The sequence below is a fragment of the Triticum aestivum genome, chromosome 6A (assembly GCF_018294505.1).
Source record: "Triticum aestivum cultivar Chinese Spring chromosome 6A, IWGSC CS RefSeq v2.1, whole genome shotgun sequence".
In the NCBI taxonomy this organism is placed as follows: domain Eukaryota; kingdom Viridiplantae; phylum Streptophyta; class Magnoliopsida; order Poales; family Poaceae; genus Triticum; species Triticum aestivum.
Genome location: NC_057809.1, coordinates 110,040,790 through 110,112,878, shown reverse-complemented (window position 1 = coordinate 110,112,878; position 72,089 = coordinate 110,040,790). Strand labels below are relative to the sequence as shown.

The 72,089-nt window shown below is 45.9% G+C and overlaps 2 protein-coding genes and 3 pseudogenes across 2 annotated transcripts; all 5 read right to left on the bottom strand.

The window, feature by feature from the left end:
* LOC123132376 (LRR receptor-like serine/threonine-protein kinase RGI5) overlaps positions 1-1,478 on the bottom strand; it is a 3,703-nt pseudogene extending 2,225 nt beyond the window's left edge.
* Positions 1-2,450, bottom strand: part of LOC123132377 (LRR receptor-like serine/threonine-protein kinase SIK1) — an 8,858-nt pseudogene extending 6,408 nt beyond the window's left edge.
* A 34,131-nt stretch (positions 2,451-36,581) lies between these two features.
* On the bottom strand, positions 36,582-39,995 carry LOC123132374 (receptor-like protein 46). The gene is made up of 4 exons (XM_044552150.1): positions 37,359-39,995; positions 37,192-37,290; positions 36,957-36,977; positions 36,582-36,724 (listed from the first exon to the last, which is right to left on the bottom strand). Exons 1-4 carry the CDS (start codon positions 39,880-39,882, stop codon positions 36,582-36,584), a joined length of 2,787 nt encoding a protein of 928 aa, XP_044408085.1. The 5' UTR covers positions 39,883-39,995.
* An 879-nt stretch (positions 39,996-40,874) lies between these two features.
* LOC123132373 (leucine-rich repeat receptor protein kinase EMS1-like) lies at positions 40,875-43,607 on the bottom strand. Its single transcript, XM_044552149.1, has one exon. It carries the CDS (start codon positions 43,563-43,565, stop codon positions 41,118-41,120), a length of 2,448 nt encoding a protein of 815 aa, XP_044408084.1. The 5' UTR covers positions 43,566-43,607; the 3' UTR covers positions 40,875-41,117.
* A 1,540-nt stretch (positions 43,608-45,147) lies between these two features.
* LOC123132372 (F-box/FBD/LRR-repeat protein At2g04230-like) lies at positions 45,148-49,007 on the bottom strand (annotated as a pseudogene).
* Positions 49,008-72,089: the final 23,082 nt, after the last annotated feature.

The following is a 72,089-nucleotide window of genomic DNA, read 5'->3' as shown; positions in this document are numbered from 1 at the left end:
ATCCTGGCCAAAGATGGTGGCAAACTTCCAAATAGCTGGTTATGCGCCAGATCCAAGTGCCCGAGATTAGTAAGGTTCCCCAACTCGGGTGGAAGAGTAGAAACCAAACCAGCATTTCTGATATTGAGTTGCTCTAGTAACTGAAGCTGCCCAAGTGAGGCTGGGATGAACCCACCAAGTGAATTGTCGCTCAGTGAAAGAACTCGCAATCCAGGTACTAACCCAAGCTCCTCTGGGATCCCTCCTGTAAGATTATTTTCGTTGAGAAGCAGTATCTCAAGCTTCTGGAGCCTCGAGAGTGAGCGAGGCATCACACTAGAGAATCCATTAGCTGACAGATCTAGATACCTCAACCTTGGGACCATTTCCGGTAGTGAATCTGGTAACAGCCCTGAGAAGTCATTACCTGACAAATCAAGGAATTGCATCCTCACAATGGTGTAGTTGAGGATGAATTGTGGGAAGGTTCCACAGAGATTATTGTTAGCTAGAGATAATAACTTCAAGCTGAACATAGGCGAGAACTTGTCATATTCTGGGTTAGTCAATTGGTTATTTCCCAGATTAACCTCGACTAGTATTGGTAGCTTGCCGAGTTGGTAGGAGATGGCACCGACAAGATTGTTGCTGCTCAAGTCCAAAATGGTGAGCGTGAGCAACAGGGATATGTTTGCTGGAATGGTGCCAACAAGATTGTTGCTGTTGAGTTTGATCTTGATGAGATTCTGGTATGCAGCAGAGTAGAAGGTGTGTAGCGTACCATGGATCCCAAAGCCGGAAAGGTGGAGCTTGGTAACATGTCCGGCAGCATCACAGGTGATGCCAGACCAAGAGCACGTAGAGTTGGCAATTGACCACGAGGGCAACGGGTTGGCACCAATCAAAGTGGACTTCCATCGGAGTAGTGCTTCAGTTTCGGGGTTGATTGCCTTGGCTGTGCATAGTAACAGGAAAATTGAGATGTGGAAGAGTTTCTGCAGTACCATTGCAGCAGGTTATGGTGTTGGTAAGAAAATGGCAAGCTGCAGGGTGCTCTATGCATTGCATTTGGAAATAGCTAGAGTACACACAGAACGAATACATAATTGCACAAAAGTACAAATATGTTGTAGTGCTATCGCTGAACAGGTATATATGGGTGCAAAGACTTGAGAACTGGGGTCGTGGGAGCCCTGATTCCCATCCTCATAGGTAAGTGACTAGTCGTCTCCAGTAAGGTCATAACCGATGACTGACTATGTGGTCATAACCGATGACTGACTATGTATGTCAGTTCACTGTACCTCCAAAATGTGACAAAGAAAGAAAAACGGGCACAACCCTTCATGTTAGTTTGCCCATGTGGATGTGAGCTTATGTACTAAATCATCAGATTATGGAAATGAGTTTTCAAGGACGGCACCCACAAGATTGTTGTTGTTTGGGTTGATGAGATTTTGGAAAGCTGCAAGGTAAAAGCCATGGAGCGTACCATTGAAGCGGATGTTAGTGGATCTCGGTAACACAGACGACAGCGTCATTCACAGGTGAAGCTGAACCAAGAGCACATAGAGTTGGCCATCGACCACGAGGACAACAAACTGGCACCAATCAAAGTAAACCTCCATCAGAGTAGTGCTTCCACTTCCAGGTTGCTGTCTTGGCTGTGCACATTAGCAAAAACAAATTGAGAGGTGGCAGAATGTCTGCATCTAACAATAATGTGACTCAGGGAGAAGCCCATCCAAATGTGCCTGATAAAACAATGATATCGTAGCAAATGGCCATGCCACCGCTGGACTGATTTTAGAATTACAGATACTAATCAGGTGGGAAGAACGACCAAATTAAAATCTGTCTGGGCAATCGATTGTGACTTTGGAAAAGAAGACGAAAGGAGTGCACAAATTCCCGGTCAACAGAGCGCGTGGAATGGGGTGTACTAGTTCAACAGCTTGCTTGATCAGACCACATGTGTAAGATAAGGATACCATGCCTCAGACAAACAAATTTCACTTTCGTAGTAGCAATTGCCGAATTAAATAAATAAATAAGGCGGCCAATGAATCTGCCCCGTTTTACATATGAAGACATAACGAGGTCACATATCTCTTTCCTCTCCATTGTACTGAAAAAACAAGCAGATTGAAGATTGGACAGATGGCCTAAGAAATGCGTACCTTTCCCAGAGACTCCTAGCCGCGGCTGGTCTGTCGACCGGCGGCCCCGACCAGGGTTGGGGAATGGGCGCTCGTGCGGGGTGGTGGTGGACGGCGAGGTGGTGCCGGGCGGAACGGTCTCGTGTTTTGGTAGGGGGTGCTCCGAAGCCGCGCGGCGGCGGGGGAGGGCGACGGCGGCACTGCCGGCCGCCGAAGCGGGGCGGCGAGGTGCAACAATCGGCAGACAAGCATGAAGATTTTTATCTTTCTCGAGACATTGACAAGCATGAAGATAGAAGTCAGTAAACTAAGTTGGGCCTTCGGCCTCCCCCAAAACACCGTTGCGCCTTCGGCCTCCCTCAAAACACCGTTGGGCCTTCGGCCAGGCCCAGTGAAGAGACCACTCACTCTCTCAGTCAGATCGAATTCTGAATAAAGAAGTTTAATTTGTTTGCCAAAAAGGGTAGTGTGTAAAAAATGGGGGCTGCTACGCGTCGGCCGCCATCGCCTCGCGAGCCGTGGGATCTGACATAGATCTAGTGGGGTCAACGTCTTATCTCTACTTTGCGACAAAGACCTTATTGCAGAAACATTTGTAATAGCGGTTGTGTTGTGGGATTTTTGTACAACAGAGGTTGTGTTGCGGAATACTTTTGCAACAGATATTGTGTTGCGGATTCTTTTTGCAAGAAATTTCTTGTTGCGGATATTATTTTTTACAACAGAGGTCTTATTGCGATCTTTTTTGCAACGAAGATCTTGTTGTCGATTTTTTTGCAAGAGATGTCTTTTTTGCAACATCGGTGATGTTGCAGAAGTGGACGGCGCCCTGCATCATCGGTGTCAAGCAGGTCTTCTTCTTCATACCCGGTAGCAGCAGAAGGGACGTCGTCAATCGAGAAGAGGGGGGAGGAGAGAGGGTGGGTGGTGGCGGAGGCGGCCAACGACTGCGACGGCCGATTTTTCCCCATGATCTTCAGAAAAGTGGGAAAATAAACATCTTGCAAGTTAAATCATGTGAAAACCTTCCTGGTTTATTTACCAAGTCTCTATAAATTTCTACATTCCAAAAATAAGTTCATGGAATTGGTATGGGACAGTTTCGGGACTTGCTATCAGGGGGAGTGTCTCCCTGAACTATTCCTGTTTAAAACATCATATTGCACTCTTTCTCTTTGTGAGTTTATATTTCAAGTTCTCATCAAGGATCCTATTGTAACATTCCAAATTTTCAATTTGGAATGTTATACATTAGATCATCAATGCATATCATATTTTTTTTGCATTTTGGTTGATCCTAGAAATTCTACACAACTCAATGACCCACGGAGAGAGTTGGAGATTTCGTTATTTTCATATTTGAATTTTTCTCAAATTTTAAGAATAGGATCATTTGATTTTATTTATTTTATCATCAATTATTTCTATTACAAAAATATGAGAGATGGAATAAAATGACTTTTCCAAATAAAGAAATATTGAGGATTTAATAATAAAATCAAATAAGATTTTATTTCGGAGTTTTTCGGTGTTTTATTTGAATTTAGAAAAAATGTGCGCTTTTCAAAATTGCATTTAGGTCCCAAATAAATGTCCACCTTGTGCGGCTTGATTTTACAAGTCCGTGAAAATTTATTTCGGAATTTTTGGAGTCCGTTTAGTATTTCTTTTTATTTTTCTTCCGCGCGTATAAAAAAACGAACCGACCTACGGGCCGTGTCCGGATAGGACTCCGGCCCGAGGTGGCCTTTAAAAGCCGGCCCAGCCGCTGGGAGAAACCCTAGCCGCCCAGCCCCAAAGCCGCGCCTCCACTTTCGTGCCATCGGTTTTTTTTTAAAAATTAGATCGGTTTTTGTCGGTTTTTTTAGATTCGGTTTTTTTAAATAGATCGGTTTTTCCGGTTTATTTAAATAGCGAGCGTTCGTCCGTTCGTTCGTTCTAGCGAGCGTTCGTCGTTTTTCTTTTTCTCGGATTAAATCCGCGATTTTTCTGATCGCGATTCCTGATCCGATTTTCGTTTTAGTATAACTTTTCGCTCGTTTATCGGAATCAGGCGATTAAAGCGCCTAGAGTTTCGTCTCGAAACCCTCTATCCGTTTAACCAACTTAAACAAGATTTTGCTACTGTAAAATTTGCCCTAGATCCAGATTATTAGAACGAAGTGTTTCTTTCGCCGTTTGACTTTCGTTGCTTCGTTCGATTTGATTCTTTTTGCCAACCGGAGTTCTTAAGTTGAACCTTCTGGTTAGATCTCTTATTTGAGTTTTACCTGTGCATTAAATGAGTACTTATTGTATGCTTGTTTGTTTGTCTGCGATAGAATACCCGGAGTGCGTCGCCTGTTACTTCGAATCGTTAGGTTTCGCGGATTATCAGCAAGGCAAGTAACACTTTGATCATACCTTTCCTACTACCCAGTTTTATTGCATTAGATCAATCCTCACACATTGCATGATTAGGATCTAATTAAATTGTGGGATGGGAAGTAGTTGAGGTAGTACCTATTACCTGTTTATTATCAAACCTTTGGGAGTTACTTCTACGTTTGCTTATTATGCCATGCTATGCTAGTAGACATGGATTGGGAGAGTGATATCCATGACAGATGTGAGATTGTTAATTAATGGTTTATCTAAGGTGGCAACTTAAACACACATCTGGGTGGATTGAGGCACCTGGGTATTCTAGGACTTGCCTGTTTTTTTCGGACTGCCACCCAGGCTCAAAGGGATCATGAGACTATTCATACTAGAAACTTCCGTGTGCAGCCACAAGCTATTATGGGCTCTAGCATAGTTGACTAAGTTGTGCGAACTCTTACAGTGGTAGACTAGCAGATGTAGGGGGTGTAGGTGGTACGGTCTACCCGATCGTAAGGTGCTAGCGCTTCTGAAAGACTATGTCTCGGTCATCCGTCTTCTCAAACACCATGTAGTGCGACAAACCAAACGAAGGCGATCGAGTCTTGTGGGGAAAAGTGCGCAAACCTCTGCAGAGTGTAATAAAATAATCATGATTAGCCGTGTCCCCGATTATGGACATCTTGAGTATCTAGTACTTGGATTATCATGTGAATCTCAACATGTTACTCTAAATTAATTTTGTTGGGTTATGTTTAATGATGATGCTTAATTGGGATTGAGAATGCTGTCAACCATTCTCAATGTTTAACAACTACCATGATAGTTAAATAATTTTATTCCTTGAAATAGGGAAAAATTGGCTTTACGCAAAACTGTAACCATAGAGCTTTTCATCAGCCAAATATGCATATAGTATAGTTGTTTCATTCCATTACTCTCTATGTGTTACATTGCCAGCATATTCCATGTGTTGATCCGTTTCGGGCTGCAACGTTAATGTTGCAGACTCTTCAGACGACGATTAAGGAGTTTTAGGTCGTGGTTCTATACTCAGTGATGCCGTTGGAGTTGATGGACTCACTTATCATTCAAGCCTTCCGCTGTTTTCGTTATTAGATGGCCTTAAGCCATATTTATTGTATTAAGTTCACTATTGAGACACTCGATGTAATAAGTGTGTAATTGCTACTCTACTATAAATCCTCCGAGTACTGTGTGGTGTCAGCATTACTGATCCAGGGATGACACCGGAGCACAGAGATCAGACGGTTTGAGGTCTGGTCGCTACACCTATTGAAGAATTTTTTAAGAAGGATCTTTTCGAGGTGATGATACTACAATGGAAAATCTTGGAGATGATGATCATACCTGGACAAGCGTGTGAAGATTCTACATGGACACGAGTAGATTAGGAGGAGTTTATGATTAATTCGCTTGTAGTAATTAGAGGGAAAATCTCCCCTCGTCTTGCGGCGTGCAATTGCCTTCTAGCAACCGACGCGTCTCTTTTTTCCCTCTCTTCTAACTGTTGCATCGGTTCCAATCGTCGTGACTTGTGTGTCGTATCTCCTCAGAACATATATAAGTGTAATCTATCTGCCTATCAATACAGCTGATCATTTTTCACTCAAAACAGCTTCGACGCTGTCGGCGGCGGTGACTGCCATGCACTTTGGTATATAAGGCAACTCTCAATTTTCATCTATCCCTGCATTCTATTATCCCTGAGTTCATGGCTTTGGATTTGTCAAATCGCACTTCAACTCGAAAAGTGCTCAAAGTCTTGCCTGCAAGGATCGCTGTTGCTTTGTTGATTCTTAGGACTCTTGCTACACTAGAAACAAACTCTCGTCTCTTGGTTTCTTATTTACAATGGATGAGCTGAGCACATGCTTATGTTAATATTCTATTTTGTTACTTATATTGTTCTTAAGAAGCTCCCATCTCTGAATTTAATTAGTTACTATTGGATGAGCATGCTCCTTCTATTTGTTTCTATGTATAGATAGAAATAAGAATTTCATCCCATGGATTCCCTCATGTGATGTACTGTGATGCCCCCGATTCAATCGTACACTAATCATGCACGCAAATGTGTACGATCAAGATCAGGGACTCACGGGAAGATATCACAACACAACTCTAAAACATAAAATAAGTCATACAAGCATCATAATACAAGCCAGGGGCCTCGAGGGCTCGAATACAAGTGCTCGATCATAGACGAGTCAGCGGAAGCAACAATATCTGAGTACAGACATAAGTTAAACAAGTTGCCTTAAGAAGGCTAGCACAAACTGGGATACAGATCGAAAGAGGCGCAGGCCTCCTGCCTGGGATCCTCCTAACTACTCCTGGTCATCGTCAGCGGGCAGCACGTAGTAGTAGGCATCTCCGGTGTAGTAGGGGTCGTCGTCGACGGTGGCGTCTGGCTCCTGGACTCTAGCATCTGGTTGCGACAACCAGAAAGAAAGGAAAGGGAAAAAAAGGGGGGAGAAAGCAACCGTGAGTACTCATCCAAAGTACTCGCAAGCAAGGAACTACACTACATATGCATGGGTATATGTGTAAGGAGGCCATATCAGTGGACTGAACTGTAGAATGCCAGAATAAGAGGGGGATAACTAATCCTGTCGAAGACTACGCTTCTCGCAGCCACCGTCTTGCATCAAGTAGAAGAGAGTAGATTGAAGTCCTCCAAGTAGCATCTCCAAATAGCATCTCATAGCATAATCCTACCCGGCGATCCCCTCCTCATATCCCTGAGGTAGAGCGACCACCGGTTGTATCTGGCACTTGGAAGGGTGTGTTTTATTAAGTATCCGGTTCTAGTTGTCATAAGGTCAAGGTACAACTCCAAGTCGTCCTGTTACCGAAGATCACGGCTATTCGAATAGATTAACGTCCCTGCAGGGGTGCACCACATAGCCCAACACGCTCGATCCCATTTGGCCGGACACACTTTCCTGGGTCATGCCCGGCCGCGGAAGATCAACACGTCGCAGCCCCACCTAGGCACAACAGAGAGGCCAGCACGCCGGTCTAAACCTAAGCGCACGGGGGTCTGGGCCCATCGCCCATAGCACACCTGCACATTGCGTACGCGGCCGAAAGCAGACCTAGCCTAGTGGCGTTCCAGTCCAATTCGGCGCGCGCCGCTCCGTCGCTGACGTCTGAAGTGCTTCGGCTGATACCACAACGTCGGGATACCCATAACTACTCCCGCGTAGATGGTTAGTGCGTATAGGCCAGTAGCCAGACTCAGATCAAATACCAAGATCTCGTTAAGCGTGTTAAGTATCCGCGAATGCCGAACAAGGCCAGGCCCACCTGTCTCCTAGGTGGTCTCAACCTGCCCTGTCGCTCCGCCACAAAGTAACAGTCGGGGGCCGTCGGGAACTCAGGCCCACCACTACCTGGATGGAGCCACCTGCCCCTTCAGCCCCCATCTCCGAACAGTATCACAGGTAATGTAACTGTGTAAAGTATATAGTATATGCCCGTGATCACCTCCCGAAGTGATCACAGCCCAGTAGTATAGCATGGCAGACGGACAAGAGTGTAGGGCCACTGATGGAACACTAGCATCCTATACTAAGCATTTAGGATTGCGGGTAAGGTATCAATGACTGTAGCAGCAATGACAGGCTATGCATCAGAATAGGATTAACGGAAAGCAGTAACAAGCTACACTACTCTAATGCAAGCAGTATAGAGAAGAGTAGGCGATATCTGGTGATCAAAGGGGGGGCTTGCCTGGTTGCTCTGGCAAGGAGGGGTCATCTTCGGTGTAGTCGAACACACGGACACCGGCATCGGTCTCAGAGTCTACTGGAAAGAAGTAACGAAGGGGGAACACAATAAATAACAAAGCAATCAAATGTAACACAAAGCAAGACGCGGCAATATGCGGTGCTAGGTATGTCCTAACGCGGTATTATGTGATACCGGCGAAAGGGGGAAACATCCGGGAAGTATCCCCGGTGTTTCGCGTTTTCGGACAGATGAACCGGAGGGGAAAAGTTGCGTTTTTGATAGGTTAGGAGGGTGTGGTGGACGAACGGGCTGCGTATCCGAATTCGTCTCGTCGTTCTGAGCAACTTTCATGTTGAAAATATTTTAATCCGAGTTACGGATTAAAAGATGTGATTTTCTAAAGATTTTATTAATTTCTGGAATTTAATTAATTATTTAATTAATTCAAAAAATGGATTTATGACATCAGCATGATGTCATGCTGACATCAGCAGTCAACAGAGTTGACTTGGTCAACCTAACATGTGGGTCCAGGGGGGGACCCACCTGTCATCCTCTAATTAGGTTAATTAGGGTTTAGGTTAATCTAATTACAGTTTAATTAAACTTAACTAGTTAATTAAATTAATTAAACCGGATTAATTAACTTAATTAATCCATTAATTAATTAATTAATTAATTAATTAATTTTATTAATCATTTTTATTTTTATTTATTAATTTTATTTTTAATTCTCCTTTTCTTTTTCTTTTCTTTTTTTTTCTTTCTGGGGCTAGGGCCCCTTTGTCAGTGGGCCAAAGGCCTATGCGGGCGTGCGGGCGCCCCCGGTGCGGTTCGGGCGCACCCGCGCGGGGCCGAGCCCGACCGGGAAGGCGAGGCAAGGCGAGGCCACCGGGGAGCAGCGGCGCACCAGAGGCCGGTGAGGTAGAGGGGAGGGCCGGCCAGCTACGGCGAGCGGCGGGGCCGGGCCGGCGAGTGCCCTGCGGGCACAAGGCTGGACGCGAGCGGGGGGCTTCACGGCAGTCGCCGGATAGGGACGCCGACGGGAGGAGGGAAGGGCGGAGACGAGGCGCACCGGGACGCACGCGTGCCGTGGCCGCGGCGACGAGCGCCAGGCGCGCGCGGTGGTGCGTCGAGCAGGGGAGGGGAGGAGAGGTCGGGGGCGGGACGGCCCGGCGCGGCAGGGGGGAAGAGGCCCCGGCCGAACGGAGGAGGCGCGAGGGGAGGGGGCACGCGGGCGCGGCCGTGCGGAACGAGGCCGGCACGGGCACGGCCGCCCGGGGAGGGACCGGCGACGACTAGCGCGAGCGCGCGAGGGAGAGAGAGGGAGCGAGGCGGGGCTCACTGAGGCCGTAGGGGGAATGGCAGCAGGCTCGGGGACGGTCGGGGAGGACCAGCGAGGAGGAGGTCGAGGAGGCGGCGTTCGGCGGCGGTTGCGCGGGCTTCGGGCGGCGGCGCCCAATCGGTGAGGGGCGGCGCGGATCGACCCGGTGGCCTCGGGGTGGGTGACGGGACGAGGCGACGGCGGCGATGCGGGTGGGGGCCGGTGGAGCGCCGGTGTTGGGTGGTTCGGGGCGGGGGGGGAGGAACGGCGGTGGTCTCCTCTGGATCCCGATCCAGATCGGGCAAGAGGAGGGGGGGTGAGTGGGTGGAGTGGGGTGTCGGTGGGGAGTGGGGGGAGGTGAGTGGATAAGGGGGGGGGGTGGGGGCCGACCTGGGCCGACCTGGTTGGCCCGATGGCCAGCTGGGCCGCGGTCCAGCAGGGGGGGGCTTCTTTTCCTTTCGTTTTTTTTTGTTTCTGTTTTGTATTTTCTTTCTTTTATTTATTTTGTTTTAAGTTCCCTTTTATTACAGTTTTATAAAAATAAACACTAGCACCTAAATTTGTATTTATAAATATACTACTGCCACCTTGATTCTCAACCGAAAATAAAATAGTTTAATATTTTATAAAATTCAATAGGCATGTATTTAATTGTTTTAACTACTGTTTTAATTATCTTAGAGCCTTTAAACACTTTATCAAAGTTTGGTTCCTCCACCATAATTACCTATGCATTATTTAGTTCACTCCGAACATTTTAGTTTTAAAGTTTGGAAACTTTTGTTGTTTGCCTATGTTTTAAATTTGAATTTGAATCGGGTTCGAATCAACGGGAGTTTAATTACAGTAACGGAGGTGATGGGGCATCATTAGCTTGGGATTACTGTAGTCTAATTATCCGGGCGTCACAATTCTCCTCCACTACAAGAAATCTCGTCCCGAGATTTAAGAGGGGAGTAAGGGGGAAAGGTGTGGTTACGAAATCCTAATGAATCTTCTCAGTCTTGGTTGCTCTTCTTGAAGAGGTCGATCCATTACCTTGACATCTTCATTTCTCTGCTACAGGTCATCATGGTGATGCCGCCCTTTTTCTCGGGAACTCCAACGTACTTACGAATAGGTAAGGGGGTATTCCGGCAGAACGAACCTCTGCAAGGTTGACTATCTGGTAGCTAACATCGGGGAAGGTGGCGGAAAGTAACTCTCGAACTGGAACTTAAGAAAATATCGAGAGCAAAGTAAGAAGGTACCATGAGAAGTTTCGAGCGGGTAGGCAATCATTCGATGCCTGAAATAAAGTGTAAAAGGGGTCCAAAGTAATGGTAATAAGTTTTGTGTCTGATACCAGAATAGATTACTAGGAAGGTGACCCCGTGAATTACATACGAAGTCAAGCACGAGGAATAACTTGGGCAACAGGGGTGTACAGGAGAGTTAGGTTTCGATCCTGTGAAACTGTGGGTTATGGGCCCACCATGTGGTTAAAAGTAGGAAGGTCGTTGACATCTTGCACGATCATGTAAGCAAGGCATGTCAGAGGAGAGTCTGAGGGTCAAGTCGGCAACAACATAGGTACCAAGGGCGAGGGACGAAGAGAACCATTTTCCTGCTCGTTGAACGAGGCGGACCAATAGGCAAAGTTCTCGTCCATCGGCGGTTACCGGAAGTCATCAACAGTAGAAACAGGGTTACACCAGACAGGAAGGTACACCGAGGTGTTTACCTAAGCAGGGGATTACCACTGCTCGGTTAAGTAGTTTACAAGTAAGTTTGAACAAAACAACGGGAAGGAAAATGTGCTTAAACACGTATATCAGGGGTATATCCTTCCCAAGGACAAGCAGAGCAAGATATCCATGACAGGATATAAAGTAGAAAACCATTTAGGTAAGGGGGGAGGAATCTCATGATATTACCCATACAACGGTGTTAGGATAAATGATAATAAAATTTAGCATCGTGCTTCAAATGTTCCTGTTGCAAATCGGAGTACCATTGACATGCTTCGAGATAGCATTGACATGGTCTTCAGGTGAAGATCAGACTTTGGAAACATGAAGGATCCATCAGGAATAACTTGTAGAATAAGTCTTACAATTTCCTCGTGGATGATTGGATAACCTTGCTGAAAAGGAATCTATAATGATAGGTCCTCCAGCCAGGGGGGGGGTGCTAGGCATGACATCATGTTGCCGGGTCATCAAAGGACAAACAACATAACTCGTGGAAAGTTGTCCCAACCATCATATCTGACCGAGATTCAGATCCGATTGGTGTCATGATACCTCAGACTCGGGATGTCCGAGAAGAAAAGCTGCGGCACATAACGACGAAATGACATTGTAAGATTCTCGGGAAATGAACTATGAAGTGATTTCCGTTATCAAGAGTCCATCATTAACCCAAGGAGAGGACAAGGAGGTGTCTGGTGAACTAAACGGCAATTCACCGAGATTCCCAAAAGATGGATGTCCACAATTAAGTGAACAAGGAGATAACATTTGTCAGATCAAATGATATAAGGAAGTATGCTCGAGGAAAACATACGCAATTAAACATTGGTTGAAGGTGCGCCCAAAATATGGGTTGGGTTGGACGACCAATGTCAGAATGGTGATGCAATAATCAATAGCCTAAGAATGAACTTTCGACCATTAACTTCAAAGAGATAGGGTTGCTAGAAGGAAAGAATCCAAACAACACCGTTCACTTGTTGGAATTAACACAGGGACCAAGAAAGAATGGTGATGGTGAGAAGTATTTCTATGTCAAGAATTCTCAAGAGGTGGAACAAATCTCAGAACATCCTTGACATAAAGGATGGTAATACTCCAAGGTAAAGAAGAACAATTGCTGGATAGCAAGGAAACCAAGGTACAACACAAATTGTGAACAAGTTTGTGTTGGGGGGGGGGAGACAAGAATGTTGCCGATGATAACTCAAATCATCGAGGGACAAGGATGGTATTTCTCATCATGAATTCAATTGATATCCTGGAAGAACTCATAAGGTTGATGAGGATCACGACACATTTGTCGCGAGAGTTCATGAAGATGTAATCGATCAGCGACGACATCAAGTCTAGTAATGATGAAGTGAAAGGTTATTGGAACCAAGGGTACGACACAAACTCGAAACCAAGCTTGTTGTTCAAGGCGAAATGATATGACGATGATGATCGACGTAAGGTTAGTTCCTCGTCGAAAATTGTGCTCCGGGAAGAAGGACCGGGTAGCACAGTTAAAATTAGCTCGATAATGATATAGCCGATCAGGCTAGGAATGACTTGAAGGATTAATAAATTTGTAAGCAGTGATGGGTTCAAATACTTGTTGAATCGCAATGCGAACTCGATTCAGTTATCGGTGTCTTTGAGTGTATAATAACTCAGAGCCCGTGAAAAATTGGAATCAGTGGACAGGTAGCACTTGATGAAGAACTCATAAGAAGTTATGCAGTTCCATGATAATCTTGAGATACCATGGGGTAATACTCGACACAAGATCAAAGTAAAGATTGGACGGGTGTATTAATCCATAGAAGACAATTGTTTTAACTTATCCGAGAAATGAGATCAAAGAAGAACAATCATGGTCGGAACCATGGTTGCAAAAGGCCAGATCCTAGATATAAGATGAACTTATACCAAAGGAACAATTTATTTAAAAGAAGCTTTAATGATAAGATCTACATCGTGTCCATGGGCATGAACACAAGTTCAAGGTCGACTCCCACTTCTCCAATGCATAACCTTTCATTCACTTCTCACGTTCGATGAAGATGCAGTGTTGAAATTTTATCTGGTGAAGCACCAGAAGAGTATGACTCGTGAAAACTTTCGGGTTCACACAGTTTAGAGAAGGCATATGTTCAACCCATAGGGGCTTCTTAGAAACATATACCACAAGTTTCAAGAGTAAATAACATAAGCCCGAAAGCAGAGCATGGTTGGCCAAGCAGAGGATACAACTTAACAAAGGCATTATGTATCAGGGGAAGAACTCACAAAGTGATCAAATGTGAAGGACATTGTCGGATAACAATCCAACAAAGGACTTGATGGTCCACAAAGGATCTGATACGAGTATCGGTACTCAACTAGAGGAAGAAGAATGCAAGGGGATCAGATTATAGAAACAACTGACTAACTCAATTGTCAAATGCAAAGGAATTATGATTTCCAAATCAAGGGATCAGAAGCAATGCTCTGATTAAGGATGGATAAGTTGAATAGCCTTAGGGTACAATCAACGACAATTGGATTGGTCGAGAACCAATTCCAGTTAAAAGAATGGAAGCTCAGCCGGAAAGGTAATTTATAAGGATCAATGATGATTGCGTGTATTCGCAGAATATTGAGTCAACAGACTCAAAATGATAATGACAAGGAATGTCATTAAGACTACGAGACTTATGGGATTAACCATAATGCAAGCAAGCAAGAATTTCAAGAGCCAAAGGCTCCAGAGGATTTTCGGAAGATCGAATATTATTTTGAAGACTTTTGTGAAACACATGAACAACTAGGGATGAGCGGATACTCGACAAGTGCGAGGATTTATTCGAAGGGGTATTCATGTGGCAAAGAACTGCTAGGCAGTAGGCACGAAGTATTCTCGGAACAATAGAGAAAACTTCGGGTATCTTGTAATAACAAGAACAATGGGGAATGATCGTAAGAATGGCAAGTGTAAGTAGTTATCCATAAGGATTTATCGGTGGTCGGGAATAGCAAAAGTGATGGGCACAAAGTCTCGAGAGAATATCAAAGAGTATCTCCGAAATCTTCTGGTGCAGTCGGTGACCATCTGGACTGAAGGGGCTCTCCGGGAGAAAGTATTTTCGAGAACCTAAAGTTAGTTTTTAGTAAAATCGTTTAACCCGAATGGAAGAGGGTTCGGAATCCCAGAGTAAAGGTTGAGGAATAAAAGATCCTAATACCTCCCGATGGCGACGTGGGCCCATGGGCCACACAGCCATGTTAGTAAAAGTTTTTCAACGACTAGACTCGACTTCGGCCAAGGAGTTGGAAAGGGGGATTCCTACAGGCAGTCGGCTCTGATACCAACTTGTGACGCCCCCGATTCAATCGTACACTAATCATGCACGCAAATGTGTACGATCAAGATCAGGGACTCACGGGAAGATATCACAACACAACTCTAAAACATAAAATAAGTCATACAAGCATCATAATACAAGCCAGGGGCCTCGAGGGCTCGAATACAAGTGCTCGATTATAGACGAGTCAGCGGAAGCAACAATATCTGAGTACAGACATAAGTTAAACAAGTTGCCTTAAGAAGGCTAGCACAAACTGGGATACAGATCGAAAGAGGCGCAGGCCTCCTGCCTGGGATCCTCCTAACTACTCCTGGTCGTCGTCAGCGGGCAGCACGTAGTAGTAGGCATCTCCGGTGTAGTAGGGGTCGTCGTCGACGGTGGCGTCTGGCTCCTGGACTCTAGCATCTGGTTGCGACAACCAGAAAGAAAGGAAAGGGGAAAAAAAGGGGGGAGAAAGCAACCGTGAGTACTCATCCAAAGTACTCGCAAGCAAGGAACTACACTACATATGCATGGGTATATGTGTAAGGAGGCCATATCAGTGGACTGAACTGCAGAATGCCAGAATAAGAGGGGGATAACTAATCCTGTCGAAGACTACGCTTCTCGCAGCCACCGTCTTGCATCAAGTAGAAGAGAGTAGATTGAAGTCCTCCAAGTAGCATCTCCAAATAGCATCTCATAGCATAATCCTACCCGGTGATCCCCTCCTCATATCCCTGAGGTAGAGCGACCACCGGTTGTATCTGGCACTTGGAAGGGTGTGTTTTATTAAGTATCCGGTTCTAGTTGTCATAAGGTCAAGGTACAACTCCAAGTCGTCCTGTTACCGAAGATCACGGCTATTCGAATAGATTAACGTCCCTGCAGGGGTGCACCACATAGCCCAACACGCTCGATCCCATTTGGCCGGACACACTTTCCTGGGTCATGCCCGGCCGCGGAAGATCAACACGTCGCAGCCCCACCTAGGCACAACAGAGAGGCCAGCACGCCGGTCTAAACCTAAGCGCACAGGGGTCTGGGCCCATCGCCCATAGCACACCTGCACATTGCGTACGCGGCCGAAAGCAGACCTAGCCTAGTGGCGTTCCAGTCCAATTCGGCGCGCGCCGCTCCGTCGCTGACGTCTGAAGTGCTTCGGCTGATACCACAACGTCGGGATACCCATAACTACTCCCGCGTAGATGGTTAGTGCGTATAGGCCAGTAGCCAGACTCAGATCAAATACCAAGATCTCGTTAAGCGTGTTAAGTATCCGCGAATGCCGAACAAGGCCAGGCCCACCTGTCTCCTAGGTGGTCTCAACCTGCCCTGTCGCTCCGCCACAAAGTAACAGTCGGGGGCCGTCGGGAACTCAGGCCCACCACTACCTGGATGGAGCCACCTTCCCCTTCAGCCCCCATCTCCGAACAGTATCACAGGTAATGTAACTGTGTAAAGTATATAGTATATGCCCGTGATCACCTCCCGAAGTGATCACAGCCCAGTAGTATAGCATGGCAGACGGACAAGAGTGTAGGGCCACTGATGGAACACTAGCATCCTATACTAAGCATTTAGGATTGCGGGTAAGGTATCAATGACTGTAGCAGCAATGACAGGCTATGCATCAGAATAGGATTAACGGAAAGCAGTAACAAGCTACACTACTCTAATGCAAGCAGTATAGAGAAGAGTAGGCGATATCTGGTGATCAAAGGGGGGGCTTGCCTGGTTGCTCTGGCAAGGAGGGGTCTGAAGGAAATATGCCCTAGAGGCAATAATAAAGTTATTATTTATTTCCTTATTTCATGATAAATGTTTATTATTCATGCTAGAATTGTATTAACCGGAAACATAATACATGTGTGAATACATAGACAAACAAAGTGTCACTAGTATGCCTCTACTTGACTAGCTCGTTAATCAAAGATGGTTATGTTTCCTAACCATGAACAATGAGTTGTTATTTGATTAACGAGGTCACATCATTAGTAGAATGATCTGATTGACATGACCCATTCCATTAGCTTAGCACCCGATCGTTTAGTATGTTGCTATTGCTTTCTTCATGACTTATACATGTTCCTATGACTATGAGATTATGCAACTCCCGTTTGCCGGAGGAACACTTTGGGTACTACCAAACGTCACAACGTAAATGGGTGATTATAAAGGAGTACTACAGGTGTCTCCAATGGTCGATGTTGGGTTGGCGTATTTCGAGATTAGGATTTGTCACTCCGATTGTCGGAGAGGTATCTCTGGGCCCTCTCGGTAATACACATCACATAAGCCTTGCAAGCATTACAACTAATATGTTAGTTGTGAGATGATGTATTACGGAACGAGTAAAGAGACTTGCCAGTAACGAGATTGAACTAGGTATTGGATACCGACGATCGAATCTCGGGCAAGTAACATACCGATGACAAAGGGAACAACGTATGTTGTTATGCGGTCTGACCGATAAAGATCTTCGTAGAATATGTAGGAGCCAATATGGGCATCCAGGTCCCGCTATTGGTTATTGACCAGAGACATGTCTCGGTCATGTCTACATTGTTCTCGAACCCGTAGGGTCCGCACGCTTAAGGTTACGATGACAGTTATATTATGAGTTTATGCATTTTGATGTACCGAAGGTTGTTCGGAGTCCCGGATGTGATCACGGACATGACGAGGAGTCTCGAAATGGTCGAGACGTAAAGATTGATATATTGGAAGCCTATGTTTGGACATCGGAAGTGTTCCGGGTGAAATCGGGATTTTACCGGGTTACCGGGAGGTTACCGGAACCCCCCGGGAGCCATATGGGCCTTCATGGGCCTTAGTGGAAAGGAGAAAAGGGGCAGCCCAAGGTGGCTGCGCCTCTTCCCCCTCCCCTAGTACTATTAGGACTAGGAGAAGGTGGCCGGCCCCCCTCTCTCCCTTCCCCTCCGAGGAATCCTAGTTGGACTAGGATTGAAGGGGGAATCCTACTCCCAGTGGGAGTAGGACTCTCCTGCGCCTTCCCCCTTTGGCCGGCCAGCCTCCCTCCTCTCCTCCTTTATATACGGAGGCAGGGGCACCTCTAAACACACAAGTTGACACAAGTTGATCCACGTGATCGATTCCTTAGCCGTGTGCGGTGCCCCCTGCCACCATATTCCTCGATAATACTGTAGCGGAGTTTAGGCGAAGCCCTGCTGCTGTAGTTCATCAAGATCGTCACCACGCCGTCGTGCTGACGGAACTCTTCCCCGACACTTTGCTGGATCGGAGTCCGGGGATCGTCATCGAGCTGAACGTGTGCTCGAACTCGGAGGTGCCGTAGTTTCGGTGCTTGATCGGTTGGATCGTGAAGACGTACGACTACTTCCTCTACGTCGTGTCATCGCTTCCGCAGTCGGTCTGCGTTGGGTACGTAGACAACACTCTCCCCTCGTTGCTATGCATCACATGATCCTGTGTGCGCGTAGGAAAATTTTGAAATTACTACGAAACCCAACAGTGGTATCAGAGCCAGGTTAATGATGTTGATGTTATATGCACGAGTAGAACACAAGTTAGTTGTGGACGATACAAGTCATACTGCCTACCAGCATGTCATATTTTGGTTCGGCGGTATTGTTGGACGAGACGACCCGGACCAACCTTACGCGTACGCTTACGCGAGACCGGTTCCCTCGACGTGCTTTGCACATAGATGGCTTGCGGGCGACTGTCTCTCCAATTTTAGTTGAACCAAGTATGGCTACGCCCGGTCCTTGCGAAGGTTAAAACGGAGTCTATTTGACAAACTATCGTTGTGGTTTTGATGCGTAGGTGAGATTGATTCTTACTTAAGCCCGTAGCAGCCACGTAAAACATGCAACAACAAAGTAGAGGACGTCTAACTTGTTTTTGCAGGGCATGTTGTGATGTGATATGGTCAAAACGTGATGAGATATAAGTTGTTGTATGAGATGATCATGTTTTGTTAAAGTTATCGGCAACTGGCAAAAGCCTTATGGTTGTCTCTTTATTGCATAAGATGCAAGCGCCAACTAACTGCTTTACTTTATTGCTATGCGATAGCAATAGTTGCAAGAGCAATAGTTGGCGAGACGACCATGTGACGACACATTGATATAGACCAAGATGATGGAGATCATGGTGTCATGCCGGTGACGATAGAAATCATGACAGTACTTCGGAGATGGAGATCACAAGCACAAGATGATGATGGCCATATCATATCACTTATATTGATTGCATGTGATGTTTATCTTTTTATGCATCTTATCTTGCTTTGATTGACGGTAGCATTATAAGATGATCTCTCTTTAAATTATCAAGAAGTGTTCTCCCTGAGTATGCACCGTTGCGAAAGTTCTTCGTGCTGAGACACCACGTGATGATCGGGTGTGATAGGCTCTACGTTCAAATACAACGGGTGCAAAACAGTTGCACACGCGGAATACTCAGGTTAAACTTGACGAGCCTAGCATATGCAGATATGGCCTCGGAACACGGAGACCGAAAGGTCGAGCGTGAATCATATAGTAGATATGATCAACATAATGATGTTCACCGATGAAACTACTCCATCTCACGTGATGATCGGACATGGTTTAGTTGATTTGGATCACGTGATCACTTAGAGGATTAGAGGGATGTCTATCTAAGTGGGAGTTCTTAAGTAATATGATTAATTGAACTTAAATTTATCATGAACTTAGTCCTGATAGTATTTTGCAAATTATGTTGTAAAATCAATAGCTTGCGTTGTTGCTTTCATATGTTTATTTTGATATGTTCCTAGAGAAAATTGTGTTGAAAAATGTTAGTAGCAATGATGCGGATTTGATCCGCGATCTGAGGTTTATCCTCATTGCTGCACAGAAGAATTATGTCCTTGATGCACCGCTAGGTGACGGACCTATTGCAGGAGCAGATGCAGACGTTATGAACGTTTGGCTAGCTCAATATGATGACTACTTGATAGTTTAAGTGCACCATGCTTAACGGCTTAGAATCGGGACTTCAAAGATGTTTTGAACATCATGGACCATATGAGATGTTCCAGTAACTGAAGTTAATATTTCAAGCAAATACCCGAGTTGAGAGATATGAAGTCTCCAACAAGTTCTATAGCTAAAAGATGGAGGAGAATCGCTCAACTAGTGAGCATGTGCTCAGATTGTCTGGGTACTTCAATCGCTTGAATCAAGTGGGAGTTAATCTTCCAGATAAGATAGTGATTGACAGAATTCTCTAGTCACCATCACCAAGTTAGTAGAACTTCGTGATGAACTATAGTATGCAAGGGATGATGAAAATGATTCCCGAGCTCTTCGTGATGTTGAAATCAACGAAGGTAGAAATCAAGAAAGAGCATCAAGTGTTGATGGTTGACAAGATCACTAGTTTCAAGAAAAGGGCAAAGGGAAAGAAAGGGGAACTTCAAGTAGATTGACAAGCAAGTTGTCACTCCCACGAAGAAGCCCAAAGCTGAACCAAAGCCTAAAACTGAGTGCTTACACTGCAAAGGAAATGGTCACTGGAAGCGGAACTACCCTAAATATTTGGTGGATAAGAAGGATGGCAAAGTGAAAAAGGGTATATTTGATATACAGGTGTTTGATGTGTGCTTTACTAGTGTTTATAGCAACCCCTCGGTATTTGGTACTGGTTCAGTTGCTAAGAGTAGTAACTCGAAACGGGAGTTGCAGAATAAACAGAAACTAGTTAAGGGTGAAGTGATGATGTGTGTTGAAAGTAGTTTCAAGATTGATATGATCATCATCGCACACTCCCTATTCTTTCGGGATTAGTGTTGAACCTAAATAAATGTTATTTGGTGTTTGCGTTGAGCATGAATATGATTTGATCATGTTTATTGCAATACGGTTATTCATTTAAGTAAGAGAATAAACTGTTGTTCTATTTACATGAATAAAACCTTATATGGTTACACACCCAATGAAAATGGTTCATTGGATCTCGATCGTAGTGATACACATATTCATAATATTGATGCCAAAAAGATGCAAAGTTAATAATGATAAGTGCAACTTATTTGTGGCACTGCCGTTTGGGTCATATCGGTGTAAAGCGCATGAAGAAACTCCATAAAGATGGATTTTCGGAATCACTTGGTTATGAATCATTTGATGCTTGTGAACCGTGCCTTTTGGGCAAGATGACTAAAACTCCGTTCTTCGGAACAATGGAACGAGTTACTGACTTGTTGGAAATAATACATACCGATGTATGCGATCCAATGAGTGTTGTTGCTCGTGGCAAGCATCGTTGTTTTCTGACTTTCACAAGATGATTTGAGCAGATATGGGTATATCTACTTGATGAAACATAAGTCTGAAACATTTGAAAAGTTCAAAGAATTTCAGAGTGAAGTGAAAAATCATCGTAACAAGAAAATAAAGTTTCTACGATCTGATCGTAGAGAAGAGTATTTGAGTTACGAGTTTGGCCTTCAGTTAAAAACAATGTGAAATAGTTTCACTACTCATGCCACCTAGAACACCACAATGTAATGGTGTGTCCGAACGTCATAACCGTACTTTATTAGATATGGTGCGATCTATGATGTGTCTTACCGATCTACCACTATCGTTTTGGGGTTATGCATTAGAGACAGCTGCATTCACGTTAAATAGGGCACCATCTAAATCCGTTGAGACGACACCGTGTGAACTATGGTTTGGCAAGAAACCTAAGCTGTCATTTCTTAAATTTGGGGTTGCGATGCTTATATGAAAAAGTTTCATCCTGATAAGCTCAAACTCAAATCGGAGAAGTGCGTCTTCATAGGATATCCAAAGGAAACTATTGGATACACCTTCTATCACAAATTCGAAAGGCAAGACTTTTTGTTGCTAAATTCGGAAACTTTCTGGAGAAGGAGTTTCTCTCGAAAGAAGTGAGTGGGAGGAAAGTAGAACTTGACGAGGTAACTGTACCTGCTCCCTTATTGGAAAGTAGTACATCACAGAAAACTGTTTCTGTGACACCTACACCAGTTAGTGAGGAAGCTAATGATGATGATCATGAAACTTCAGAACAAGATACTACTGAACCTCGTAGATCAACCAGAGTAAGATCCGCGCCAGAGTGGTACGATAATCCTTTTCTGGAAGTCATGCTACTAGATCATGATGAACCTACGAACTATGAAGAAGCGATGGTGAGCCCAGATTCCGCAAAGTGGCTTGAAGCCATGAAATCTGAGATGGGATCCATGTATGAGAACAAAGTTTGGACTTTGGTTGACTTGCCCGATGATCGGCAAGCAATTGGGAATAAATGGATCTTCAAGAGGAAGACGGACGCTGATAGTAGTGTTACTATCTACAAAGCTAGAATTGTCGCAAAAGGTTTTTCGACAAGTTCAAGGTGTTGACTACGATGAGAGCTTCTCACTTGTATCTATGCTTGAGTCTGTTTGAATCATGTTAGTAATTGCCGCATTTTATGAAATCTGGCAAATGGATAAACAAAACTGCATTCCTTAATGGATTTATTAAAGAAGAGTTGTATATGATGCAACAGAAGGTTTTGTCAATCCGAAAGGTACTAACAAAATGTGCAAGCTCCAGTGATCCATCTATGGACTAGTGCAAGAATCTCGGAGTTGGAATATACGCTTTGATGAGTTGATCAAAGCATATAGTTTTATACAGACTTGCGGTGAAGCCTGTATTTACAAGAAAGTGAGTGGGAGCACTACAGCATTTCTGATAAAGTATATGTGAATGACATATTGTTGATCGGAAATAATGTAGAATTATTCTGTAAAGCATAAAGGAGTGTTTGAAAGGAGTTTTTCAAATAAAGACTTCGGTAAAGCTGCTTACATATTGAGTATCAAGATTTATAGAGATAGATCAAGACGCTTGATAAGTTTTTTCAATGAGTACATACCTTGACAAGATTTTGAAGTAGTTCAAAATGGAACAGTCAAAGAAAGAGTTCTTGCCTGTGTTACAAGGTGTGAAGTTGAGTAAGACTCAAAGCCCGACCACGGCAGAAAATAGAAAGAGAATGAAAGTCATTCCCTATGCCTCAGTCATAGGTTCTATAAAGTATGCCATGCTGTATACCAGATCTATTGTATGCCCTACCACTGAGTTTGGCAAGGAAGTACAATAGTGATCTAGGAGTAGATCACTGGACAGCGGTCAAAATTATCCTTAGTGAAATAAGGATATGTTTCTCGATTATGGAAGTGGAAAAAGGTTCGTCGTAAAGGGTTACGCCGATGCAAATTTGACACTAATCTAGATGACTCTAAAGTCTCGGTCTAGATACATACTGAAAGTGGGAGCAATTAGCTAGAGTAGCTCCATGCAGAGCATTGTTGACATAGAAATTTGCAAAATACATGTGGATCTGAATGTGGCAGACCCGTTGACTAAGATTCTCTCACAAGCAAAACATGATCACACCTTAGTACTCCTTGGGTGTTAATTACATAGCGATGTGAACTAGATTACTGAATCTAGTAAACCCTTTGGGTGTTAATCACATGATGATGTGAACTATCGATGTTAATCACATGGTGATGTGATCTAGATTATTGACTCTAGTGCAAGTGGGAGACTGAAGGAAATATGCCCTAGAGGCAATAATAAAGTTATTATTTATTTCCTTATTTCATGATAAATGTTTATTATTCATGCTAGAATTGTATTAACCGGAAACATAATACATGTGTGAATACATAGACAAACAAAGTGTCACTAGTATGCCTCTACTTGACTAGCTCGTTAATCAAAGATGGTTATGTTTCCTAACCATGAACAATGAGTTGTTATTTGATTAACGAGGTCACATCATTAGTAGAATGATCTGATTGACATGACCCATTCCATTAGCTTAGCACCTGATCGTTTAGTATGTTGCTATTGCTTTCTTCATGACTTATACATGTTCCTATGACTATGAGATTATGCAACTCCCGTTTGCCGGAGGAACACTTTGGGTACTACCAAACGTCACAACGTAAATGGGTGATTATAAAGGAGTACTACAGGTGTCTCCAATGGTCGATGTTGGGTTGGCGTATTTCGAGATTAGGATTTGTCACTCCGATTGTCGGAGAGGTATCTCTGGGCCCTCTCGGTAATACACATCACATAAGCCTTGCAAGCATTACAACTAATATGTTAGTTGTGAGATGATGTATTATGGAACGAGTAAAGAGACTTGCCAGTAACGAGATTGAACTAGGTATTGGATACCGACGATCGAATCTCGGGCAAGTAACATACCGATGACAAAGGGAACAACGTATGTTGTTATGCGGTCTGACCGATAAAGATCTTCGTAGAATATGTAGGAGCCAATATGGGCATCCAGGTCCCGCTATTGGTTATTGACCAGAGACATGTCTCGGTCATGTCTACATTGTTCTCGAACCCGTAGGGTCCGCACGCTTAAGGTTACGATGACAGTTATATTATGAGTTTATGCATTTTGATGTACCGAAGGTTGTTCGGAGTCCCGGATGTGATCACGGACATGACGAGGAGTCTCGAAATGGTCGAGACGTAAAGATTGATATATTGGAAGCCTATGTTTGGACATCGGAAGTGTTCCGGGTGAAATCGGGATTTTACCGGGTTACCGGGAGGTTACCGGAACCCCCCGGGAGCCATATGGGCCTTCATGGGCCTTAGTGGAAAGGAGAAAAGGGGCAGCCCAAGGTGGCTGCGCCTCTTCCCCCTCCCCTAGTCCTATTAGGACTAGGAGAAGGTGGCCGGCCCCCCTCTCTCCCTTCCCCTCCGAGGAATCCTAGTTGGACTAGGATTGAAGGGGGAATCCTACTCCCAGTGGGAGTAGGACTCTCCTGCGCCTTCCCCCCTTTGGCCGGCCAGCCTCCCTCCTCTCCTCCTTTATATATGGAGGCAGGGGCACCTCTAAACACACAAGTTGACACAAGTTGATCCACGTGATCGATTCCTTAGCCGTGTGCGGTGCCCCCTGCCACCATATTCCTCGATAATACTGTAGCGGAGTTTAGGCGAAGCCCTGCTGCTGTAGTTCATCAAGATCGTCACCATGCCGTCGTGCTGACGGAACTCTTCCCCGACACTTTGCTGGATCGGAGTCCGGGGATCGTCATCGAGCTGAACGTGTGCTCGAACTCGGAGGTGCCGTAGTTTCGGTGCTTGATCGGTTGGATCGTGAAGACGTACGACTACTTCCTCTACGTCGTGTCATCGCTTCCGCAGTCGGTCTGCGTTGGGTACGTAGACAACACTCTCCCCTCGTTGCTATGCATCACATGATCCTGTGTGCGCGTAGGAAAATTTTGAAATTACTACGAAACCCAACAGGGTCATCTTCGGTGTAGTCGAACACACGGACACCGGCATCGGTCTCAGAGTCTACCAGAAAGAAGTAACGAAGGGGGAACACAATAAATAACAAAGCAATCAAATGTAACACAAAGCAAGACGCGGCAATATGCGGTGCTAGGTATGTCCTAACGCGGTATTATGTGATACCGGCGAAAGGGGGAAACATCCGGGAAGTATCCCCAGTGTTTCGCGTTTTCGGACAGATGAACCGGAGGGAAAAGTTGTGTTTTTGATAGGTTAGGGGGTGTGGTGGACGAACGGGCTGCGTATTCAAATTCGTCTCGTCGTTCTGAGCAACTTTCATGTTGAAAATATTTTAATCCGAGTTACGGATTAAAAGATATGATTTTCTAAAGATTTTATTAATTTTTGAAATTTAATTAATTATTTAATTAATTCGAAAAATGGATTTATGACATCAGCATGATGTCATGCTGACATCAGCAGTCAACAGAGTTGACTTGGTCAACCTGACATGTGGGTCCAGGGGGGGACCCACCTGTCATCCTCTAATTAGGTTAATTAGGGTTTAGGTTAATCTAATTACAGTTTAATTAAACTTAACTAGTTAATTAAATTAATTAAACCGGATTAATTAACTTAATTAATCCATTAATTAATTAATTAATTAATAATTAATTTTATTAATCATTTTTATTTTTATTTATTAATTTTATTTTTAATTCTCCTTTTCTTTTTCTTTTCTTTTTTTTCTTTCTGGGGCTAGGGCCCCTTTGTCAGTGGGCCAAAGGCCTATGCGGGCGTGCAGGCGCCCCCGGTGCGGTTCGGGCGCACCCGCGCGGGGCCGAGCCCGACCGGGAAGGCGAGGCAAGGCGAGGCCACCGGGGAGCAGCGGCGCACCACAGGCCGGTGAGGTAGAGGGGAGGGCCGGCCAGCTACGGCGAGCGGCGGGGCCGGGCCGGCGAGTGCCCTGCGGGCACAAGGCTGGACGCGAGCGGGGGGCTTCACGGCAGTCGCCGGATAGGGACGCCGACGGGAGGAGGGAAGGGCGGAGACGAGGCGCACCGGGACGCACGCGTGCCGTGGCCGCGGCGACGAGCGCCGGGCGCGCGCGATGGTGCATCGAGCAGGGGAGGGGAGGAGAGGTCGGGGGCGGGACGGCCCGGCGCGGCAGGGGGGGAAGAGGCCCCGGCCGAACGGAGGAGGCGCGAGGGGAGGGGGCACGCGGGCGTGGCCGTGCGGAACGAGGCCGGCACGGGCACGGCCGCCCGGGGAGGGACCGGCGACGACTAGCGCGAGCGCGCGAGGGAGAGAGAGGGAGCGAGGCGGGGCTCACTGAGGCCGTAGGGGGAATGGCAGCGGGCTCGGGGACGGTCGGGGAGGACCGGCGAGGAGGAGGTCGAGGAGGCGGCGTTCGGCGGCGGTTGCGCGGGCTTCGGGCGGCGGTGCCCAATCGGTGAGGGGCGGCGCGGATCGACCCGGCGGCCTCGGGGTGGGTGACGGGACGAGCGACGGCGGCGATGCGGGTGGGGGCCGGTGGAGCGCCGGTGTTGGGTGGTTCGGGGCGGGGGGGAGGAACGGCGGTGGTCTCCTCTGGATCCCGATCCAGATCGGGCGAGAGGAGGGGGGGCGAGTGGGTGGAGTGGGGTGTCGGTGGGGAGTGGGGGGAGGTGAGTGGATAAGGGGGGGGGGGGGAAGTGGGGGCCGACCTGGTTGGCCCGATGGCCAGCTGGGCCGCGGTCCAGCAGGGGGGGGGGCTTCTTTTCCTTTTGTTTTTTTTGTTTCTGTTTTGTATTTTCTTTCTTTTATTTATTTTGTTTTAAGTTCCCTTTTATTACAGTTTTATAAAAATAAACACTAGCACCTAAATTTGTATTTATAAATATACTATTGCCACCTTGATTCTCAACCGAAAATAAAATAGTTTAATATTTTATAAAATTCAATAGGCATGTATTTAATTGTTTTAACTACTGTTTTAATTATCTTAGAGCCTTTAAACACTTTATCAAAGTTTGGTTCCTCCACCATAATTACCTATGCATTATTTAGTTCACTCCGAACATTTTAGTTTTAAAGTTTGGAAACTTTTGTTGTTTGCCTATGTTTTAAATTTGAATTTGAATCGGGTTCGAATCAACGGGAGTTTAATTACAGTAACGGAGGTGACGGGGCATCATTAGCTTGGGATTACTGTAGTCTAATTATCCGGGCGTCACATGTACTTCCTCCATTCTTTTATATAAGGTGTATTTTTTTAATAAAAATCCACAATGTAAGATGCATTTGTTCTAATTCCTCATAATTTCCATCTTGACCCTCTAGAAAAAAGGAAAGTATCGCTACCCTGATTGCATATTTCTCTCCTTGTAGAGAAAAAAAAAGAAGGAAACTAAGTATCTTCCGATTGCGTGTATCTCTTCCTTTTCTGGCCTAAATGATTTACTTGCCGCTAATCCACCAACTAGACAAGGGTAATTTCGATATAAATTGTCTATAATCATGTGTCTTGGTCACCGTGCTGAAAATAATACATCTTAGATTAAAAAAATGGAGAGAGTATTTGTTTAAACAGGTTACCTACAAACTAAAATAACAATGCATGCTTCCTTTAAGCAATTTCGGTCTGATTTGGAAAGATGGATAGCACTAACAATTCTTGGAGCCATCCTATTGGTTTGCTGTTTCCATTTATTTCAGCCTCATGTTTGGTTTCTCACAGCTAGCTTTGACTATACAAATTTAACCTTTGCAATGATGTTTTTCTCTCACATGCAGGACATCGTCAACCACACATGCAAGCTTCTAATGAACTACTCTACCTTCTTCCTAAAATTTGGTGCAGTATTGCTTAAATGAATAATTAGTGCTCATTAGGTTGAGCAACTTTGATTGTGATCTTTCTTAGTGGAACTTTAATTGTTTTCCAGAAAAGCATTCTCACACTTACCATGTGTGTATGTATCAGCATGAATAAAAACTCATCTATTTTGGACAATATATTTGCCTCTTTACCATGCAACATCACTAATGACAAACTACTTACTATATTGATATTGCGACCACTTTGATCTATATTCATTGCAGTAATGGCAGAATCTGCAACTTCGACCCAAAAAAACTATCATTTGATTCTTTTTGCTTCCATACCTTGTCGAGAACTTCAAATACTTTTATGTGCCGAGTGGTAATCCCTTTTATACCTAGGTTTGTTACACTAATTGCAGGCATAAAATGCCATCATCATTTCTCTACTCCCCACTCTATCGACCATCCTATTCAGCGACAGACAATTCCCACAGCAACACGCGGTGTATCATCTAATTCATCATAATGTATCACTGGACATGGCGTGCCTCGCGCGGGCTTGGCTAGTACTCCCTCCGTTCCAAAATAGATGACCCAACTTTATACTAAAGCTAGTATAAAGTTGAGTCATCTATTTTGGAATGGAGGGAGTATGATATTTTCCTTGCACAATTTACTGGGTGTAACAAGCTAGTGGTAAACTCACACAACATGGTGGTCATTAACACAATGGAGAGAGCAAAATTCACGGGAGCCTCAGTAGCTATTTATTATGATTGTTATCATATGTTATGCCAATTCCCTTGTATACTTTTTCGTGTACCTTTTGAATTTTGCCTGAGGGGCAAATTATATAGCCGTGTCTGCATGGATGAAGCCCCTGCTTCTATTTCTCCCCTGATTGGAAAAGAACTTGGGAGTCACCATGGGGTGCATCCAAATGCCAAAATATGTGTAGTGAAGTTTTCTTTTCTTATCAAGGCTCTTTTGAGTTGTCCAAAAAGTCATATGTACAACTCAGGCTATTAGCTAGAAACTGTTTCATACCTACTACAAATCATATCCTGTGTGCAGACTCACCGATCTCTGTCAGCAGATGAGTAATGATGCATCTCCAGTGACATGCAAGCCCAACAAAAGAATCTCGAGGGACGGTTGACCACCAAAACAATCCAAATTTGGTCGCTACACACTAGCCATTCACCACCAAAATAATAACTTCAAAATACATAAACTATTAATATTATGACATTTTAAACTGTCATGAGACGAGATGCTCTCACGATAACTTCTCCCTTGTCAGAAACATCTAGAGTCAACACCTTGGTCCTCCAGCGACTCCTTCGGATGTTGAAAACCAAAACCTACAAAGTCAGTATGACATATTTCTTACAGCTAATCATATTCCCGTATGAAAAATAAACGGTCAAGCAAATCTCAACTAAATTTACCGAAACATCCACTTTGCTATTCCAGTTTATTCCTCCCATAAAACGATTCTTGCAAACATCCAGCATCATTTTCTCCAACTAGTAATAGCAACAAGAAAGAATTGAACTGAGCGTAAAGTAATAGTAATATAATTTCTTCTGAATGTAACTAAATCCTACAAAATGTGTAATACAGTAACCTGGACTGTAGTAGAAACTCCCTCTCCCTCAAAACAGCCGATAATATCACCTCTACAGATTCCAAGCATCTCAGCATGGGACCCACTTGACACCTAAGGTATAATTGGCAACAATGACTACATGATATGCCACCAGTCCAGAAATAAACAATATAATGAGCATGCATACCTCTTGAACAATAAGACCACTATCAATTTTGCATTTTCGCCTTATCCTCTCAATATGAGAAGGGTCTAGAAGCTTGATAGCGAAAAGCTTCAATCCGAGGTGGAGCCGAGGGATGCGTCCATACATATTTATAGAATTTAGACATAAGCATGTAACCCTTTTTAAATGAGTCATTTTTTATTGAATTCTAAACTATATAACATGCTGGAAAGCTGCTGATAGTATACCAAATATTTTGCAACTTGATTTAAAATTAACATCGCAACTTTTATGCTAAATTAAATTGAAAAAAACATAAATGGGGCAACTATTTATATCTTTTGATCAAACAGACTAAATGGTGCAACTTGAAAAATGTATCTGTCCAGCGGTTGAACTGAGTAGAACCATACCCATGATTCTTCCAGAAGTAGAAGCATTGGTGCAAGATAGAAGTAGGTATGAAAGATCCGCTCGTAGAGTTGTTGATCATGCCAACAATATTTGCACTGAAGTCAATTGCTGGCCCTCCATCATCAAACTATTAAAATGTCATCCACAATGTTGTAGAATTGAAAATGATACAAAAAATTGATTAATCGGACAACGGTAAATAAAATTCAACATAAAAAAAACGTCAGTGTGAGGGCTTCTACGCGACACTGCTCCGCCAGGCAGCAATTCAGTTGGGTGTGTGTACTTCAAATTTGTAATCAGCACCTTCCATTAAAATGATGAGTTGCTCATACGCAAGCAGTCTACTGTGAGATGCATATTATTGTTTAGTCTTCATTTGTGGATCTGCTTCTCAGACATGGGGAAGATTTGACTCAGTAAGTTTATATGATTAGAAATAATAAAGTCTCAACTTTTTTTAACAATCCTGTTTTTATCTATAGACTTCCAGAGCATGCCGGGAAGTATGTGCGTTGTGGAAGACATCACCACTGCCCTTGTGGCTTTAGAAGAATATAATATTTCATTAATTTGCGTGATTATGATTTGATAAAAGCCTTCGGGGAATCAAGCTTGCTTACGATGTAAGTTTAGTTGATGGTCTTGTGACACTTATTAGATTTTTGTATTATGCTCATATTGATACTAGAGATAACTTTGGATGATCTCCTACTTATACTGAGAATGATGATCTGCCTGACACTAGAATTTATTGGGAGGTTGCCAATGCCATTTGATTTCACTCATCTCACCGAAGCTCAATTGGTTCAGGTAGCAAACTTATTTGCATGTTTTGGTTTCTTTACTAGCCATCTTATTCAAGGTCAGCTTTGTGGTCTAGTCTACTAGATCCTACACTGCAGTTGTTCCTTCCCATTTTGTCAACCACTTAAAAACCTAGCTAATATATCTTTTCAACTTCTCCGGTAGCCCATGAACCAATAGGCAAACAATAGAAGTTGTTTAAAATGAATAATGTTAGCCTGTGATTTATTTTCACCAGAAGTTTTCATTGAAGAATTCCTTCTTTGGTGATCTATAACAAGAAACATGGCATAGCAATGGAAAATTGTGTTGTCTTTGAATGTATATACCTCATTGTCATCATCTTCACGAATCATGTACATGAAGTGTTGTCTTTGATACGTGTTTGGATTCATAGATCGCGCCTTGCCATAGGTTATTCTCAGGTTCAACTTCTCATCTCTTCCAAGCTGGAAAATCTCTTGACCGGATTTCACATTATCAACAAACAAAGGCAACTGGGGACATTGACCAACTTCAACTTTGAAAAAAGCAATATCATAGTGTTCTTGATGGTACAAGAGGTCACCCTCTGCATTGGTATCGTCTAAGAAATGGACAACCACCTGAAACAATCATTTTAGGAAGTATTTCAGATACTTTGAGAAGAAGAAAAAAGCCAAGACCATGATCGTCTACACAATAGAAGTTAGAAATGCACCTTAGCATCAGGACGATACTCGTCCTTTCCTAACCAATGATCAATGGACGGGCAATTTGAGCGAATTAGATGTGCCGTCGTCAACACAATGCCAGTTTTAAGATGATCATTCCATTCAAATAAGATGCCAGAACACCTCTGGAGAGGCTTGCCATCTACAAATTAATACATACAAACACACATTTGCAACTTCCATGGCAATGGTAGACGAAGGACTATGAGATGATACTACATACCAGCAAATGATGAAAGCGCGAGAATAAAATTGGCAGCACGAAGTATGGCCTCTGTTCCAGATTCACGGACATGTAGAACGTGTTCATCATCAGATAGGCAAGCGGAAGATTCGAAGTCAAGTGTTGGCAGTTTCCTCTAGGCAGCTACAAGATTATGCAACAGATAGTAAAAATTGTCATAGTGCTTTGGATAGGAGTCGTGATTATAAGCAGCCAGTAGTCTTTTAGTTAAACACTTCATATTGATCATCTCCCACTAGTGCACTTGCCTACATCCATTTGCTGCTGAACTGGAAATATGGCATGTGAAGAAATGAGGGCATAGATGTCTTTCTTTGAATACACTAGTCTGTTACTAGTCACTAGTACTATTTTTGCATGGAAAAACTGAATTGAGTGCTATTTGACATGTTCATTTTCACTGGTGTTACTTTTCTTAAAAAAGGAAAACAGACTTGATTTGTGCAGCCTATCTTGCCGGACCTAACAAAGATGCATGTGATTACCATGCGAATGAGAAGAGGACCGGAACTACGTAATAATTAAGGGGCTTAGAGAGGAAACCTAGTTTTTCTCTTAACTTCTCTTCTTCAGCCCTCAAGGCCTTGTATATTTCCGGGTTGCGAAATCTGTTGTACATCGCTCCGTCTTTGTCTCTGGGGATATACGGCTCGCAGATCGGGGAGCTCGGTGCAGAGGAGACCACCTCTTCCTCCTCCTCCAATCTGACCAGATTTCTCTTCTTAGCGTCCTCATCCTCCTCATCGGGGATCCTCGATTGTGTGGTACCGGCCCCGAGTGCGGGAGATGTTGGCCCGGGTTCCTGACGAGTCCGCGGCGGCGGCCGCCGTCGCTTTCTTGCGCTCGACATGGACCCAGACGCCCCTCCCTCTTGTTTAGGGATAACGTACTTCTTTCTTCTAGCCCCGCTCGACATGGTGGGCAGCAAATTAGGACGAGATGACCGGCGACGCTCGGGCGCCGCCGCCATCGGGCAGAAACTTGGTGTTTTGATCGTGGGAAGGAGAGCGGCGCGGCAGCAGCGGCGTCGGTTCGTGCACTCTTTTTTTTCAGCACTGCTATACAGACGACAGTAGGTAGACGATTATTGAACGACAATCCATTTAAGCCGTCCATGCATGGCAGTTCTGTCTGCAAACCGCTGGATGGACCATCGTGCAAGGATCGTTCACCCTATATGTACGTGTGTACAGCAGTTTCGCTTTTTTTTAAGGAAATAGCGCACCTTTGATGTCCCAGGGAATGACATGTCACGGTTCAGTACTTGAGATGAATAGAAAAATACTCGAGGGGAGGTCAATACTCAACAGCATAGGAAACCTCCATCCGACGCAGGAGGTCGGTGGTGATTTTTGGCTGTTATTAGAGTTATTAAACACGACTTTGCGTGTCCATATCCGATTCCAAACATGTGTATGTGTTCGTGTAGGTTTCAAAGCAATCACCCTCGCACCCTGCACCCTTGTAAAGAGCCTTTGCTCGCGTACTGCTCCTGCTCGAGCCAGCTTGTGGCAGGAACCAAGACATCCAGCGTAGCTTCGTCGTCTTCATCATCAGAGCCGCCTTGCCGGAAATTGCTCAGGCGTCGGCGTGCGGGCCGGCTGTGCTAACAGGGACAAGAGCAAGCCAAGAAGTCAGGTGAGAAGCAAAGTCACCACCACATATGTCTCTTCTCGCGCAGGGGCGGAGACAGGGGGTGCGAGCAGGGGTCAGACACCCCCTCGCCTCGCCGCTGCTGTTCGAGGAATCCCTCTGTGCTCGTGGGGATTCCTCACGCACTTCAGTTTCGTCAGTGTAAGAAGAAGCAATAGGAGAGAAGCAGGTCGTATGTTCATGTATCTGTCGAGTGTTACAAATGTACAGAGAAGAGGAGGATGCAGGTGCGGCTACTACGCTAACAAACTCCGTAACAAACTCATCTAGATAAGCTCGTGCGATCATGCATTAGAGACTAGGACTGGTAGTTACGGAGAGAGAGAGCTACGTTGGTTCAGTTTCAACGGGTTCACAAAATTCAGTTTGTTGGTTTCGCCCAAGTTTCAGTTGTTAGCTAATTTCTCGCGCACGTCGTCCACTTCGTCCCATCAGTCATGCACGTACCCTACCTCGCCGCTGCACTCGCACACATCGACGCCGGTAGTTGTTGGCCGGTCCAGTCAGTCTGACTCGGGCTTCGTCAGCATCGGTCCGGTCCCCCAAAACAGGACCGCTCGCCTCCTCGGTCCGGTCCGGTCCGGCCCGCCGGCGGCCGGTCCAAACGACGGCTCGGATCGGGACCAGACCGTGTCCACCCTGAATTGTACGCACACATCAGAAAAAATGGATTATGTGCAGCCGTTGGATCAAGGAGGAAAATTTCCTATCCTTCCCGTAATTACATTTGTGGCTTCTAGGTCTGGTGGGTCCGGACGGAAGTCCCTGCGCCGCCGCCCGTCGCCTCTCGCCGCTATCCGCCGTTATCGAGGTTGAGCCGCAGAGGGCAGTCCAGTACTCCACTCCAGCAGTATTGAATCCACGAGGGACATAGCTGCTTGTCTGCTTCACCGGCCGCCATCATACATCAGCAGGTTAACTTCAAGGAATTAAGGTCCGTCACTATTGAATCTTTATGAATCACGATTATTCATTCTTTGAACTAAAGTTAAGTTACTAATTAGATGCAGTAAGATTGTGATTTAGAAATCTAATTTCACTTATTGCTTAATGTTTCAATAATTGAAGGGTGAGGAAGAAGAATAAACTAAAAAATAGATTCGGTTTTCAAGCGGCTCAAATATTACTAAACATGCAAATCCACTTGAGGATCAACCTATGGTAGATGATAGTTCTGATCCCAATGCAGTTGCTATGCAAACAAATGATCAGCATACTGTGGCATCAGTAGACATTTCAGGGCTAAGTAGAATTGGAAGCACAAGATATAAGAGGAATCTTGGCCCAGCTTCGAGATATTGTGCTTCTAGAACGATTATTATCTTGCTCGCCCCCCTCATGCCCAAATCCTGGCTCCGCCCCTGTTCTCGTGTACATGCGACTTCCTTCCCATTTTCCTTTTCTTCTATTGGCTCGATTCAGATTCTGATACGAGATCTGTTGTTTTAAGTTGCAGCGATTGGGATGGATTGATTATTATTCTGAATGTCTTAATATTATTTTGCCATGGACTCGTCGGATCTTAGTTAGGCTATTTGTCGATTTCGGCTGCACCTTTTTCTTTTATAGTAAAAGAATTCCTGATCCGATTTCATTAGCGATTCCAGTTGCACAAGGAGTAGGATTATAGAATACAATCAATACAAACTGATTTTGATTTATATCGTACTCGAATTTGAATTGCAGGGCTACATAAAAACCATCAATAGGCACTTCGAGAAATTCAAATTGCATGACTACATAAAAACCATTGAGCAGGCGGTTTCAGTGCAAGAAGCCAATGGGGAAGAAAAAAATCATGCTAAAACGGCGGCCTATTGAGAAGCCACAACACCTTTATTTTGTCCTGAATGACTGGTCATGGGGATACAATATTCGAAAGATCGATTTGACATTTGGCGACGAGCGGAAAGGTGCCATCTGCACGAGCGAGCATATATTACCATCTGCCATGTTTTGCTTGCAGGGACGTCGTGGCGAGCCTAAAGCCATCATGGATGCTTTTGACAACATGATTTTGGCTATGCCACCCTTGGACCACATACATGGGGTGAACAGTTTGGGTCTACACTGTGGTGCCGTAATTGACACTCATGCGCGGACCTTCATTAATGGACCATGGCAGGACACATCGCTGGATATAGTCAACCCAATCTGCATTCCTGTTGGTGGCAGGCTCTTTTTCCTTGGTGATAGCTCCTCCCGGATGCTCTACCAGGCATGTGATGATGCCTACTTCTACAACTTCGTGTGGGCGTGATCGGAGCTCCCCAAGCTAATCTTTCGGTGTCAACTTGTCACATCCTATGCCGTGCACCCAGATGAGAGCACCATCTTCATTAGCGGGTCGTTCGACGGCCCTAGTCTACCACCTTCAGCATTAACACAACCGATCCCGCCACCATCAGCTTAGAGGAGCATGTGAACCCTCAGTGGAAGCAACATGGTATGTGGCAGTTGCCCTTCACCGGACGTGGTTACTTTGATCCTGAGTTGGACGCTTGGGTTGGGCTTTCCGCACAGCTGGACACTATTGGCCACATCTGCTCATGTGATGTGGTGTCTACCAACTCCGGCACAAGCCATCAGCAGTGCCCAGCCATGAAGGTCGGCAAGGAGAACTTGTTCAGCGAGTTCCCAGACGAGAGGCACATAGGTGCCACCCTAGTCTATACGGGTGGTGAGAGCAAACTCTGCCTCCTGGAGGTCATCTACATGCAAGCTGACTCGGCTGACAAGCCAACTGAATCTGATGAGAAGAATGAGGACTTCGACGATGGGTTGAATAACACTTATTCCAATGAGACGACTGTTGGCGAGGCGGCTGATTCTGATGAGATGAATGAGTACTCTGCTGATGAGGTGGACGAGGAGCAAGATCATAAACGATTTTTGCGATTGACGACCTTTTCACTTAGGTATGATAGGAATGGAGACCTGAGAACTGGCAATAGCCGGCGCGTTCGGTACTATAGTTTGCCCCAAGAAGTTAATGACTCGATGCTTGAGTATCCCGTGGCATTTTGGATGTAATTAGGAACCATGAATTTGCATATTGCGTCACATAATATGGGCATGATATGCGTCATGTAATTATCACTTGCATGAACAACAGACCATGGGTGGAGATTTAAGGCCGATGTTATTTATGTAGTCACTCAAAAAAATATTACCATGTATTTTGCTTAGCCTTTCTGTATGAAAATAATCTGCCTTCTGGACTTTTCATCTATAAGCATGGGATTGTGCACATGTTTGTTGCCCCTTAATGGCCTCATGGTGTCTACCGCTCAAACGCTTGGGGGTGATGACAACAGCGGCGACGAGGCGAGCACCTGCCCTCACACATCTCCAGTCAGTGAGGCGACCTGCGGTGCACGTGCTCAACGGGGAGCACAATGACCCAATCTTTTGGTGCGAAGTTCATAGTACTCACCTTAGCCTTGCATTCTTTTGACTCCTCATAGTGAATGAAAACAACACTGTTGCCTTCCCTAAAAAATGGCACTTTCCGAATCCACAAATAACCATAACACGATGCTAACAAAAATGATGCACATTTTTAGCAACTTACAGCCAAGTCTGTCCACTATAACTTACTGGTAACAAATATTATAAGATCTACAACAGACGCATATGAAAACATAAGCAAGACATGCACCATTACCACTGACCAAAGCAGAATAGGCTTTACAAATATTATGAGATTTATTACAACAGACGCTTACAAAAACATGAGTGAGACATGCACCGTTACCCCTGACTAAAGCTGTATAACAAACTTATTCAAAAAAAAATCTGCATAACAGAAATCCCATGCCAATACATGGCATACTTGCCTTGAACGTTGAAACAAAATATGTCAAGTCAACTAAGACATTCAATACTTGGACAGCTTTCTGTACTTTCAGATATGCATCATCTTCTTCATAACCTTTTGTTGCATGGCATCAATGCAACTCAAGAAAGCACATCGCCACAGCTTCCAAAGAAATAACGTACCAAACCATAACCACAAACCAAAAACCGTTCCAGCAATCACTGAGTAGTACATCCAAATGGTTTCAAGTTCTTCATGTTGTTCCATTCCCCTATCCGAGTCATTTTTACATGAAATGTTCAACAGAGAGCCACAAAGTCCCATGTTGTTGCTATAAATTGACGGATCATCCAATGTTTGGAGTTGATTGCCTGTAGGTATCTCCCCGGATAGAAGGTTGTTCGAGAGATTAAGAGAGCTGAGGAATATCAAGTTCGATATGCTAGGAGGAATAGGGCCTGATAGTTTGTTCCACGAGATGTCAAGGGATTCTAACAACTTCAGATTGCCAATATCCTTCGGGATACCACCAGATAGATGATTTCTTGACATATTTAGAAACTGGATGCCTCTAAGATTTGTCAACTCTAAAGGGATTTCACCAGATAGAGAATTGCTGGAGAGATCAATACCAGTCACAAATGCATCTCTTCCCTTAAATGTATGCTCCCGTCCCTTCCAAACTATGTCCGTGCTGCCATTGTAAAAATATCCAAAGGTGGTAGATCGTATGTTGATTGTTAGAACCGGCTGCAACATGTCTGACTGTCTCATTGAAGGAAAATATGCAAAACTTCCTGGTATGGTCCCTACGAATTTATTTTCAGCCAGATCAAGTAATTGCAGATGGGAGAGCTGTGATAGCTGCCAAGGAATACTTCCATAGAACATATTTGATCGCAGTCTAAGGATCCTCAGCAGATGATTGCTTTCCCCTATCCACGGAGGAATTGCACCAGAAATCTCATTGTTCCCGAGATCTAAAATAACAAGGCTTTTGAAGTTCTTCATCACTGCTGGAAAGCAACCTGTGAACTTGTTGTTCGACAACTGCAGCAATCTTAGTGAAGTATTGTAGTAAGTTGAGGTTGGAACTTCTCCAGAAAAAGCATTGCTTGACAAATCCAAGGATTGTAAATCTTTCAAGTTCCACAAGCAACCAGGAAACTGTCCAATTAACTTATTATTTGATAGACCCAAGAGTCGCAAATGTTTTAGTTGACAAAAGGCAGACAATGGTTCTGACAAGAAGCTGCTATTCCCAGCCACCTTAAGAACTGCCAACTTCCTGCTATCAAGATTAGGAATGATACCTGTAAACTTGTTGCTAGACAAGTCAAGGACAACAAGATTTACCAACAACGCGATGGCTGCAGTAAGCTCGCCCCCAAGATGGTTGAAGCTGATGTCAAGGAATTTCAAAGATGTCGCATTACCGATATCTGGCGGTATTGTTCCAGTTATGTGATTCTTGTACAAGGACAATAGCTGCAAGTTCCGCATGCTTCCCATCTCCACTGGGATCGAGCCAATAAAATTGTTGTTGTACAGGGCGAGAAAAACAAGGTCCTTCCACTTGCTGATCTGTGGGAGGATGCTTCCGGTCAACCAGTTGTTGGATACATCAAAAACCTTCATCTTGGTCCAGTTTGTAGAAATCTCTTGTGGAATGGTACCATTGATTCTGTTGTTCCCTATGTCAAAATAGTGCAAATTCCGCAGTCTGCCATAAGATGGTGGCACGCTTCCAAACAAATGATTCCCTTCCAGTACCATGTGTTCAAGACTGGTAAGATTCCCCAGCTCGGGCGGAAGACTAGAAATCAAATCAGTGTTTCCAATGTTAAGCCGCTGTAGCAACTGAAGCTCCCCAAGTGAGGTTGGGATCGACCCACCAAGTGAGTTGTTGTACAGCGAAAGTATTCTCAATCCCGTTATCATCCCAAGCTCCTTAGGGATTCCTCCTGTGAGATTATTTGAGTTGAGATATAGCCACTTGAGCTTTTGGAGCCTTGAGAGTGAGCGAGGGATGGAACCAGAGAATCCACTAGAGGATAAATTCAGATACCACAATCTTGGAACCATCTCAGGCAGTGAATCTGGTAACGGCCCTGAGAAGGCGTTACCCGATAAATCTAGAGACCTCATACTAGGACTAGAGCAGTTGAGGATGAATTGTGGGAAGGTACCATTGAGGTCATTATTAGCTAGAGATAGCAACTTCAAAGTGGACATAGGTGAAAACTTGGCATATTCCGGGTTGGTCAAGTGGTTATTTCCCAAATCTAACTCAACAATCACTGGAAGCTTACTAAGTTGGTAGGGAATGGCACCAGCAAGATTATTATAGCTCAAGTCCAGAACATCAAGGGACATCAACATGGAGATATTGGCTGGGACGACGCCAACAAGGTTGTTGTTGTAAAGATCTAGCAGAGTGAGGTTCTGGAACGCTGCAGAGTAGAAGGCATGAAGCGTACCATGGAGCCTTGCGTTATGAAGTTGGAGCTCGGTAACATGTCCGGCGGCATCACAGGTGACGCTGAACCAAGAGCATGTAGAGTTGGTAATCGACCAAGAGGACAGCAAGTTGGCACCAATCAAAGTGGACTTCCATCGAAGTAGTGCTTCTGCTTCCGGGTTGGTCGCCTTGGCCGTGCATACGAACAGGAAAACGGAAATATGGAAGAATTTCAGCAGCGCCATTGCAGCGGACAGAATGTTGTATGCATTGCCTTTAGAAGTAGCTGCACATGGACCAAAGTTATTATATGGGAAAAAGTGAATATATTTCAGCGTTGTCGCAGTCACTGGGCGGGGTATATGTTCATAAAGAAATCAGATTTGGGGTTACCATGTGAGGAAAATATCAAACCTATCAGTAATGAGAGGCAACACTCTTGGCTATCCCAATTCCTAGCCCCACAGGGGTGTGATTGCAGGTAAAGTCATGGCTGATGACTGAGACTGCTCAGAGTATGTATGTGGTTGTAACCGTCTGCTAACACAAAGCCAACCAGCTGCATTGCTAAAGTCCAACGCTCCAATCAGCCAGTCCATGTCTAGGATTGAATGCCAATTCTTGCCCACATGGAACCTTCAAAAGTCTACAATGAGATAAAAATAAATAGCATAACCCATCTTTGGTTCAGTTCAAGCAATTATGTGGCTGTGAGCTTCTGTACCTAAATCATCCAATTATATGCATATAATTCAGACGCTTATTTCACTAGCACTGGTAGCCAACTGTATCTAGAGGGGGATGACAAATACACGAACTCGTGCGTCGTGCCAGATGCAACAACAGGCTTGCTCGCTTCCCTACTGACGGCATCTTGTAGCAACCTTCAGATTGTCAACTGACCATTAACTTATAAATTTATTTTTGAAAACCAAACACAAAATCTGCAGAAAGGGATGAAAAACAAACACATCTACTCCCCCTCCTTAGGATCCTCCGACTTGATCGCAGCTTGAGGGCGATGAGGTCTCCGGCAGGGGTACGGCCTCCGGCACATGTGGTCACAGCCTCATAGGAGAGAACGATGGTCTGGCTGCCGGAGAGGAGGATGGTGTTGAGCTCATGACCGACTATACAAATACGCCTAAGCAAAGCTCGAAAAAAATACTAACCGCAACCATGAAACATACATAACTGTAACTCACATATTTCAGAGAATCAAAGCCTGATCCAAATTACGTTTCGAAAAAAAAAAAGCCTAATACAAATATGTACAAATTTGATCTCTCACATATACTGTAACAAATTATAATTCAATTCTGTCCCATGCTCGCATGAAGAAATACTGTCTGTTGGTAATGATCTAAACGCTCTTATATTTCTTTACGGAGGGAGTACATCTGCATCCACTTCCACTGCATAAAGTAAACAACAGAAAACTTCAAGAAAGCAACATAGTGGGACACAAAGTGCCATGCTGTCAGGTACGCTTCATCTTCAGCATAAACTTCTGCTGCATGGCATCGATGCAACTGAAGAACGTAAACCTCCAGATGCTCCAGAAAAACAATGTTCCAAACCATATCCAGAAACCAAAGACAGTTCCAGCAATCACTGAGTAGTACAGCCACAGGGTTTCAAGTTGATGGTGGCCTTCCTTTGCCCCATCCAGTGCTGTTGTAGAACTCGAACCATTTTTACATGGAATGCTCAGGGGGACACCACATAGTCCCAGGTTGTTGCTATAGATGGAGGGGTCATCCAGTGTTTGTAGCTGATTTCCTGAAGGTATCTCTCCTTGAAGAAGGTTGTTGGAGAGATTAAGAGAGCTGAGGAACATCAGGTGTGATATGCTTGGAGGAATAGGACCTGAGAGCTTGTTCCATGAGAGGTCAAGAGACTCCACATCTTTTAAATTACCAATGTTACTTGGGATAGCACCAGATAAATTATTTCTTGACAGGTTCAGGAACCGAATGGCTCCAAGATTCAACAATTCTGCAGGGATCTCACCAGAAAGGTAGTTGCTTGATAGATCAATACCAGTCATAAGCATAATTTTTCTACTGTAATTATAATCACGCCCCTTCCAGATTATGTCAACCTGGTCACTGTAGTGAGGCAGAAAGCTGTCAACCATCACCATGGGCCCGCTGTTATGTTCCAGTTCTGGCTTTGTCATGATTGTGTAATTAAAGTTAGCAAAACTTACAGGTATGTGACCTGTAAGATTGTTGTCAGCAAGGTCAAGCAACTGGAGATCAGAGAGTTGTGATACCTCGCAAGGAATACTTCCATGAAACATATTTGACCACAGCCGGAGAATTCTTAGCATAGAGAGGCTAGCTCCTATCCATGAAGGAATTTTGCCTGAAAACATATTGCCTCCAAGATCCAAAAATTCCAGGAGTTCTAAGTTCTTCAGAACAGATGGAAAGCAGCCTGTCAAGTTGTTGTTTGATAGATCTACTGAATCTAGTTGAGAAAAGTCAACCGCCGAGGCTGTAACTTCTTCAGCAAAGGCATTGCTTGACAAATCCATGTATGTAACAGAAGGTATGTTCCAAAAACAACCAGGGACCGCTCCAGATATGAGATTCTTCGACAAGTCCAATAGTTTTAGATTAGGTAGCTCACAAAAATTATTGTCGGCGATGCCCGTGAACTTGTTTCCAGACAGGAGTATATCAGTGAGAGGAAGGAGGGACAAGATTCCTGGAATCTCTCCCTCCAAGAGGTTGTTGCTGAGGTCAAGGATTTGTAAATAAGACAAATTACCAAACTCCAATGGTATTGTACCAGTAAGGTTATTACTGGATAGGTCCAGTGCATAAAGGTTGGGGAGATATCCTAGCTCTGCACGGACCTTTCCGATGAGGCAGTTGCCTCGGAGGACCAGTGTGTCTATTACCTCCCACCTAGTGATCTCCGGTGGGATGCTCCCGACCAAGTCGTTGTTTGCCACATCAAAAGTACGGAGCAAGGTCCAGTTTGAGAACCACTCCAATGGGATGCTGCCGCTGAGATGGTGGTTGTTCCCCACTTGAAACGTTTGCATTTTATTCATCCTAGAAAAAGACGGTGGCAACTCTCCAGAGAGTATGTTCCTTGACAGGTCCATGTTTCCCAGATTAGTTAGGTTACTGAGCCCCTTTGGGATTCCTCCAGTAAGATTGTTCTCCTGGAGATAGAGGCTTTCAATCCTTGCAAGTTTGGAGAGCGACTGTGGTATGCACCCGAAGAACATGTTGGAGGATAGATCAATGAGCCTTAAATTTGGTGCTATATCTGGCAGGGTCGTCGGTATCGAACCCGTGAAGGAGTTACTTGATAGGTCAAGTTGTACCAACCAAACGTTGGTACGGTTGAGGATGAACTGTGGAAAGGTGCCATGTAGGTTGTTGCTATTTAGAGATAATAGCGACAAAGTGGGCATAGGCGAGAACTTGGTATGGTCTGGGTTGGTCAAGTGGTTATTTCCCAAATCTAACTCAGCAATCTTTGGGAGATTGCTGAGCTGGTAGGGGATGTCACCAACAAGATTATTCCAGCTCAAATCCAGACTTGTGAGGGTGAGAAACAAAGAGATATTTACCGGGATGACACCGAAAATGTTATTGTAGTAGAGATCAATCCCTGTGAGGTTCTGGAATGCAGGAGAGTATAAGGCATCTAGTGTACCTTTGAGGTCGCATGCAGGAAGACGGAGCAGAGTAACATGACCGGCTGCATCACAGGTGACGCCGTGCCAATAGCAGGTCGGATTGGCATGCGACCATGAGGACAGAGAGGTGGAGTTGAGCAAAGTGGATTTCCATCGGAGGAGCGCTTCTCCTTCAGGGCTGATTGCACTGGCCATGCATAGCAGCAACAGCAGGAGAGGAGAAGTAGCCGAGACAAACAGAAGATTTTTGAGTTGGGATGCCATCGCCAAACTAGATGAACTGCACGCTTGTTTTGCCTCCACGAACTAGGTATTTAGGCCCGTATATATATATATATATATATATATATATATATATATATATATATTATATATATATATATATATATATATAACCAGGAGACTGCATTCCAGGAAGCAGATGAACGCAGGTCCACTCGCTCCCCTATCATCAATGATCCAATAGCACTCAAGGAAAAGGCGAAAAGCTAGCACCAACCTTTTGAATAAACCATATGCCGTGTTAGAAAGGGCTGTGACTTGGCTCAAGAAGAATAAGTGCACAGATTTCCGGTCCAAAGAACAGACATCTTCAGTCGTCGTCAAGTCAACCATCCTATATCTTTCTCATCCTACAGTTCAGAACTCACTACAAATTAGCATATTTGTGGCATTTATCAATGCGTAATGTACATTTGTGGCAGAGGCACTGGTTCCTACGTAGTTCAAGTTTTTATTTGGTGTCGCAGGTGATTTATGTGGCTGAATTTTAGTTGCAAAACAGGAGTCTGTGAGAGGACATGTTCTTTCTGAGCATTTAGTTCAAGTCTGGTGTTTCCACGTAGTACATTGTATGGATGCGATGGGAAGGTAGACTGGAGCTACACATGCATGCGAACAGCGTTGGCCTGGTAAGCAGGTTAATACTCCCGTGCCGTTCCGACAACGCTGCCGTGTTCTCTCCTGCATGCTGCATGTGCAGGTAATGCGCTTACTGAGAGCGAGCTAGCTGTACTACATACTAGCAATTTTTTTTTTCGGAGACTACATACTCCCTCCGTCCCACAATATAAGATCATTTTTTAGCTATTTTAGTTTGAAAAACGTTTTTATATTGTGGGGCGGATGGAGTAGCTCGTTACCAACGGTCCAACACCTTCTTCCGGGAAATTCTCCCAACCTTTTGCACCAGGTTGATGTGGGTTAATTTGCTACAGTACTGAATATGAAATGTGCACATACGTACTTTTCTTATCGGATATTACTATTGAAGATCAGGCCCTATGGATCCCCACTTTTTAAATTTTAATACTGTAATTAAATCTTAATGTTTCAGGAAAATCTGGAAAAGTAGCAAATGTATTATTCACTTTTTAAATTCTAGCATGTACTTCATGATGAATATATACGTCCAAATGTGAGCTGCAAAAAAACAAAATCATGAATTTGTTTAGCACATGTATTATTCACTATAAAAGTCTATGATTTTCACATCATAATATATTTCATCATGAAAATTTACAACCATGAGTATACATATCTGGGTGTACTTGTGTTTTTTTAGAATTGTTTGAAACTTTAAATTTTGATTTTCATTATAATTTTCTTTAAAAAATTGGGCTCCATTGGCCAATAATCTGCAGTCCCTTACTTTGGCACTCCTTATTTACTTGACTTGCTAAGTGGCATTAAAAGAAAGTTACTTTTTCTCTATTCATGCAACACAAATATCATTTAGTAAGATACATATAGCTTTTCTGAGAACACGCAGAAGATCTGCAGTGAAAGGACATGTTTTACTATTACTGTGCTCACAAATTAGCATCCAGCACCCTCAAAATAATAATTAAGCACTCTAAATAAACAAATTACCATCCAAATGGACTTAAGCGTTAGGACTTAGGATCCACAGAAAGACAGTGATATTGTTGTTTCCTCACAGAAAAATGAATAGGGGAGGAAATGTTTTGTGGGAAGCAACAAGGTGCACTATTGATGCTTAAACTCGGATTGCAAACCCTCAGATTCAAGTCTCTTAATCTGAAGAGATAAATAGTCTAACAAGGCATCTACGCCAAAATGGCTTGCTCAAGATGAAACGTTGCAGCTGCCCGTTCAACAAGCTCCTATGATTGTGTCCTATGTTGTGCCTACTCCCTTGAAAGCTGTTTTCACTGCTTCTTCCTTGATGATGTATTGGGCAGGGCTTCTGAAGATGGAGGATAGAGCCACATTTCAAGCTGGAGTGCAGAGGGTGATTCAGGTGGCCTCGTCTCTGGCCGATCATTCTGCTTCTCGGGGCAGGCTCATGATTGAAGATGCTGCTGGTGTTCAGCGTGGATGAAAGATGATTGCTATGCTCTGGTTCTATATGCCTGCTGAGATAGTCTTTGCAAGATTTTTGTGATCTGAGATCCCAGCCCTGTGCTACTGCTCGTAGTTGGTGGTGTTAATAGGTCTTTGCCCTGTGGTAAGTGTTTCGACAGCGAGCACCTGCAGCGGGTTTCCTGTTAATGCCCCAGCTCGCTTCTCCACTTTCCCGCCCCCTTTTCTGTTGGTTCAGTTGTAGCTAAGATTTGCGTACTGAATATTTTCGTTGAGCAATTAATGGAAAGGTGTGTGAGCCCGGTTGGAAAAAAGTACTGACAACACAATTCAGCTAACGTTTCAGGCGAAGAAAGGAATTGCAACACAACTAACCTGAAAACACTACAGGAACCACATTTTGTCAAGATGATCATCCCTTGAATTAGCGGCTGTATGGAAGTGAATTATGTCCGACGAGTTGATCCTCTTGGTGATTTAGCTTCTTCACACAGCCCTGCTGCCACTTAGGCGGAAACTGCGACGGAAGCTTGCCATAGCACTTGTCACATGTCAACCGATCATACAAGAACACATCCTCTAGATTGACCGATATTTGCATGGCACGCTTGATGTAGTTCATCATGTAGTCTCGAGCTTGAAACCCGAAGATGACGAGCGTGGCCAGACTGTGATGCTGGAAACAGTTGCAGATGATTTCCACTGTGCACCTTTATCCTCGCTATACGAGAGTGAATTCCTCTCCTTTGTATCTGTTTCCATTTTACACAAATGATCCCATGCCCGTAAGAAGCTCTTTTCATGCAAAACCTTGACAAGTACTGACAACACAAAAGTGTTCAGCTATCTTTTCAGGCAAAGAATGGAACTGCAGCACAAACTAACCTGAAAACACTACAGGAACCACAGCTTATCAACATGATCAGGCCTTAAATAGCCGATGGTCTGGAATTGCATTATGGCAGACGACTTGATCCCATTTGTGATAAACTTCTCCACACAGTCCTGCTTCCACTTAGGCGGAAACCGCGACGGGATGCTGCGGCACTTGTCACACGTCAACCGATCATACAAGAACACGTCCTTTAGATTGACGGCTGTTTCCACGACACGCCTGACATAGTTCATCATGTAGTCTCGAGCTCGGAACCCGAAGATGGCGAGCGTGACCAGACTCTGATGATGGAAAGCAGTTGCAGATGGTTCCCATTCTGCACCCTTATTCTCACTGTACGAGAGTGACTTCCTCTCCTTTGCATCTGTTTTCATTTCACACAGATGATCCCATACCTGTATACCATAGGAAGATAGGTAAACAGAAACATTTTAAGTGACTCACAGCCATTCGTATTCAATGTGAATAATGGCAAACTTCAAAATTCGGTAGATAGAAGAGAGCAAGATTTAGGTAAGAACATACACTCATGTACAGCTCCTTCAGGTTCGGCGCGGCTTTAAGTATGAACAATGTCCAGGTGAGATCATACCCCTCAGGCATATTACTTAGATTCACAAACCTTAATTGGTGGAACACATATGCCAGCCTTTCCGTCAGACATTCTGGTTGAACCCAAATCTGCTACAAACGAAAACATGATGAGCTGAGCAAATAAGAAGTGTGACCAGAGCTAGGGAAAAAAAGCATTTTTGACATACCTTTTCAGAATTAAATCCCAGCTTCAAGCGTCTCACAGATGGAGTACGCCTAAGAAACTTGCTTAACTTGATCATCTTGTGCCAACTAAGACTGACATTTGTGAGGCTTACAGTATCAAGCAACGGGACATAACCAAAAGATAGTGGATCTTCAAAAGAGATCCAACCCTCAAAGACGATGCGTGTGAGTTTCGGAAGTGAGTTGAGCTCAACTCTTTCAAACGAACAATTAACAATAGCGAGCTCACTGAGTTGCGTGTGCTCAACTTGCAGCACGGTCCAACTTCCTGAGTCACAATGGAACAGTCGTAGATGATTCAAACGTTTGCAAGTGTTGAGGACGTTAGGGATGTCTGATTCACCAAATCTCAGATTCTCTAGGTTAAGGCGTGTGAGACCACCAAATGCATTTGGACATGCATCAAAGAACAGCATGAATTGTCGCCCGTAGATGACCAGATCATCATCGTCGCAAAATATATTATCTCTCTCCGTCAAAATTGTGAACTCAGCTATCTGAACCTTCTGGGTTGCCATGGTTGTAAGCAACAGCATGCCCAATGGATATTGGATCATCTTCTCTCAAGAAGAACGTCATGCACAGAAACTGGATGGTATTTCGGCTTAAATCTCTGCGTGCCAGGATGCTCTTTGTCACTTTAACCACAGCTTCGTTGCCCCGAACAATTTCAGCATTGTTGCAATTGAACGCGTCTAAGAAGTCCCAAACATTTATCACAAGTCGAGAGAGCATAGCAGGGAGGTGCCGCCACCGCCCAGAGAGGACACTGGTTCTTGCGGCCTCGCGGATATCAAGTCGATCAATGATGGTAAGCAAAATGTGTTCAGGCAAGTTGCTGAGCCTGTCATCTCCATTGTCTTCCTGCTTCGGACAACTGTCACTCTGCATTTAGAGTAGAAACAAATCAGAGTTGATTCTGTATTGAAGTATGAAAGTTGCAATTTCAACAGTCTCAAAGACGCAAATTCGAAACGTCCTCAGAGATGCTAGTAATAGCTTCTTAGTCTGAAAAATGCAACTTTTCCTGCGGCATCACTGACGAAAGGAAACGGATCTAGAGATATGGGACAAGAAGGAACTCACCACCATTGTGCGGATTAGCCAAGAAGAGGGCAGAGAAAAATAGCCGGGAGTGGGGCGGTCGGCGTCGTGGCTGCTCTCCACTGAATCTTACGGGTTCGGTGGTGAGTGGTGACCGCTCGGGCGTATATATAGTACAACTGATCGATTTCCGCCTCCGGCTGCAACCCGGAGAACGAAAACGAGAGAGACTCGGACAAGCCTCGAGGGGACGGAACGATTTCCGTTTGCAGCTCGAGGAAGAACTGCTTTTTGTTTCCCCGCCTCTTCGGAAACATCACAGGTGGGGATGATGCAGAACGACGAGCCGCCGGGGACGAATCAGCGCGGCGGCTCTCCGTTGCATACGACGATGATGCGGCGCCACGCGACGGCTTTGGATGAGAGCATGGCCAAGGCGCGGCGAGGGGTCTCGGCTGCGTCGGCGCCCGACCGGCGGCTGCCCATCCGTCGCCTCCGATTAACCTCCGAGTATCCCTCCCCCTCCCTCACACGCCTAGATCCGTTTATCGGCGAAGAACTGCACCGGGCGGGCGCTGGATGTGGGGGCAAGATGGTCACGACTTCGGCCTTTGGGTCGGGGTACAGTGGACGAGACTTGACTGCTCCCCGCGTGTGCGTTCATCCGTACTTTCGCATACGTAGCTTGATTTGATTGAAACAAAATAAAGCCCGGCCTCATTCTCTTAAAATCAGATATGAGATGATTGTATTAGAAAGAAAAAAGAAAAAAAAAACGTAGGACAAAATGGGAGCACGGATAGGAGCATAGAAAAGGAGCAGGCAAGCCGGATCCGGGAACAGGTACCCAAACCGCAGGGCGTCCCACTCCCGGGGAAATTGATCCTTTCTCCGCGCCTTTTCTGGAACGGAAAGTTGTAGGAATTTTATGGGATAAGATTTTGGAAAGAAACTTCTTTTTAGCCCTTCAATTTATAAGAATGGGTTACTATTCCTAATTAGGATAGAAACCAAGCCTACACATTTCAAATGAAAGAAAACAGATAAAAAAATTCTTAGCCTATGCATCAAAAGGTATTTTTTTTATAAAAATTAAGATACATGTCATCTCACTTCCTATGATTCCTATTCTATGAGAGTTTTACTTTGATACACCTCATTTAGAAGTTTGCACCAACCTTAAAGTGTTGTGTTGTCGTGGTACGCGCGGCAGCGACATCCTAGGGAGTGTTTGACAAAAAACTACCACATTTGGGGTTCGCGCCCCACGGAAGTACCACTTTTAAAAAAGTGACTGATAACTACCCTAAAATTGAAATCTCGTGACTAAAAACTACCATTTTCGAAAAATGACCCGTTTAGAAGATTTAAACGTGTTTATGACATGCGGGGCCCGTCTGTCAGGGATGACGTGGCGGGAAAGTCAACGCCGTTTATTTTTTACCGTTAAGTTGACTGTTATGACAAGTGGGACCCACATCAATCTTCTTCTTCCTCTTCCTCTCTTCTTTTGGCATTTCAACAAACACTTTCAGTGCATGGAGGCGGTGGGACTAGTGCGGAGGCCACCAGCGAGGTGTGGCTGCTGGCCACAGGAGATAGCTATGGCCGGCTAGGTCAAATTCGCGCCGTCATGGCCCGCCCTCCCCGTCTTCCTGTGGCCGCTGCTAGCGCTCGCCGTCGCGGCCCCGCTCTGATTCGCCCCACCTCCTACCCTCACTTGTCGTCGCGGCCATCCCATGCTCCCAAAGGTTGGCTTCCCATCCCCTGCGCCCAGTGCTCTGTTCGCCCATGGAGCTACTCCACCACCGCTGCTCTCTGCTGCCCATGCCCGCATCACTATCAAGCAGTAGCTCGGGGCGCTCCACGCGGGGGCCGACGAGGCTGACGCCGCGGTGCGCACGGTGGTTGTAACGCCCTCGACGCGGCTATATCTCCTACGTGTCGAAGCACGACTTAGAGGCATAACCGCATTGAAAGCAGTGTCGCAAGTAAGGTAATCTTCACAACAACCCATGTAAATAGATAAAAGGGGAAAAGATACATAGTTGGCTTACACTCGCCACGTCACACAAATACATGAATAACATTACAATCATCCAATACACTCATGGTCCGACTACGGTACCAAAATAAAGATCAACCCCCACATGCGACAAAGTCTCCGATCGCCCCAACTGGGCACCACTACTGATCATCTGGGAAAGACACATAGTAACGGCGAGAGTCTTCATCAAACTCCCACTTGAGCTCGGTCATGTCATCTGGAACGGTATCATCGGTCCCTGCATCTGGTTTGGAAGTAATCTGTGATTCACGGGGACTCATCAATCTCGCACCCTCGCGATCAAGACTATTTCAGCTTATAGGTAAGGCAAAGGTATGATGTGGAGCTGCAGCAAGCGACTAGCATATATGGTGGCTAACATCCGCAAAAGAGAGCGAGAAGAGAAGGCAAAAGCACGGACGAACAACTATGATCAAGAAGTGATCCTAGAACAACCTACGCCAAACATTACTCCAACACCGTGTTCACTTCCCGGACTCCGCCGAGAAGAGACCATCACGGTTACACGCGCGGTTGATTCATTTTAATTAAGTTAAGTTTCAAGTTATCTACAACCGGACATTAACAAATTCCCATCTGCCCATAACCGCGGGCACGACTTTCGAAAGTTCAAATCCCTGCAGGGGAGTCCCAACTTAGCCCATCACAAGCTCTCACGGTCAACGAAGGATATTCCTTCTCCCAAGACATTCCGATCAGACTCGGCATCCCGGTTACAAGACATCCTCGACAATGGTAAAACTAAACCAGCAACACCACCCAGATGTGCCGACAAATCCCGATAGGAGCTGCACATATCTCGTTCTCAAGGCACACCGGATGAGCAAGACGTCGGGTAGGCCAGCCCAGAGTTGCCCCTGGTAGCCCCGGACATCGCTCAGTTGGACCAACACTTAGAGAAGCACTGGCCCGGGGGGGTTAAAATAAAGATGACCCTTGAGTCCGCGAAACCCAAGGGAAAAAGGCTAGGTGGCGAATGGTAAAACCAATATTGGGCATTGCTGGAAGAGTTTTATTCAAGGCGAACTGTCAAGGGGTTCCCATTATAACCCAACCGCGTAAGGAACGCAAAATCCGGGAACATAGCACCGATATGACGGAAACTAGGGCGGCAAGAGTGGAACAAAACACTAGGCATAAGGCCGAGCCTTCCATCCTTTACCAAGTATATAGGTGCATTAAGATAACATGATAATATAGTGATATCCAAACAATAAACAATGTTCCAACAAGGAACGCTCTCCAATCTTCACCTGCAACTAGACGGTTTGCTAGGACATGGTGGGTTAGAGGTTTGACATGGCAATTTGAGAGGCATGATAAGCAAGTGGTAGGTATCATAGCATAGGCATAGCAAAAGAGCGAGCATCTAGCAAGCAAAGATAGAAGTGATTTCGAGGGTATGATCATCTTGCCTGCAAAGTTGTCAGAGTTGACTTGATCCTCGTAAGCGAACTCAACGGGCTCCTCACTCACGAACTCGTCTCCCGGCTCTATCCAAACAAGAACAACAAGCAAACGGAACACAATCAACCACGTGCAATGCTCAAGCAATATGATGCAAACATGGTATGATATGCGGGATGCGATATGTGATGCATATGCAAGATTTGACAAGGAATGATTGAACCTGGCCTCAACTTGGAAATCCAAGAGTGCCACTAGAAAGGTGAGGTGATTTCGGTTGAAATCAATATAAAGATCACCGGAATCGGATGCACGGTTTGGAAATGGCAAGCAAAACAAATATGGCACCGGTCTGCGATAATCAGCAAGTAACCAACTAAATGCATCAAGATAAATATGCTACAGCACCCAAACATGGCAACAAAATACATGGCAGGGATCCACTCATAATGCTTGACAAAAGATGAACACTGAGCTACGGCTAATTCATCCATTAACAGGTTCAAACAAGCATGGCAAAAGTGCAAATGAAAACAGGTTTCAGACTTGGTGAAATTAACACAAGTCTGGAATTTATCATCAGGAAGCACACTTTAGAGCATGAAAACTACATGCTACATGAACTTAACATGGCAAAGCAAGGCATGGCATGAAACTACTCAAAGCACTTAACAAAAGTCCCTTAGTGACCTTGAGCGAAAAGGGATCAGAAAATACAATTGCAAGCATGTGAACATGGCAAAAACATAAACAGATTTAGACTTAGTGAAAAACTGGAGCATCCAAAACAGTTAACGAGAAGGCATGTTTACGAGCTCGATGCACTCACTACAGAGCATGGCATGACAAACTAAACATGCACCCATCAAGAAGACATGGCATAGGAGCTAGACATGGCAAGAACAACAACATAGCATGCACGGATCAATAGCAACATCCTCGGTAAAATCGCTAAACATGTCAACAATCTGCCAGGATCATTTTATAGCAAAAGTAGAGCTCGATTGACTCAAGCTAGGGTGCTCCATAAATGCAAACAAAGACATGGATGGATAGAACACCACAATGTTAACAAAACATCCTTACTGATCATCCTCAAAAGAGGCATGGGTCACTAGGAAACAATATGAACATATGGCATAACAACAAAATCAGGACAAGGACTTAGTGAAATTCTAAGTCCCTGAAATCAGCATTACCGATTATGATACTTTGCAAGCTTGTGCTAGTCACCACAAATATCACAAAAATACACGGCAAGCACCCCTGTAAATATGGCATGGCATATAACAAAACACATGTAGAGCTCAGGATCATATCATGCACACATTAATCATGGCAAAAATGACAAAATGTCATTTGATGAAACAGATCTGACAAATTCATCACATAGCCCTCTTCCAACAGCATTTCGGACATCAAGATGAGCTCAAATGAAAACGATGTGATGAGATGAAATGATGTACTCGTCAAGACGAACATTTTGATATGCTACACGCACAAATCGGATCTACGATGAGAGAGTTATGACATGCCAAAGTTTGCAAATATTTAGGGTTCGGGGATGAAAAAGTCAACCGAGGGGAAGACTGGATCTGGATCTCAGATCGACCGGCACTGTAGCGGCGCGCTTCCCGAAGCTCGCCGGCCGGAGTTGTGGTCGATGCGGCCGGATCTCGAAGGGGGGCGCCGGAGAAGAGGAAGCCGGCCACCGGCAATGAGGCGGCGAAGGGCGGTCGCGGCGGAAGTCGCCGGAGCAAGGGGCTCCGCTCCCTGGCGCGGGCGCCGGCGAGGTAGGCCGCGACAGCGGTCGGCGTCGGGGGCGGTGGCCGGCGGAGGAGACGAGAGGCACGGGCGGCGCGGCCTCCCTGGCGGCGGGCGCGGGCGACGGGCCGGTGACGGGCCGCGGCGGGTGCGGAACGGCGATGTGGGGCTCGGCCGCCACGTGGCGTGCCCTGGTTGGCGGCGGCGACTTTGTCCGGCCGGACCGGACGTGTCCGGCGTGGTGCGGTGGAAGAGGAGCTAGGTTAGGGGTAGAATGATCCGCGAATTTTTCGGGGAAGGCCTTTATATAGGGGTAGAGGAGGCTAGGAAGCTCCAAATAGAGTGCGGTTTTCGGCCACGCGATCATGATCGAACGCTCTAGATGATGGAGAGGGTTTTGGTGGGTTTTGGGTCAAATTGGAAGGGTGTTGGGCTACAACACAAACGAGGCCTTCTCGGTCCCTCGGTTAACCGTTGGAGTATCAAACGAAGCCCAAATGACACGAAACTTGACAGGCGGTCTACCGGTAGTAAACCAAGGCCGCATGGCAAGTCTCGGTCCAATCTGGAAACCTTTACCCCCCACACATGAAAAGAGGTAGAAAGGGACACCGGGTGACATAGGATCGCCGGAATGCAAAACGGACAACGGGGAGAATGCTCGGATGCATGAGACGAACACGTATGCAAATGCAATGCACATGATGACATGATATGAGATGCATGACATAGACAACAGCACACAGAGACAAAAACCAGACACCGAGGAAAATAAAATAACTTAGGCCGGAAACGGCAAGAGTTGGAGTACAGATAAGGTAAGTTACATCTGGGGTGTTACAACACTCCACCACTACGAAAGGATCTCGTCCCGAGATCTAGGACTGGAAAAATGCCGGGTACTCAGAATGGACGTGATCCTCGCGTTCCCAGGTGGCTTCACGGTCAGAATGGTGTGACCACTTGACTTTGAGGAATTTGATTGACTTGTTGCGAGTCTTGCACTCAGTTTCTTCAAGAATAGCAACTGGGTGCTCACGATAAGAAAGGTCTTGTTGGAGATCAATGTCTTCGAAGTTGACGGTGCGGTTAGGGGTCTTGAAGCACTTGCGGAGCTGAGAGACATGGAACACGTCGTGCACGTTTGCAAAGTTGGAGGGAAGCTCGAGTTGATAGGAGAGATCACCTCTCTTGCTGACGATCTTGAAAGGACCCACGTATCTAGGGGAAAGCTTCCCTTTGATACCGAAGCGACGAGTACCTTTCATTAGAGAGACGCAGAGGTAAACATGGTCTCCGATCTCGAAAGCCAAATCACGATGCTTACTATCATAGTAGCTCTTCTGGCGCGATTGTGCTGCTTTGAGGTTATCACGAATGACTTTGCACATTTCCTATGCCTCTGTGATCAAGTCATTTCCAAGAAGTTGACGTTCACCGGTCTCTGACCAGTTAAGAGGAGTACGACACTTCCTGCCATAGAGAATTTCAAATGGGGCCTTGCCCGAACTCGCTTGGAAGCTGTTGTTGTAGGAGAACTCGGCATATGGAAGACAATCTTCCCACTTCATACCGAAAGAGATAACGCAAGCCCTGAGCATATCTTCAAGAATCTGATTGACACGCTCGACTTGGCCGCTAGTTTGGGGATGAAAAGCTGTGCTGAAATGGATGTTGGTGCCCATGGCCTTTTGAAAAGAATCCCCAAACTTGGAGGTAAAGATGCTGCCACGATCTGAAGAAATCAACTGTGGAATGCCGTGCAGAGAGACAATCCGAGAGGTATAAAGCTCCGCCAATTGAGATGCTGTGATAGACTCTTTGATAGGTAGAAAGTGAGCCACTTTAGTGAGTTTGTCAATGACAACGAATATAGAATCATTGCCACGCTTGGACTTTGGAAACCCCGTCACGAAGTCCATCTCAATGTGGTCAAACTTCCATTCTGGAATGGGAAGAGGTTGGAGGAGACCAGCTGGTTGTTGGTGTTCTGCCTTCACTCTTCTGCAGACATCACATTCATTCACGAACTGAGTAATCTCACGCTTCATTCGAGTCCACCAATACGCCTGCTTGAGGTCATGGTACATCTTCGTACTCCCAGGGTGGATGGAGAGGAGTGAATTGTGAGCCTCATTCATAATGACTTTACGAAGGTCACCTTTAGGCACAACAATGCGATCCTCGAAGAATAGAGTATCCTTGTCATCAAGGCGATAGCACTTGTACTTGGATTGACTCTTGGCAATCCCAATCTTCACCTTCTTCACCATAGCATCAAGAAGTTGAGCCTCGCGAATCTGATCTTCCAAAGTAGGAGAGACTTGGAGGTTGGTGAGGAAACCTTGAGGAACAACTTGCAGATTGAGTTTGCGGAAAGCTTCACAAAGCTCGGGTTGGTAAAGCTTGAGAATCAAACTGTTGCAGTAAGCCTTCCTGATCAATGCGTCAGCAATTACATTGTCCTTGCCTGAAGTATATTCAATACTCGGATTATACTCCTGAATCATTTCAACCCAACGAGTCTGCCTGAGGTTGAGATTAGGCTGAGTGAAGATGTACTTGAGACTCTTGTGGTCAGTGAAGATGTCCACTTTTCTTCCCAGTAAGAGATGTCTCCAAGTCAAAAGAGCATGCACAACTGCCGCCAACTCGAGGTCATGAGTGGGGTAGTTCTTTTCATTGGGCTTCAACTGGCAAGAAGTATAGGCCACAACTTTCTTCTCTTGCATCAACACTGCACCAAGACCTTGAAGAGAGGCATCACAGAAGACCTCGAACGGTTTGGATTCATCAGGAGGAGTCAGAGCTGGAGCAGTGACTAATTTCTCTTTCAGGGTGTTGAAAGCGATGTCACATTCTGGAGACCAAACGTACTTGACGTGCTTCTGGAGAAGGTTGGAAAGAGGCTTCGCGATCTTTGAAAAGTTCTCAACGAACCTTCGAGAGTAGCTTGCGAGACCAAGGAAGCTGCGGAGTTGCTTCACGTTCTGAGGTGGTTCTCAATTCACAATTGCAGACACCTTCTCAGGATTCACCGCTATGTCCTTGGCAGAGATGATATCCCCAAGATAAAGAACCTCATCGAGCCAAAACTCGCACTTTGAAAACTTGGCATAGAACTGATGTTCTCTGAGCTTATCTAGCACCAAACGCAAGTGCTTGGCATGATCTTCCTTGTTCTTGGAAAAGACCAAAATGTCATCGAGGTAGACCAAGACGAAGTCATTTGTGTAGGGGTTGAAGATGAAGTTCATCATGCGAGAGAAAGTTGGCAGAGCGTTGACGAGGCCAAAAGGCATGACAGTGTATTCATATGAACCATAGCTTGTTCTGAATGCCGTCTTGGGAATATCTTGCTCACGAATTCGAATCTGGTGATAGCCCATACGGAGATCAAGCTTGGAGAATACTTGAGCACCTTTGAGTTGTTCAAACAGCTCGTTGATGTTGGGAAGTGGGTACTTGTTCTTTATAGTCTTCTTGTTCAATGGACGGTAGTCAACACAAAGTTGGTCCATTCCATCCTTCTTCTTCACAAAAAGAACTCCACAACCCCATGGAGAAGAACTAGGTCGGATGAGACCCATATGCTCTTGTTCATCGAGTTGTTTCTTCAGCTTCTTCAACTCTTTAGGTCCCAGCTTGTAAGGACATTTGCAAACAGGTTCCGTGTCGGCCCAAGATCGATGACGAATTCAACTGGCCGGTGCGGAGGCATTCCTGGAAGCTCTTCTGGAAAGACGTCTTGATATTCGCAAACGACTGGAATTTGCGAGATGGCATCCAGTTCACCCTTCTCATTGAGAGAAAACAGACGGATGGTATCGTCATTAGCGGCAAAGACAATTACATCCTCAGACGAATGAGTCAATTGAATCTGCCTAGCAGCACAATCAAGCTGAGCCTTGTGCTTAGAAAGCCAATCCATACCAAGAATAAGATCAATATCCGAGTTACCAAGGACCATTGGAGAAGAAAGAAACTTGTAGTCACCCAACGTGATAGTAACATCCGGAGCCATAATTTTGGTGTTCATGAACAAACCCGGATAAGAAACCGCTATCGGCTTAGGCAAATCAACAGTATGCACATCATGCATGGATGCAAAAGGCTTCGATAAAAATGACAAAGATGCACCAGTATCAAAAAGAACTCTTGCGGGAATGTCATTAATAGGAAGGTTACCCATAATCACATCTGGCGAGTCCTTTGCCTGAGTTGTGTTCAACAAGTTGACCTCAGCAGACTTGGGGTTATGCTTGACCACAGTTGTACTTGCCGATCTCACAGGAGGAGGAGGAGGAGGAGGGAGACGCCTCTGATTGAAGCATTTGTTGGCATAGTAACCCTTTTGTTGGCACTTGTTGCATGTGACCTCCGAGAGCGGACGGTGATACAGAGCACTCGATCTTGGAGCTTGAGATGAAGTCTTGTTCTGAAAGCCAGGGTTGGGTGGGTGGGAAGATCCACTGCCACCTTTGCTCTTCTGCTGATAAGGCTGACGGAACGAAGGAGGAAGCCAATACTTTTGCTGCTTAGCCACTTGAGTTGAGGAAGAAGGAGTTGCATCTCTGACTCGCTTCTTGGAAGCATCGCACTTCAGTTTAGCAGTCTCTTGCTTCATTGCCATGTTGTAAAACTCATCGTACTTCTTAGGCTCAAAGAGGACGAGAGCTAGCTGGATTTCTTCTCTGAGACCACCCCTGAACTGGTATATCATGCTCTTCTCGTCAGGGACGTCCTGCTTAGCAAAACGGGCGAGCTTCTGAAACATGATGTTGTACTGGTAAATAGACATAGTGCCTTGCTTCAGGTTGCGGAATTCCTCACGCTTGCTCTCAGCCACACTCTAAGGAATATGATGAGCTTTGAAGTCTTGACGGAATTCATCCCAGGTAATCACACGGCCTCCTATGGAATCTTTGTACTGCTGAAACCATTCTACAGCTTGGTCTTTGAGTTGGAAGGAGGCAAACTTGACAAAGTCCTCAGGCCTCACGTTACTACACTCGAAATGCTTGCATATGTCCACGAGCCAATCATCAGCGTCTGTTGCCTCAACACAATTGTTGAAGGTCTTTGGATGATTAGCGAGGAACTGGTTGAGTGTAGCAAACTGATTCTGATTGTTGCCATAGCCCTGGTTCCCTTGGTTGCGCTCTTGAAGAAGTTGCATGATCAGCTGCGTGTTTGCATTGGTAGCGGCCATCACAGCTTGCCATGCCTCCGAAGGTGGAGGTGGTGGTGGCGGATCAGGATTCGGAGTCGTGCGCATTGGAGGAGCCATCCTGAAGAGGTTGACATCCGTTAGCATCATGACAGACATATATTGAAGCTGAATCAAACGGGTTGAAATTGCAACATAAAGTCTTCACATCCGAACAAAATGAACGAATGCATTCCAATTGAAATGGTCACATATCCATAAATTGAGAAGCCACTTAGAAATGAGGTAGAAGAAAAACAACAAGGTACAGACAAGAGCAAATACTTGGTGAGGATTACCCAATCCCAAACCAAATATCCGCTGAAGAAGAACTAGAGCTACAAGAATTCCCACCTATGAAACTCCTGAACCTTTCCGGTTATGCAATCAGGTATTGGGGATACAGGGAAGCATAATATCTCACCCAAATCTAGCAAATCCTACATCCAGATGTATCCATCCTTCAACACATAACCGAGAAACCTTCGGAAATCATTTACCTCAACCTTCAAAAAGCATCCGTTATACAAGTTATGGCAATACTCCTGAACTCCTGCCCCAGTACTGGCTGGCGTCGAGGTTATCTCACCAATAACTGCATAAAAGAGATTTTTTATGTCGACAAAACTCAGGTATTCCAGAATCTCAACGATAAAATTGTGACGACAACACCTCGGAGCTCAACTCCCCGGGACACTGCCACAACCCCTAAATGTCAGGAGGCACCAAGAACAATGTTCTCGTCACAAATCAATCAGAACGATTCCAAGATACCCGCGTGATCCTAAAAAAATTTAGTGAAATTTGAGAAGAGAAGAGTCAAAACTTTATGTCAGGATGCCTTACCAGAGCGATGAAGGGACTGGGGAGTAAAAAGAATTCCTAAACTCTCCGATATATATATATATATATATATATATATGTATGTATGTATACTAAATGACTCAAAACATTTTTCTAGACTCAACAACGCCAACGATTCAATCAAGCAGGGGGTTCCTAAGGTCGGGGAAGGCTCTGATACCAACTTGCAACGCCCTCAATGCGGCTATATCTCCTACGTGTCAAACCACGACTTAGAGGCATAACCGCATTGAAAGCAATGTCGCAAGTAAGGTAATCTTCACAACAACCCATGTAAATAGATAAAAGGGGAAAAGATACATAGTTGGATTACACTCTCCACGTCACACAAATACATGAATAACATTACAATCATCCAATACACTCATGGTACGACTACGATACCAAAATAAAGATCAACCCCCACATGCGACAAAGTCCCCAATCGCCCAAACTGGGCACCACTACTGATCATCTGGGAAAGACACGTAGTAACGGCGAGAGTCTTCATCGAACTCCCACTTGAGCTCGGTCATGTCATCTGGAACGGTATCATCGGTCCCTGCATCTGGTTTGGAAGTAATCTGTGAGTCACGGGGACTCAGCAATCTCGCACCCTCGTGATCAAGACTATTTAAGCTTACAGGTCAGGCAAAGGTATGATGTGGAGCTGCAGCAAGCGACTAGCATATATGGTGGCTAACATCCGCAAAAGAGAGCGAGAAGAGAAGGCAAAAGCACGGACGAACAACTATGATCAAGAAGTGATCCTAGAACAACCTACGCCAAACATTACTCCAACACCGTGTTCACTTCCCGGACTCCGCCGAGAAGAGACCATCACGGTTACACACGCGGTTGATTCATTTTAATTAAGTTAAGTTTCAAGTTATCTACAACCGGACATTAACAAATTCCCATCTGCCCATAACCGCGGGCACGGCTTTCGAAAGTTCAAATCCCTGCAGGGGAGTCCCAACTTAGCCCATCACAAGCTCTCACGGTCAACGAAGGATATTCCTTCTCCCGAGACATTCCGATTAGACTCGGCATCCTGGTTACAAGACATCCTCGACAATGGTAAAACTAAACCAGCAACACCACCCAGATGTGCCGACAAATCCCGATAGGAGCTGCACATATCTCATTCTCAAGGCACACCGGATGAGCAAGACGTCGGGTAGGCCAGCCCAGAGTTGCCCCTGGTAGCCCCGGACATCGCTCAATTGGACCAACACTTAGAGAAGCACTGGCCCGGGGGGGTTAAAATAAAGATGACCCTTGAGTCCGCGAAACCCAAGGGAAAAAGGCTAGGTGGCGAATGGTAAAACCAATGTTGGGCATTGCTGGAAGAGTTTTATTCAAGGCGAACTGTCAAGGGGTTCCCATTATAACCCAACCGCGTAAGGAACGCAAAATCTGGGAACATAACACCGATATGACGGAAACTAGGGCGGCAAGAGTGGAACAAAACACTAGGCATAAGGCCGAGCCTTCCATCCTTTACCAAGTATATAGGTGCATTAAGATAACAAGATAATATAGCGATATCCCAACAATAAACAATGTTCCAACAAGGAACGCTCTCCAATCTTCACCTGCAACTAGAAGTTTTGCTAGGACATGGTGGGTTAGAGGTTTGACATGGCAATTTGGGAGGCATGATAAGCAAGTGGTAGGTATCGTAGCATAGTCATAGCAAAAGAGCGAGCATCTAGCAAGCAAAGATAGAAGTGATTTCGAGGGTATGATCATCTTGCCTGCAAAGTTGTCAGAGTTGACTTGATCCTTGGAAGCGAACTCAACGGGCTCCTCGCTCACGAACTCGTCTTTCGGCTCTACCCAAACAAGAACAACAAGCAAACGGAACACAATCAACCACGTGCAATGCTCAAGCAATATGATGCAAACATGGTATGATATGCGGGATGTGATATGTGATGCATATGCAAGATTTGACAAGGAATGATTGAACCTGGCCTCAACTTGGAAATCCAAGAGTGCCACTGGAAAGGTGAGGTGATTTCGGTTGAAATCGATATAAAGATCACCGGAATCGGATGCACGGTTTGGAAATGGCAAGCAAAACAAATATGGCACCGGTCTGCGATAATCAGCAAGTGACCAACTAAATGCATCAAGATAAATATGCTACAGCACCCAAACATGGCAACAAAATACATGGCAGGGATCCACTCATGATGCTTGACAAAAGATGAACACTGAGCTACGGCTAATTCATCCATTAACAGGTTCAAACAAGCATGGCAAAAGTGCAAATGAAAACAGGTTTCAGACTTGGTGAAATTAACACAAGTCTGGAATTTATCATCAGGAAGCACACTTTAGAGCATGAAAACTACATGCTACATGAACTTAACATGGCAAAGCAAGGCATGGCATGAAACTACTCAAAGCACTTAACAAAAGTCCCTTAGTGACCTTGAGCCAAAACGGATCAGAAAATACAATTGCAAGCATGTGAACATGGTAAAAACATAAACAGATTCAGACTTGGTGAAAAACTGGAGCATCCGAAACAGTTAACGAGTAGGCATGTTTACGAGCTCGATGCACTCACTACAGAGCATGGCATGACAAACTAAACATGCACCCATCAAGAAGACATGGCATAGAAGCTAGACATGGCAAGAACAACAACATAGCATGCACGGATCAATAGCAACATCCTCGGTAAAATCGCTAAACATGTCAACAATCTGCCAGGATCATTTTATAGCAAAAGTAGAGCTCGATTGACTCAAGCTAGGGTGCTCCATAAATGCAAACAAAGACATGGATGGATAGAGCACCACAATGTTAACAAAACATCCTTACTGATCATCCTCAAAAGAGGCACGGGTCACTAGGAAACAACATGAACATATGGCATAACAACAAAATCAGGACAAGGACTTGGTGAAATTCTAAGTCCCTGAAATCAGCATTACCGATTACGATACTTTGCAAGCTTGTGCTAGTCACCACAAATATCACAAAAATACACGGCAAGCACCCCTGTAAATATGGCATGGCATATAACAAAACACATGTAGAGCTCAGGATCATATCATGCACACATTAATCATGGCAAAAATGACAAAATGTCATTTGATGAAACAGATCTGACAAATTCATCACATAGCCCTCTTCCAACAGCATTTCGGACATCAAGATGAGCTCAAATGAAAATGGTGCGATGAGATGAAATGATGTACTCGTCGAGACGAACATTTTGATATGCTACACGCACAAATAGGATCTACGATGAGAGAGTTATGACATGCCAAAGTTTGCAAATATTTAGGGTTCGGGGATGAAAAAGTCAACCGAGGGGAAGACTGGATCTGGATCTCAGATCGACCGGCACTGTAGCGGCGCGCTACCCGAAGCTCGCCGGCCGGAGTTGTGGTCGATGCGGCCTGATCTCGAAGGGGGGCGCCGGAGAAGAGGAAGCCGCGGTGGCGGCGGCCACCGGCGATGAGGCGGCGAAGGGCGGCCGCGGCGGAGGTCGCCGGAGCAAGGGGCTCCGCTCCCTGGCGCGGCCGCCGGCGAGGTAGGCCGCGGCGGCGGTCGGCGTCGGGGGCGGTGGCCGGCGAAGGAGATGAGAGGCGCGGGCGGCGCGGCCTCCCTGGCGGCGGGCGTGGGCGGCGGGCCGGGAGGGCCGGTGACGGGCCCCGCGGGCCGCGGCGGGTGCGGAACGGCGATGTGGGGCTCGGGCTGAAGGAAATATGCCCTAGAGGAAATAATAATGTTATTATTTTATTTCCTTACATCATGATAAATGTTTATTATTCATGCTAGAATTGTATTATCCGGAAACATAATACTTGTGTGAATACATAGACAAACTAAACATCACTAGTATGCCTCTACTTGACTAGCTCGTTAATCAAAGATGGTTATGTTTCCTAACCATAGACATGTGTTGTCATTTGATTAATGGGATCACATTATTAGGAGAATGATGTGATTAACATGACCCATTCCATTAGCTTAGCACCCGATCGTTTAGTATGTTGCTATTGCTTTCTTCATGACTTATACATGTTCCTATGACTATGAGATTATGCAACTCCCGTTTGTTGGAGGAGCACTTTGTGTGCTACCAAACATCACAACGTAACTGGGTGATTATAAAGGAGCTCTATAGGTGTCTCCAAAGGTAAATGTTGGGTTGCCGTATTTCGATATTAGGATTTGTCACTCCGATTGTCGGAGAGGTATCTCTGGGCCCTCTCGGTAATGCACATCACACAAGCCTTGCGAGCATTGCAAGTAATGAGTTAGTTGCGAGATGATGTATTACATAAACGAGTAAAGAGACTTGCCGGTAACGACATTGAACTAGGTATTGAGATACCGACGATCGAATCTCGGGCAAGTAACATACCGATGACAAAGGGAACAACGTATGTTGTTATGCGGTCTGACCGATAAAGATCTTCGTAGAATATGTGGGAGCCAATATGAGCATCCAGGTTCCGCTATTGGTTATTGACCGGAGACATGTCTCGTTCATGTCTACATTGTTCTCGAACCCGTAGGGTCCGCACGCTTAAGGTTTCGATGACAGTTATATTTTGAGTTTATGAGTTTTGATGTACCGAAGTTAGTTTGGAGTCCCGGATGTGAACACGGACATAACTAGGAGTCTCGAAATGGTCGAGACATAAAGATCGATATATTGGACGGCTATATTCGGACACCGGAAGTGTTCCGGGTGATTTCGGAGAAAACCGGAGTACCGGAGGGTTACCGGAACCCCCCCGGGAGAAGTAATGGGCCATATGGGCCTTAGTGGAGAGAGAGAAGGGCAGCCAGGGTGGGCCGCGCGCCTCCTCCCCCCTTGGTCCGAATTGGACTATGAGAGGGGGGCGACGCCCCCCTTTCCTTCTCCCTCCCCACTTCCTTTCCCCCTCCTAGTAGGAGTCCTACTCCTACTAGGAGGAGGACGCCTCCTTGGCGCGCCTATAGGGCCGGCAGGCCTCCTCCCCTTGCTACTTTATATACGGGGCAGGGGGCACCCCTAGACACACAAGTTGATCCACGTGATCGTTTTCTTAGCCGTGTGCGGTGCCCCCTTCCACCATAATCCTCGATAATATTGTAGCGGTGCTTAGGCGAAGCCCTGCGACGGTAGAACATCAAGATCGTCACCACGCCGTCGTGCTGACGGAACTCTTCCCCGACACTTTGCTGGATCGGAGTCCGGGGATCGTCATCGAGCTGAACGTGTGCTAAAACTCAGAGGTGCCATAGTTTCGGTGCTTGATCGGTCGGGCCGTGAAGACGTACGACTACATCAACCGCGTTGTGCTAACGCTTCCGCTATCGGTCTACGAGGGTACGTAGATCACACTCTCCACTCTCGTTGCTATGCATCACCATGATCTTGCGTGCGTGTAGGAAATTTTTTGAAATTACTACGTTCCCCAACACGGGCGCCACGTGGTGCGCCCTGGTTGGCAGCGGCGACTTTGTCCGGCCGGACCCGACGTGTCCGGCGCGGCGCGGTGGAAGAGGAGCTAGGTTAGGGGTAGAATGATCCGTGAATTTTTCGGGGAAGGCCTTTATATAGGGGTAGAGGAGGCTAGGAAGCTCCAAATGGAGTGCGGTTTTCGGCCACGCGATCGTGATCGAACGATCTAGATGATGGAGAGGGTTTAGGTGGGTTTTGGGCCAAATTGGAAGGGTGTTGGGCTGCAACACAAACGAGGCCTTCTCGGTCCCTCGGTTAACCATTGGAGTATCAAACGAAGCACAAATGACACGAAACTTGACAGGCGGTCTACCGGTAGTAAACCATGGCCGCATGACAAGTCTCGGTCCAATCCGGAAACGTTTAACCCCCACACATGAAAAGAGGTAGAAAGGGACACCAGGTGACATAGGATCGCCGGAATGCAAAACGGACAACGGGGAAAATGCTCGGATGCATGAGACGAACACGTATGCAAATGCAATGCACATGATGACATGATATGAGATGCATGACAAAGACAACAGCACACAGAGACAAAAACCCGACATGAGGAAAATAAAATAACTTAGGCCGGAAACGGCAAGAGTTGGAGTACAGATAAGGTAAATTACATCCGGGGTGTTACAGTGGCGTGGCTGCTGCTCGCGGCCTACCTGCAGCTCTAGTACGGAGGCCGCATGGAGGACTAAACGGTGTTGACTTTTTCTCCACGTCAGCCCTGACAGACGGGCTCCACATGTCATAAACACGTTTAAATCCTCTAAATGGGCCATTTTCCAGAAGTGATAGTTTTTAGTCACGAGATTCCAATTTTTTGGTAGTAATCAATCACTTTTTTAAAAGTGGTAGTTCTGTGGGACGCGAATCCCAAATGTGGTAGTTTTTTTTGTCAAACACTCCATCCTAGGGGGATAGCCATATTCACTTCACATGTACATGGTACCAGCCTTAGGCACGCCCGAGAAGCTCTCCTGCTCTTCCTCGGAAAAAAAAATCTTATACGACATGGTAGTATGCCACCTGTCGTGAGACCTGCATCCCGTACTAACACATGGCAAATGAATCTCAAAGCACCGTCCCTCTTTCTTCCACCTATGACTTCACTCTCTCTTTTTTATTCCCTGGCGGTCATCGTTCTCCTCAACTTCTGCACAGGCTCGCTAGGGGGTATCCGGACAGCCGGACTATTGGACTATGAAGATACAAGATTGAAAACTTCGTCCCATGTCCGGATGGGACTCTCCTTGGCGTGGAAGGCAAGCTTGGCAATACGGATATGTAGATCTCCTTCCTTGTAACCGACTCTGTGTAACCCTAGCCCCCTCTGGTGTCTATATAAACCGGAGGGTTTTAGTCCGTAGGACAACATATAATCATACCATAGGCTAGCTTCTAGGGTTTAGCCTCTCTGATCTCGCGGTAGATCAACTCTTGTACTACTCATATTATTAAGAATAATCAAGCAGGACGTAGGGTTTTACCTCCATCGAGAGGGCCCGAACCTGGGTAAAACATTGTGTCCCCTGCCTCCTGTTACCATCCACCTTAGACGCACAGTTCGGGACCCCCTACCCGAGATCCGCCGTTTTGACACCAACATTGGTGCTTTCATTGAGAGTTCCTCTGTGTCGTCATCATTATGCTTGGTGGCTCCTTCGATCATCGATAGCGATGCAGTCCAGGGTGAGACTTTTCTCCCCGGACAGATCCTTGTATTCGGCGGCTTCGCACTGTGGGCCAACTCGCTTGGCCATCTGGAGCAGATCGAGAGTTACGCCCCTGGCCACCAGGTCAAGTTTGGAAGCTTAAATTACACGGCCGACATCCGCGGAGACTTGATCTTCGACGGATTCGAGCCCCTGCCGAGTACGCCGCACGATCACGATGAGCATGATTTAGCTCTACCGTCGGACAGTGTGCAGGAGATCGCACCAGCAACCGCTCCGACCCTCAACTCGGAGCCGATTGCGCCATCCACGGACGGAGGGATAGACCCCGCCACGGAGGCCGCATTCTCAGCGGCGATCGAGCCGAATATTGACCTTACCCTTCACGAGAGCCGTGACGCCAAATTGTCGGATTCTTCCCCAGCCACGGACTCCGAACCGCCTGCGCCCGTGCCTATCGAATCCGATTGGGCACCGATCATGGAGTTCACCTCCTCGAATATCTTTCGGCACTCGCCCTTCGGCGACATGCTGAACTCATTAAGGTCTCTCTCCCTGTCAGGAGAGTCCTGGCCGAACTATGTTCGGCAGGATTGGGATGCGGATGACGAAGAAATTCGCCGCCCACCCACCACCCACTTAGTAGCCACTGTCGACAATTTGACCGACATGCTCGACTTCGACTCCGAAGACATCGACGGTATGGACCACGATGCGGGAGACGAAGAGGAACCACTACCCACAGGGCATTGGACAGCCACCTCATCATATGATATATACATGGTGGACACATCCAAAGAAGGCAATGGCGACGGGACAGCGGAGGATGACCCCTCCAAGAAGCAACCCAAGCGCCGTCATCAACGGCGCCGCTCTAAGTCTCGCCAAAGCAAAAGCGGTGACACAGGCACAGGAGATAATAGCACTCCGGACAGTGCCGAAGACGACAACAATCCCCTCCAGCAAGATTTAGAGCGGGAGGATGGAGAAGCCAGCCCTCCCGAGAGAGCGGCAGATGGAGAGGCGGAGGATGATAATTACATGCCTCCCTCCGAAGACGAGGCAAGCCTCGACGATGATGAATTTGTCGTGCCGGAGGATCCCGCCGAGCAAGAGCGCTTCAAGCGCCGGCTTATAGCCACGACAAATAGCCTTAAGAAAAAGCAGCAGCTTCAAGCTGATCAAGATTTGCTAGCTGACAGATGGACTGAAGTCCTTGCGGCCCAGGAATATGAACTTGAACGCCTCTCCAAGAGTTACCCAAAGCGCAGGTTGCTACCCCGACTGGAGGAGGAAGCATTAAAATCTACATCTTCGGCATATGACGCGGCTGATCGACCACCTCGTGGCCGCGACACAGAGGCATTTCAGCCAAAAACTCAGCCCGCACCCCGACTCCACTCAAATAAAAATGACAAGGCACGGGGAAATACGCTAGACCTGCGAGACGTATTGGAGGACAAAGCAAAACACGCAAGATCGATCTACGGATCACGAGGGCGCGCCACTACGCGAGACGATAACTGTCACGCCGGATACAGTAAAAGTAAATCCGGTCGGGCCGAACACAGTGGACAAGACTCATTCGAGCTGCGTCGCGACATAGCCCACTACAGAGGCGCCGCACACCCCATATGCTTCACAGACGAAGTAATGGATCACCAAATCCCAGAGGGTTTCAAACCCGTAAATATCGAATCATACGACGGCACAACAGATCATGTGGTATGGATCGAAGACTTCCTCCTGCACATCCACATGGCCCGCGGTGATGATCTACACACCATCAAATACCTCCCACTCAAGCTCAAAGGACCAGCTCGGCATTGGCTCAACATCCTGCCAGCAGAATCCATCGGCTGTTGGGAAGATCTGGAAGCCGCATTCCTCGACAACTTCCAGGGCACTTCTGTGCGACCACCAGATGTCGATGACTTGAGCCACATAATTCAGCAGCCAGAGGAATCGGCCAGGCAATTCTGGACACGGTTCCTGACAAAGAAAAATCAAATCTTCGACTGTCCGGATGAAGAGGCCCTAGCAGCTTTTAAGCACAACATTCGCGATGAGTGGCTCGCCCGGCACCTTGGCCAGGAAAAGCTAAAATCTATGGCAGCCCTCACGACACTCATGACCCGCTTTTGCGCGGGAGAAGACAGTTGGCTGGCTCGCAGCAATAACATATCAAAGAACCACGGTACTTCAGATACCAAGGATAGCAATGGCAGGTCACGTCGCAACAAACATAAGCACCGCGTCAATAGCGACAATAACTGGCAGTCAATGCCGGATTCAGAGGCTCTAAACCCGGTCAGCGGAAAAAGCCATTCAAAAGAAGCACTCCGGGCCCGTCCAGTTTGGACCGTATACTCGATCGCTCGTGCCAAAGACATGGCACCCCCGACAAGCCAGCCAACCACACCAACAGGGAATGTTGGGTGTTCAAGCAGGACGGCAAGTTAAACGCCGAAAACAAAAATAAGGGGCTACATAGAGATGACGAGGAAGGGCCCCGGCAGCCGAACACCGGAGGACAGAAGAGGTTCCCCCCTTAAGTGTGGACGATGAACATGATATACGCAACCCACATCCCCAAGAGGGAGCGGAAGCGTGCGTTAAGGGATCTATATGCATTGGAGCTAGTCGCCCCAAAGTTCAACCCATGGTCCTCCTGTCCGATCACCTTCGATCGCAGGGACCATCCCACTAGTATCCGTCATGGCGGATTCACCGCACTGGTCCTAGACCCAATCATCAACAGATTTCACCTCACTCGATTCCTTATGGACGGCGGCAGCAGCCTGAACCTGATTTATCAGGACACAATGCACAAAATGGGTATAGACCCCTCAAGGATCAAACCCACAAAAACAACCTTCAAAGGCGTCATACCAGGTGTAGAGGCCCATTGTACAGGCTCAATCACACTGGAAGTGGTCTTTGGATCCCCGGATAACTTCCAAAGCGAGGAGTTAATCTTCAATATAGTCCCGTTACGCAGTGGCTATCATGCACTGCTCGGGCGAACCACATTTGCGAGATTCAACGCGGTGCCGCACTATGCATATCTCAAGCTCAAGATGCCAGGACCTCGGGGGGTCATCACAGTCAATGGAAACACAGAGCGCTCTCTCCGTACGGAGGAGCACACTGCGGCCCTCGCAGCAGAAGCGCAAAGCAGCCTCTTAAGGCAATCCACCAGTTCGACGATTAAAGACCCGGACACCTTCAAGCGCGCCCGGAGTAATCGGCAACAAGACCGCCTGGCACGTTCCGAGCTCGCATAGCAATGCGGCCCCCACCCCAGTCCCAGCCAAACGGCGAAATCCATTCCACGCATACATAATTACGCATTGAAAATACCATGGGCACAGGTGGGGAGGGGGACACGACTACGGCACGCCCCAAGACGCGGCTCAACCGCACTAGGGGCTTCCCGCTTTGTTATTTTTCTCTCTTTCAGGACGTTAATCTCTGGAAACCCTGTTCGGCAGTATGATTGCCGGACACACGATGCAACAATCAAGGAGGCAGAAAGCTGCGTTGCACCACGGAACTCCCAGGTGGTCTCTGATACTTGCTTCAAATACCATTCCTCGGGTTGTCCTTGGAGGGGACATGTCAAATAGTCCTACTTTTGCCTTATCGCACTACTTGTGTCATTCTGCTTCGACGCACCTTTTTGAATAGACAATGCATAGCACTAGACTATTACCGCATTCTCTATACTTATATATATATATATATATATATATATATATATATATATATATATATATATATATATATATTCATTCACAACATTCAGCACCCGTACACTTTGGTACGGCCAATATGCTAGGGGCTTAAGCGTACCCCATAATACGGCGTGAGAAGTCCGAACACTTTCAACAGTGCGGCACCCCGAACTTATAGCATTATATGCATCAGCTCCGAATCATGTCTTGGGTCAATAGTTGGGTTTGCCCGGCTCCCATGTTTTGGTACCTTACGTTCCGCTATATCGGCTAAGGTAGCACTGGGAGAACTACTGCGATTGTGCCCCGGTTCATCTGGGCAAGCACCTCAGTAGAGAAAGCTAAAATTGACTGTCATGATAAGGCGAGAGTTGGTCGCTGTTCGAGAGGTCTCGAGTCCCTAAAGACTTATGCCGCTTAGAGCGAGGAGTCGGCTTTGTCCGGCTTAAAGGCGTGTATAGCGCCCCAAATTCGGTCTTCCGAATACTAGGGGCTTCGCCAAAATTTAAAATTGTAGACTTCTATGACTAAGTGAGAGTGATAAAGCATTATAGTTCGATTGCCTTGTTCGTTGTGCTGAGCACCTCCCTCGAAGGACCCAACAATGGGAAAAAGAGTGCTCAGATTTATCCCGAACACCCCAGCACCCAGGGCATGGGGGCAGAAGCCGACGACTGGCCATCTCTCAGATTTAATAAACAGCTGGACAGAAGGTAATATTTTAAATTCAGACAAGCGTTGCATAGCGCATATGAACAAGTTTTCATAATACAGGATCACACGAGCAAGTTCATTCAAAAATTACATCCTTCGCACACTCGTCCGCCACAAGACGGGCACCCTTCAGGACACACTCATAATACATTTCGGGGTGGCGATGCTCCTTGCCCTGCGGCGGCCCCTCCTTCACCAGCTTCTTGGCGTCCATCTTGGCCTAGTGCACCTTCGCACGGGCAAAAGCCCGGCGGGCACCTTCGATGCAGACGGACCGCTTGATGACTTCCAGCCGGGGGCAGGCGTCCACAAGCCACCTCACCAGGCCGAAGTAGTTGTTGGGAAGGGAGTCGCCAGGTCACATCCGGACTATAAGGCCCCTCATGGCCTGTTCGGCCGCCTTGTGCAGCTCGACCAGTTGCTTCAGCTGGTCGCTCATAGGCATCGAGTGTTCAGTCCCAGTATACTGAGACGAGAACAACTTCTCCGTCGAGCTTCCCTCCTCGGCTTGGTAATATTTCGCGGCATCCGACACGCTGCGGGGCAAATCTACTAATGCTCCTGGAGAGCTCCGGACTCGGGTAAGTAACAAGTAATTTGCTTTCACATGCTTGATTTGCATATTGAATGCCTTACCCGTCGCTATCATCCTCATCGCCTCAATTTTCTGGAGGGCCTTTTGGGCTTCAGCCTTGGCATGCTTTGTGCTCTCGAGGGCCACAGCAAGCTCGGACTCTCGCATCTTCGAGTCAAGCTCCAAAGTCTCGTGTTTCTTCACGAGAGCCTGGAGCTCTTGCTGCACCTCACCCACCCGTGCCTCTTGTCTCTCCCGCTCGGTGTGCTCCTTGGT

Bases quoted from the DNA above. Each gene is read 5' to 3' on its own strand.
- LOC123132374 (XM_044552150.1), bottom strand. From the start codon at position 39,882: ATGGCGCTGCTGAAATTCTTCCATATTTCCGTTTTCCTGTTCGTATGC. The intron at 37,291-37,358 runs GTACGTTATTTC...ATGCAACAAAAG, and splicing joins TGGTTTGTGGTTATGGTTTG to GTTATGAAGAAGATGATGCA. The intron at 36,978-37,191 runs GTATGCCATGTA...CGTCTGTTGTAG, and splicing joins TGTTTCAACGTTCAAGGCAA to ATCTTATAATATTTGTTACC.
- LOC123132373 (XM_044552149.1), bottom strand. From the start codon at position 43,565: ATGGCATCCCAACTCAAAAATCTTCTGTTTGTCTCGGCTACTTCTCCT.